Source organism: Adiantum capillus-veneris, chromosome 13, assembly GCF_014529385.1.
Source record: "Adiantum capillus-veneris isolate H3 chromosome 13, ASM1452938v2, whole genome shotgun sequence".
Classification (NCBI taxonomy): Eukaryota; Viridiplantae; Streptophyta; class Polypodiopsida; order Polypodiales; family Pteridaceae; genus Adiantum; species Adiantum capillus-veneris.
The window spans coordinates 112,738,379-112,810,467 of record NC_140943.1 but is presented as its reverse complement, the minus strand read 5'-3'; positions in this window follow the sequence as shown (position 1 = coordinate 112,810,467).

Sequence of the window (72,089 nt, the reverse complement as noted above, 5' to 3'; positions counted from 1 at the left end):
TGTGGAGTATATCCCCCTAGCACCCCCCCTCCTTGCTTTGGGCGAGGGGTGACCTTTCTGCATGTTGTAAGCTCATTGGACCCCTCTCCTTCTAGCCAATCACATGCAACATGCAGTCAAGTACATGGGTAGTCTTTTGTTAAGTGTCCTCCTTACCCCTTAGAGAGAGAGAGCTTGAAAATATCTAGATATTTGCTAGATGAAAGTAGAAGCTCATTGGACCCCTCTTTAGCCCAACCAATAGCATTCAAGCACACCATGTGGTTAAGCTTAGTAAGATTCTGACATGTGTCCCATGTGCTCTTTTAGAATTCCCCTAACTATGAGATTTTTATGCATAGGAAGTTTCTCAAGAAACTTCCTCATTAAGTGTGTGTGTAGGTTCTGTTTTTGACTCAAGCATCTTACCCCCTATGCATAGGAAGATTCTCAAGCAACTTCCTTGTTAAATGTGGCAAGTAACTCAAGTACCTTAGTCGTCAAGCATGACAAGAAATTTAGGTGGAGTTCCCACCTCAAGGACAGCCCTAGCTTGCTTAACTTTAGGTCGGGTGCCCACCTTAAGCACATCCGTAGCTTGCTTAAGGTTCCCACCTCAAGCACAACCCTAGCTTGCGTAAGTTTAGGCCGGGTTCCCACCTCAAACTCAGCCCTAGCTTGCTTAAGTTTAGGTCGGGTTCCCACCTCAAGCACAACCCTAGCTTGCTTAAGTTTAGGCCGGGTTCCTACCTCAAGCTCATCAGCCCTAGTTTGCTTAAGGTCAAAGGACTTTTAACACTAACCATTGGAGGTCTTTAATGAAGCTAACCCTAAGGTATTTTAATCTTCATTAGTTAACCTTGCTCTTTGACATACCATCTCTCATTTGGGCCCCTTTACCATTGGCCCCGTGTTGAGATAGGTCTGTAAGCACATGTCTATATTCTAACCCTTGTTCCGTTTATTATCCCATATTAAATGATCAGTTTAATATGAGAAAATCATTTGGGTTGGTTGTATATTAGATATTTAATGACAAGTTTGTGTGAGTATTACACATACAGGAAGTAGACTAGTGTTGGACGGGAGCTACTCACACACCCATAAAGTGCATGCAAACACTACCTAGATCAACATAATGTCAATTGAGGACACATATGACACGATAGGCACACGGAGGAAATATCTTTAGCTTATCAAGCTGAGACCATCCTACACATACAACACTCTGGAAGGCCAACTAAACCACAATCAAGAACCTCACTGCTCTCAACTACACCACCTAGCCACATACACACATACGGAAGGTAACTCACCTAATAATGCCAGATTCGTATGAAACTTAAGGAACACCATCCCCTCACTAGGATACACCTGTCCCTAAGCTTCTACACTCAAAACCCTCACTCTAAACCCATCTGCAAAAAACGCGTAGGATGACATAACAAAATTTTGAAAGTGCCCAAAACTAAAATTTATGAGTACCTATGCGTAGCTTATGTTGCCACGATTCTATAGACTACTAGCACGCAGAAAACAGACATCGTTTGATACACTTACGGCCACAAATAGCTCGTAGATGCGTCGGCGTGTGCGCTTCATCTCGCGTGGAATGCTTGGCATTGTCGCGTAGCTCTCCTCGAGCCTACAGCAATGGTGCAGTCGGATCTCAAATGTGTTGAGCGAGCCGGGCGTAGCAAGAGGATGAAGCTCACACTCACTCTCTTTCTCTCTCACACATAGTAGACGGCAGCGCTAAGTTTTTGATTATGATTAAAGTCCTTTTACAAAATGTCCTAGGTACCTTATATACTAAGGCTACCTTAGGTTTAACCAAAAATGGGGTTGAAAGGGTCAAATGGCTTTGTATTTACAATCTGGAAGTGCCATTGCACCCCGGCTTCTGAAACTAGAATAACTACTCATTACAAATGACGTTTATAGCCATAATCCACAGCATTTCATAACTCGCAAAAGATAAGACTTTGGTACGAAACTTGAGTAATGTTGTGTTGGTTACCCAGCGGTCAACAACTAGGCTTACCACTTCACCATTAAACAGAGAGTTAGGGAATCCTCTAGCCTTGGTTCATAGTGACACCTGTGGGCATATGCCACATAAGTCTCTAGGGGGGGCATATATGAATCTACTCAAAAGGTGTGGGTGTTGAGCCAGCAGAGGATCACACCCGCATTTTTGCTCACACCCATCATTTTGTAACCATTGATTGTAATAAATGTCTTTCCGACATTAATTTTGATTTGAGCCATTCATTAAGTAACGGGACTCAATTGAGTTTCCAGCCTGTAATCCCGACTTAATTTCACCTGCTGATGTAAATAATTAGAGATGTTCTCACCTCCAAGGCTGAGGTATATAAGCCAAAGTTTTGTAACCTAAGGGAGATTCAATTATTAATCAAAGGGAGTTTTTTGAGCGCCGTGACTGTGTCTGAGAGAGAGAGAGAGAGAGAGAGAGAGAGAGAGAGAGAGAGAGAGAGAGAGAGAGAGAGAGAGAGTCTTATCTTCTTGCTACGCGAGCTACGGGGCCGCCATTGGAGAAGCGACACCGCCATTGTGTTAGCAACGGTGAGAGCTACGCACAGATACCAAGAGTGCGCGCTATCGGCTTCTACGTGTGGTAAGTTCCTACGAGCTTCGGTGTGAGTTTTCTTCTAACTCGTGTGTCGGAATAGAGCGTGCAGCATATCTATAGAACCACAACGAGTAGAGCTACGCATTAGTACCATCGGGGTCAAGTTTCGGTCATCTGTATTTTTCGGCCTGTCTTCATACGCGTTTACCGCACGGAGTGGTTATAGGTTGATTTTGCAGTTCAAGTCTTTAGGGTGTTGTTCTTACCTAGTGTATAGACTTCCCCTTGAGTTTGAGATCGATTCAAGGATTCTAGATCCTGTTTCGTATAGAATTCGTTCGTAGTACGGATTTCAGTCACTTGCGTGTTTTAGAACTTAGATTTGATTTCCTTAGTAGTGATTGTCATTAGAAGGTCGAGTAGGTGATTTGACACCCACCTAGTTGTTTCCATGCGCCTGCGGGTCAAGCTCCGTCCTCGTTTGACAAATTCTGTTGTTGGTTGAGTTCTCGCTATTTAGCTTCCGCTAGCGGCGTAACCGCCTTAACATTTGGCGCCGTTGCCGGGGACGAGAGCCCTAAGTAGGTGACCTTAGACTAATCCTACGAGGTGAGTCATATAAACTACTTTGTATACTTTAGTTAGAAAAGATCTAGGAGTGGTGGACTCCGAAGGTCTGGAGAGATACTAGGAAGTGGGGTATTCCTGGGTCTTCCGTGTTGACAGTATTTTTAGTTTAGCTTAGATTAGATTGTTTTTGATGGTGTTTAAGTGGTTGTTGACATAAAAAGCATTTTCTACTCCTTGAGTGGTAGTAAATCTCTTTATATTTTCAATTGCAAAAAATCCATTTTATGATTAGAAGTAGCTTAGGTAGGGCCTGATTTGATCCTGATCCAGAGCTATCAATTGGTGTTCTATTTGCTTGATGTGTTTGATTGCATGTTAGATCACTGAAAAAAGTCGCTTTGGTAGTGAAATATGCAATAAACAAAGTTCAGAAAAATTTTCTGTGTAACTGATTGTTGCTGAGCACTTAAAAGAGCTATTGGAAGAGTTCTGTGCTGAAAAACTGGAAATCTGCAACTTTAGACATCATACGCGTATGATGTCTTAGGACCTAAACAGAGACTAAAATTGAAAATTTGACATTGCCAGAGTGTTTAGAAGGGGGGTTTTACCCTAAGATCAACTTAAAACAAGAGCATTAACACTCAAAGAAACCCAAAAAGACAAGTCGGAGTCCAAGAAACGCAAAGAATAGGAAATTTTGGATTCAAATCTTGTTTTTACATTCAAACCTGACAAAAACACTTGAAACTCAATTATAAACATTGGAGAAGGCTTAAAACCAAAAATAGTCAAAATCTGGGACAAAAGACATCATACGCGTATAATGTCTTTTGGCACATCCACTGCTTATTTTTGATATCTGACCTGACAAGATTGTTACAGGCACTGTAGGAAGCATAAATATCAAGTTTGGACCCAAATTGATGAAAAAGACATCATACGCGTATGATGTCTTTGACCTAATTTTGGACATATTTTGATACTTTGCTAACACAGATCCATTGTAATAGCTGTCTAGAGGTTATATTTCAAGTTTCATCCCATTTGGATCACAATTGACCCAAAAAACAAGTCAAAAGCGGAAAATTGCCAAGAAAAGCCTAAATTAGCCATAACTTGCTCAAACAGAGTTCAAACTGAATTTTGTGAGTGAACAGAGCATAAAGGGGCCACTGAAAGTGAGCATAACCAAAATAGTCAAAATCTGTGAAAAAAAGACATCATACGCGTATAATGTCTTTTTCAGCATAACTGCGACAAAATTCTCACTTGATGAAACAGAAGTTGTACAACTGACAAGATTAAACAATTGACCAAGTATCAGTCAATTTGGATCAATTCCGACCACAAAAACTTGGGGAAAACAAATTGCCGAGACGGAAAAGTTACAGTCCTTTAGGGGAATTGATGAATTTGAGATCGAGCAGAAATCTCCGGAATAATCAACCAAAACAAGGGGAACCAGCAAGTGTCATATCAACCGAGGGAAGTGTAAACCAAAGTTGGGTGCAACCATTAGAACCGATCTTTGAAGGAAGTGTTTCTGATACTTCTTCGGAGAGGTCTTACGAGGTTTTCACCGAACACTCGAACAGGAACAACAGAGAAAATATGGCAGCAGGATCATCAAACCCTTCCGCCACAATGAAGCTATTGTTCATAAAATACCAGTACGACAATGAGCAAGGTGCAAAGATCTACAAAGATGGAATGGACCGCTATTGTGTAAAGATAGAAGAAAGACCTAGTGAGTTCAAGGACTTAGTGCCTGTGAGCTATAGCGGAGATAGATATCTAGATGACGAGGGTACCATGTACTTGGTAGTCCTAAACCCTAACATTGTGGACAAGTGGGGATTGATGGGCACCAAAGCCAAAATAGATGAAGAACTCGAGGAGAAAGCACCAATAATGAACTTCCCTAATGCGAGGTTAAGAAGAGAGAATGAAACTACAAGGATCAACACTGATAACATCTATGTGGGGCTGTACAAATATAATAATGGGGAGCAAGATCTCTATTATAGATGTGAAGAACCCTACACCGGAGAGTTGACAGACCAAAAAAGACTTTATGTCTTTACCTACACAGAGGGATCGGAAGTGAAAATTGCCGCTTACGATAAGTATGGCAGGCAATACTCAACAATGGGCAAGAAAGAATTAGAAGGATATACATACTTTGGGGGACCACTACATCAGTATTATGTTACTTCTAGCTCACATAGACCAGCACCAACAACTGGAGTGCAAAACTCAATGACAACAGGAGGACAAAGAACTCAGGTTGCTGACTCTTTCAGTCAACCTTGGGACTCGAAGCTCGGACCAATGGGATCATTACATTCCAGAGAGTCAATGGAGACGAATCGAGGTAGTGCAGTTCCAATCCCCACCTATACCACTCCAGGTCCAAGGTTTGAAGCGGAACCATCACATTTACCTCCTAGTAGTAGATTCAGGGCGGAGGAACCGACAAGGGTAACCCATGAAGTCCATGATGCTAGAGAAAGCTTTAGCCGAGACACAGGAGCAATGAGATTGGTAGCAGATCATAGACGTATGAGACCATCTCAAGTAGCCAAGTGTATGCCAAAGAAGTATGGTGGTTCAGGAGATCCGTATGCACATGTGTCACTCTTTAAGCAAGTCTTAAGAGCTGAGCAGATAACAGATTTCCATACACAATACGAGGGATTTGGTCTTACTCTAGAAGGTACTGCATTGACATGGTTTCAACCAATGAACATAGGGGGATTCCATGACATTGACCATTTGCTAAGAGAGTTTGCTGAGGAATTCTCAAAACGAGGGATTAAGCACAATACGGTCTCACAAATATATGCTTTTAAACAGAGAGAACACGAAAAGGTGAAGGAAGCTTCACTTCGCTTCAAACAATACATTGAGAGATGTCCAGTATGTGAACGACCACAAGATGACAGACTATCTGTTCTCTTTATTGAGGGACTGAGGAACGACACTCTCAAGAAGGACTTGCACTTGAAAGCTTGTACAAGTTTCGAACAAGTAATGAGAGAGGCATTGTACTTAGTGGATAACTGTACGGTTTATGGAGAGGTGTCGGCGGATACAGATTTTGCATCCAGCAGCTCCTCCTCCGTAGCGAGCGAGACTACCACTAAAAAGAATGTTCAAACAACAACCATGCCAAATGTAGAGCAAATGATAGAAGATGCTCTAAAAAGGATGGCACCATACCAAAAACCATTGCCAAAACCACTGAAATGGTGTGCGATTGAGAAAAAATGGACAAACCATCCAACAGAGGAGTGTTATTACAACAAAGGGTATGTAAGGGAGCGCCAGTATGCACCTCCTGCTCAATTAGCACCACCTCAGATACATCCAGTACCTCGATACCCAACGGGAAATGTACCAGGACCTATGGGGATAGAAAGACCGCAACCGGTATTGGGACAACAACCACCTTTACCAGGAGCAAGACCAGTGGGCATTAGATATGCACCAACCTTAGAGAATCAGGAAGAACAAGCCTTAGTGCCTGTTCAAGCCTATTATGAAGAATCGGGTGCACACATGTCTCCGACAGTGTATTACCCACCAGAAGAACCAAAACAACCAGAACCATGGGGCATGATGGGGAATGTTGGAATACCAACAATTACAAGTGCTTCTGATGAAGAGAGATACAATTTGGACGCAAGAACCTTGATGTTCATAGCTCATGGAGGGTTAGCAGGACAGAGACCATCCTATCCACAAAGGACGAATCAAATGGGACCAAGACCAGCACTAGGACCCTGTTACAAGTGTGGAGGTGACCATCTGATGAATGTTTGCCCACATACGGAAATCATTAGAATTAACGCTTATTGCACTGAGTGTGGGGTTACTCACTTCATTGAGGATTGTTCAAAGAATCCAAACAAAGTGCAAAAGACGACATTGAATATGTTAGAAACTATTCCTACCAGCAGTGGGTCTGAAAATGAAACTCTGATACCAACGCAAGTTGTTACTAGAGCTCAAGCTAAGAAAACCACTAGAGAACCTGAGAATGGAAAGTTAGCGACTGAAGTGGTTAGTCAAGGACCGCGGAGTCAAAAAACACATGGAAAGCTAGAAAAGCACGCATGAAGTTGAGAAAAGAACGTGAAGACGCTATTCTAGCTGAGGAACTAAAGCAAACTAAAGCTAGATTAGAAAAACTTGAGAGTCAAAACGGGAAACGAGAGATGAGCCCGGAAAGAACGAAACAAAAGAGTATCAAAGAAACAACGAGCTTAAGCTCAGGGGGATCAGTGCTAGTCGACAAAGTACACGAACCATTGGACGCACTGATGAGAGCTTACGAAGCTAGGTTAAAGAACAACCAAACACAAGAACAGAGGTGGATGACATACCCAAACGCGGAATTGGAAAAGCAGAGACTTGAAATGTGCCAGAGAATGATCGAGACTGCACAAGCCTTATTAGAACCACCAAAAGAAACAATGAATTGTGGAAAGGAAAACCCAATTCAGCAAGAGACTATCGTTTCACGGGTAGCTGAAAAGACTCCCAGTGCACAAAAGCCTGAAAATACACAAAAGGATGACCGCATAGTATTGAACACAACCGATCAGGAGATAGAGAGTTTTCATCCAGTCATACAGAGGATTTACGGAAAAGATGAGGATTACAATGAATTTTGGAAACAAGTGAGAGAGGCAAACTTTGCAAACGAGCTAAGTTGCCAAGCTAATCAGACAAATTGGGAAAAGGACATCAGGAATCCTCCCATAGTGGAATTTGAGGCAGGATCTCAAGTGGACTTGGATCTGCAATCTTACTGGGGAGATGGGGGCTCTGTTAGAACAATGGAGAGCAAACCTCATTCACTGAAATACCTTACCTTCATACTTAGGAGAGTATGAAGCAAAATCCGAGATTAGAGCACTTCCCTCACGAAGAATCTCATCAGAAAAAGTCATGGACTCGCAAGGATTGATAGAGATTTTGTCAACACCAGTGACATGCACTATCACTCTAGCTGAGCTTTTGAGGCTAAGACCACATATGTGGACCACTGTAGGAAAATGCTTGGAGAAATTCGGGATAAAAGATCCAACATCGAGATTGCAAGAGAGCATAGAGGAGCTGAGCAAACCACAAAAGAACGCTAAGCCTGTACCCTTAAACAAGGTCGGAGAGTATTGCGAAGGTGAAGAGGGGAATACAACCTTACCAGTTGAATTCCAAGGAGTGAAGACGATGGCAATACTAGACAGCGGAGCTGGGGTAGCCATTGCTACAAAAGAAATCTGGAAAAAATGGGGGAAACCAGCAATAAGGAAGACTAGGTTGAAACTCCAATTAGCAGATGGACACATGGAGAAACCTATGGGGTTATTAGAGAAAGTTGTAGTGACTTCTTGCGGCATTGAATACGAACATACTTTTGCTATTGTCGATTTTGGCAAGGAGAATAACTATGATATCATACTGGGAAGACCATTCATGAGACAGTTGAAAATGGTCCAGGATTGGGGCTACGATCACATATACCTGAGAAATATGGAAACCACTACACGTGTGAACCTGAAAGACCATAGCTACAAAGATGTGAACCGAACACCGGTAGAGGAGTTTGATTCAGCTACTTTGGCGGGATCCGAATTTCCAGCTTGGTTAGGTAAACCCAAGGAGTTATGGATGTGTGGAGCTTCGAAATGTGGAAGTCTGAAACGAGAAGAATGTGTTTTAGAAAGGGCTATCGAAGACGAAACTTATGTAAGAGAACCCTTTCCAGAGGACACGTTTGAACCATTAGAATGGACACACATTCTAGCAACCCTAGATGTTTGTGCAATTCCGGATGGTCCCACAACGAAATTTTGCGACAAGGACGGGTACGACGTGGTTCCGTATTTCATGTTGAGAACTGTACTCGAAAAAGAAACTGAAAAGAACGATACACTGGAAAAGGAAGATGAAGAAGAGGTGTTTCACGACATTCCCAATCATCCAGAGTGGGGAAATGAAGCAGACAACGAGTCAACGGACAATTCAAGCGGAAACGAAGAAACTATAACGGATGTCCGATTTTATGATTTTCCGAACCAAACTAAACAACGCCAGAAACACTATAGAGCAAAGAAAAAAACAAAAGGGGTTAGAACCAATCCGATGCTTAGAATAAGAGGAAAAAATCAATTCCTAATGCTAGTAAAGGCTGAAGATTGTGTTAAGGATAAGATTTCTGGAAGAATGAGAGGCAGTGATCAAAAGAGCTTACGAAAAGACAAAAGAGGCTCAAGAAATCAAGTTCAAAATAATGGAACGAAAACTGAAACAGAAAAATCAGAAAAGAACAAGCGCAACAGAGAATACACGGAGTCCAAGTTAGAACGTAGAAACAAGTACAGAGAGCTCAAGAAAACTCTGAAGGAAGTTTGGACGACAGAAATTGAGAGTGGAGAGGACGAAAACGTCAAAATCAAGGAAAACATGGATGTTCCCTCTCACTATAGGAAATTCACAATAGAGGATAGGAAGGTGATATTAACCCCACCTATTCGAGAGAGGAAGGAGAACGAATCTTATGACGGACCGGAGGATGCAAAAAAAGTTGATTTAGCAGCTCCAGGTGAGACGCCTAGACCGGTGTACATAGCCACAGATTTGTCTCCAAGCGAGGAAGAGAGACTTTTGAGTCTTCTCAGAGAGTATGGGGATGTGTTTGCATGGTCTTATAAGGACTTAAAGGGAGTTGACCCATCGATATGCCAACACTCAATCCCACTGAAACAAGACGCAAAGCCTAGCAGACAGAGACCATACACATATAATGATACTTTTGCTAAGCGAATCAAGGAGAGATAGATAAGCTAATGGAAGCTGAATTCATATACGAGATTGAACACACTGATTGGGTATCTCCGATTGTGGTAGTACCTAAGAAGAACGGAAAACTCCGAGTGTGTGTCAACTTAAAGAAAGTGAATGCTGCAACAATCAGGGACAATTATCCCCTGCCGATAACTGATCATGTTCTAGAGCGTGTATCAGGGAAAACAGCATACTCCTTTCTTGATGGTTTTTCAGGATATAACCAGCTAGCCATAGCACTGGAAGATCAACATAAAACAGCTTTTGCAACGGAGTGGGGAATTTATGCTTATCGGGTTATGCCTTTTGGTCTAACCAATGCTCCCGCAACCTTCCAGAGGCTGATGACGCATGCTTTCAAAGAATACTTAAGGCTGTTTCTCGAAATATACATGGATGACTTATGTGTACATTCTCTACTGAGAGATGAGCATCTAGAACACCTAAGAAAAGTATTTGAGAAATGTAGGACATATCGCATTTGTCTCAATCCTGAGAAATGTGTGTTTATGGTCCGACAGGGCAGAATTCTGGGACATATTGTCTCACAAAACGGAATATCCACGGATTTAGAGAAGATAAAAGTTATAGTGGATATGCCTAGACCAACCAATGCGAAACAAGTACAGAGCTTTATGGGACATTGTGGATATTATAGACGATTCATTTACATGTACGCTATAATAGGCCAACCACTTTACAGGCTAATAGTGAACTTTGAATGGACAGAGGAGTGTGAGGAATCGTTCAAGAAATTGAAAGAGGCACTCATTACTGCTCCAGTCTTGAAATCACCAGATTGGGAGAAGATATTCCATGTGCACATAGATGCTTCGGCATATGCAATAGGATGCATTCTGGCTCAGCCAGAAGAAGGAAACATGGATTTTCCTATCTGTTACGCCAGTCGACAGCTCAACCATGCAGAGAAGAATTACACCACAACAGAGCGAGAAGGATTAGGAATGATCTATGCTGTGAAGAAATTTCGGCATTATCTTCTAGCCAACAAGTTTGTGTTTTTTACGGATCACCAAGCCTTGCTCTACCTAGTGAATAAACCATGCAATACCGGGAGAATAGTGAGATGGTTCATTATCTTACTGGAATTCGACTTCACGGTAGTAGTAAAGAAAGGAAAAACACATCTTAGAGCTGATCATCTTTCGCGATTGACGAATGGAGAAGACCCTATAGGAGTAGATGACGACATGCCAGACGCGTACTTGTTCAACATAGAAATGATACCTAAGTGGTCTCAAAATGTCGTTAACCTATTAACCTATGGAGGAGAGTTCGATAGAAGAGAATACAACCTGAAACATATTGCTATTCAGCAATCCAAGAATCTTCAATTGATTGCAGGAAGGTTGTATCAATTGGGAAATGATCATGTTTTACGACTATGCATCAATCCTGAGGAATATAATATATATCTGCGCGAAGCACATGTTCAGGAATGTGCATTTCATTGTTCAAGAAGGAACACATATAGGAATTTGTTACAATTGGGAGTCTATTGGCCAGGAATGAAAGAAAGCGTACATGAATATGTCACTGTATGTATTGTATGTTCATCAAAACCGCCAGCCGAGTATTCGACATTATATCAGATAATGATCGCTCCAGAATGGAGTCAGTATATTGTTGAATATCTCACAAATAGAACTTTCCCAGAAGGAACGTCAAAAGCTCGTCAGAAATCTGTAGAGACAGAAGCTAGAGATTACGCTTTAATAGGAGATCAACTCTATAAGAGAGGTAAAGACAACCAGCTTAGGATTTGCGCATCAGAGTCTGAGTATGTGATAATCCTGGAGCAAGCTCATGGAGGAGTAGGTGGAGGCCATTTCTCAGGTGATAAGACAACAAAACTTGTCTTAGCCGCAGGAATATGGTGGCCAACATTACATATGGACGCTGAGGAATACGTTAAACGGTGTGATGACTGTCAGCGGACCAAAGTACCACTTAAAAGAGATGATATGCCGCTTAGACCAATGATGGGGGCAAGAGCTTTTGCAAAATGGGGGATTGATTATGTCGGACCCATTTCACCTCCTGCATATAAGACTCATGCACAATACATCATTGTGGCTACAGACTATCTAACAAAGTGGGTCGAAGCAAAGGCAACTCAAAAAGCAGATGCCAGGACCACGGCACAATTTCTATATGAATACGTCTTTGTACGATATGGATTGCCAATAGAAATTGTGAGTGATCGAGGCACACATTTCATAAATGAAGTGATAAAGATCCTTCTAGATGAATTCATGGTAATCCATAGGAAATCAGCCCCGTATCATCCACAAGCAAACGGACAAGCTGAAGCAACAAACAAAACCATATGCACGGTCCTCACGAAGATTGTATCTGAGTCGAGAACTGACTGGGACCAAAGTTGCATTCAACATTATGGGCATATAGGGTAGCATATAAAACATCAATAGGAACGACCCCATATAACATGGTTTTTGGGCTAAATGCTATCTTACCAATAGAATTCTTGATTTCAACCTTAAGGGTGGCTAAGGATCTAGAGTGGACAGGGCACGAGCTCTCTGATAGAATAGATGACCTGGAAAAGCTAGATGAGCTTCGCCTAAAAGCAGTAGCTTCCATCTACGCTCAAAAAAGGCGACAAAAGGAATTTTTTGATAAGCATGTGCGGACTAAAGAGTTTAAAGTTGGGGACTATGTCCTAGTTTACACTCTGAAACAGCATGCTAAGAAGCTTAAAAAGCGAGGGATGGGACCTCTGGTGATTAAAGATCTATCACCAAGTGGAGCCGTCAAGCTTGCTACATTAGACGGAGAAGAAATGCCCAATTGGATTAGTGGATGCAGAGTGAAAAAGTATCTGTTGCCGCTAACACAAGACATGCTTCTCAAAATACATCAAGAAAAGCTGCGTGTCCAAAAAAAGAAAAAGATTGTAGAGGAAGCGCAAGCCGAGGCGAAGGAAAGAATGGAGAAAAGAAGACTACTGCGTCAGAAACAGCGCAATGAAGGAGCAATACGAATAAACGCAGTTAGTATAACAGAAATGGGGAATGACAAAGAAGAACCCATCATTGAATGCAAAGTAGGGACCAACCAAATCAAAGCCAGAGCACTATTGGATTCAGGAGCTCAAGCTAACCTACTTTCACTCAGTTTGTATAGACAATTGACAAATGACACTAAACTACAAACTGCCAAGCAAGAGTTAAAGAGTTACTCTGAGAATTCAATCAAAACTGTCGGATGCACAGTTTTACATATACAGATTAACCAATATGTGTATCCTCATATGTTTTACGTGGTTGAAGACCAAGCTACACAACATCCATTATTGCTAGGACAACCATGGCAGAAGCAATACAATGCAATGATTGACTGGAGTTCTAAATCAGTGCTTATCAAATACGAAGGTGAAAGTCAATCAGTTAAGTTCACCAAAGGAGAAGAGCCAACTCCAAAGGACGAATCCAAAGACAAAGATAAACAACAACCAGAGAAAAAGAAGAAGCAATGGCAACCAAAAGTTTCTATACAACCGGATTACTCTTCGACGAGGAATTCTCAACAGTGGATAAGGAAGACAAGCAATAATATAACAGCTCAACCTTGGAAAAAAACGGAGTCAAAGTTGGTATGGAGACCAAAAAAGGCTGTGCCAGAGAACACAAAGGTGGAAAACAGAGTCTTCAATACCAGACAACAGAGTGATCCCCGACAATCAAGGACAGTGAAACAGATCTGGATTCCAAAGAAGTTCATGACGGCACAAAGCTACAGCAAGCAAATTTGGATCCCAAAGATTTGTAAACAGGAACTCCCTTCAATACAATCAACGGAAACTCCTAGGTATTTCAAGGCGAGGAAATCAACACACAGAACAAAGCAGGTTTGGGTCGCAAAGAGTTTGTGGCAAGCACAAGCAAAGCGGAAGCAGATTTGGATTGTGAAAAAAGACAACAAGGTAATGAAGAATCCATCTACTGATTCTACTACCAAATTGCCAAAACCAACCCAAAACCCGACCACCAATCCATCAATCAAACAAAGAGCAGCTTTATTGGAAAGACTGTTGTATCATCGCTCTACAATTGCATTGGGAACTGATGACCAAAACAACTACAATGCTTCACCCACAGACACTTCATAGTCGTCCGGGAGGACTCAGACTAGGAGGGGGGGAGGTATACAGGAGCTACAAAGCAGCTACAAGCGGAAAAAACAAAAAAAAAAAACAAAAATTATATTACAAGGGCAGTGTCTTACATGATTTTGCAAATTTTTATGTTTGATTGCGGATATTGATAATATTTATGCCCTTATATACCTTGTTTTGCAACAAGAAGAGATCAAATGATGAATTTGGGTCTCTAGATGTGTAAATATCACTAAATAAGAGTGTTTTTGGAGCTAAAAAGTGGAAAAAAAGTGGTAATCCAAGTCCAGAAATCACAAAGAAGTGTATATTCATATACACAGGGTTACCAGCTATTTATCGTGTGTTTGGAATTTTTTGGCTTCAATTTGCTATTTTTCTTTATTTTTATGATTTTCTTAATAAAAATAAAAGAAAAATAAAAAAGCAGGTGAAATGAGATCGGAAAAAAGAAAAGAATAGACGGTGATGGTCCTAATGACAAGGGCAACCCATGGTAAAAATGGGGTACAATTCTGAAAAAGTTGCGGAAAGCCCGAAATGACAGAATTTTGGCAAAGTGGACAGATTTCTCAGAAACAGGTCAAACGGAGTCCAAATTGAGAAATTTCAAATCCTAAAGTGCATTTCACGACGAGATAGGAGCACATGTCAAATTTGGTAACAAGTGATCCGGGAAGCCCGAAGTTAAGTATTTTTCACTTCAGTATCAAGCTCATTTCCACTATTACCTTCTTGGAGAGAGCAAAGAGCACACAGGAGCATCCGACCTTCTACCGCCTTCTACGACTGCTACGAGAGCTCAGAGGACACCAGACATGAGAGGTAGACTCGTTGCCATAAGCTTTTGATGCTTATCGTTAACTTTTGTCGCGAAAACTCACCAAAACCAAGAAACAAGAGCAGACGGGGAATGGGGAAGAACGCTAGGTAGGGGCACAACCGCCTAACCAAACCTTGCAAGAACTTAGAGGTGGGTTACCCTAGTATAGGAGATGAGTTTCTAGCACTCAAAGCTCGAGAAAGAACGACTGGAAAAACCCTAGGTCAACAGAGCCTGCAAGAGGCAAACAGAAAAAAGTTGTCGGAACGACACAAAACTTCTCAGGAAGCTTAACAACATCGAGGGCAATGCAACCATGGAGTATCTCCGGGTTTGGATCACCAAAAGTAGGTCGGAACAACCGATTCGGCTGCGGACACACAAAGCGTCATTTTGGCATAACGGCTAAAATTGACGACCAAATGACATGAAACTTCACAAGCAGTTTCAACTATACATGGATGACTTATGTTTGCAAGCAAAACCCAAAAGAAAGCTGATTCACTTACCGATGGTGAAAAAGACGCTTTCGGGCAACCAAATGGAGAAAGATGGAGAACGGGGAGCCAAAGTCAAGTTCAACCAACTGGATGGCTTCACAACATATCCAATGAGCTGGAAATGCAACTCTCGAGAAGAAAAGTTGAAGAAATTCAACTCCAAGGCAAAAAGACGACTTCGGAGACTGAAATGCCTATAAGGGGGCTTTTTAGCTAAACTGATGACTTTTTAAGTTGAAAACTAGTTAGCAGGGCTTAGGGCACTAGCACAAAGCATTCTTTGCACAAAAAGACCAACATTTCAAGAAAAGACATCATACGCGTATGATGTCTCACAGCATGATTTTCACATCCATTTCAACATTTGAGTGCATAGCCTCATTCCACATGTTAATCACATCCTATGAACCAAGTATCATGAGAATTGGAGTTAGAAAACCCAAGGAAAACCAAAAAGACGCAAAGTAGGCCATAAAATTGATTTTTGGTCCTAATTTTGTCAAAATAACTCCAAACTCATTGAAACTTTGTAGGATTGTTGATTAACACATCTACAAGCTATCTGGAACCAAAAAGCACCATTTTGACACAAAAGACATCATACGCGTATGATGTCTATTTGCACTTACAGAGCCAAAAATGCTCATTTGTCATCATACATCCATTATATATATCTAATACATGCTACATATGAAGTTTGGAACTATTTGGTCAGGTGGATCACCCCATTAGCCCAATTAAGAGAAAATCCTTCATACAAAGCCTATTTTTGTCCCAAATCCAACATATTCAAGTCCAAACCAAGATTTGAGTATAAACAGTCCTTCACTAGCACATGGAGAGTCCACAGAACCAATCCCATGAAAAATTGATGAAAAAGACATCATACGCGTATGATGTATCCAGAGCCATTTTTAAGTCCAAATTCTATCCAAACTTGATAAATCCACTGAATAAGCCTATCTAAAGCCAAAACCAAGCTTATAGAGAAAATTGGTCCAAAAATGCACTAAAAGACATCATACGCGTATGATGTCTCACTATGTGATTTTGGCACCTCAGGGCTTCAACCATCAAACAGAAGTGATCTACATGCCATTTGAAGGTAATCCACCAAGTTTTATCCAATTTGGATCATAAAATCCATTTCCCTTTCAAAATTTTGCCAAGAGCCTGAACTGGATTGAACTGGCCAAAACTTGACCAAATGGGATCCAAACTCAAATCCAAGCATATGACACTCATGTATACACTATCAGCTACAAGCACAACCAATATGAGGTCATTCTGACACAAAAGACATCATACGCGTATGATGTTTCAAGCATGTTTTTGAGCCCAATTTGCATATTTTTTCACCTACATTGCATCCTTAGGCCCTGAATAGCTCATGTTTCAATTTTCAAGTCATTTGAATAGTTAAAAGCTTCATTTCGGCTTTCAGTACTAAAAAGACGCTAACTTCTGAAATTGGAGTTACAGGATCCATGGATTCCGCTAAGTCATCGGCAACTAAGAGAAAAAGACCAACCATCAAGGATGCTCTTGTAGAAGCAGAACCTTTTGATATTCCAACAGAAACCCTCAAGCCAACCAAGACTTGGATGGAGGAAGCAGTACTAGAAAAAGAGGGAATAAAGATCTACCAGGGGACTTTCAGAGATCCTCAAGGGCAATCGGTCGATGTACCTATGATCCCACGAGAATTAGTGGATTATAGCAGATCAGAGAACATAAGCAGATACCTGGAAAAGGCTGACTTACACAGGTTCTTCACCTCGAGACCATCAGGTGTAGACACAAGAAGAGTGTATGAGTTGGCAACATCCATTCAGAAGGATGGGAAAGCCACGTTGACAGCCATGGATGGAGAAACAGTTGAAGTACAGATCACTCCACAGCTCATTGCAGATGCATTGAAGCTGCACAACAAAGGGAGTTCTGTCAGAGAAAGAAGGGAGGCCATAGAGGTCTATGGATCAAAGAAACAAAATACAACCTACGGAGATATGGCAGACCAACGAGCGGCAACCCTTTGCCGATTATACAACCAGTTTTTCCATGTGTGCAGTAAAAGACCGCAGAAGTATACTACACCACCCCATGCCATTGCGACAACCATCACATGGGCACTGAAGAGCAACATGCCAAAAGAGGTGAATTATGCTCAATACATCCACGAGCAAGTAATCGCCATGCACAACCAGAAGCCAAAGTACATAGGAGGAGGAGAAATCCTAACAAGAATAGCTTATGAAGCTATTGGAGCTAGGGATCAAGGGCCACGGGTTCCCTCCCAGAATGAGTGGCTTAGAGAGGCCGATGAAGAGAAAGAACAGCAAGAAGTATCCAAGAGGGCGTCCACAAGAGCACGCCGAAAACTAGAAATAGTTTCAGAACCTGAAGAGGCCGTGGACGAGCCGCTCAAGAAGAAAGTGAAGAAGAAGGCCGATCCCAAGCAAACCAAAAGTCAAAAAGCCGCGAGAATGGAAAGGCTGGTAGAGCAGTTTAGAGCGGAAAGAGCTCTAAAGGGGGACTTTGAAGAAATGTGGGTGCCAGACCCCACTAAAGTCGGAACCAGCTCAGCCAGGCCACATGTTGATCAATATGATCAATATATTAGAGCTTATGAGGAGTCGGAGGCCATACTAGAGCAGCAACTTGTCGAGCCTTATACTGAAGAAGAAGTACAGCTTTTAAAAGATGAGCTGCAAAAGGACGACAAGGGGAAGAAGAAAGTAGATGAGTCTACTGAACCTCAAGAGAAAGACGGGCAAGCAAACAAAGGGAAAGCCAAGATGACTGAGGACAATCAGCCCTCTTTTACTGTTGTACCAAGCCCGAAGAAGATGGAAATTATTGTGGTGGAAACCACAATAGAAATAGAAACAGAAATTATGGAAAAGCCGGAGGCCGGGACCAAGGAAAAGGAGATAGATCCAGTTCAGCAAAAGAAAGATGATTATGAGGATCTGGTAGCGATCGGATACAGTGAAGAAGAGGCCCTGGAGGCAGTTTATGGGATATCCCTACGGAAACAAGATGATCGGAAAGGGACGAAGGAAAAGACAAAGGGTACAATGGAGAGTAAAGAGAAAATGGACGAGCCAAAGCAATTGGAGGTGGTGGCAGAAAGAGCTGTCAAGTTGACAGATGAAGATGAAAAAGACATGCACATAGTGCATGAACTGCTCAGCAAGATTAAAGAAAGATCCAGAGCAAAGGAAGTAGCACTTGAGACAACAAAACAAAAGGAAGCAGAGTTGCAGAAGAAGTTAGAGAATGCTATGACTGAATCTGAAAGTCATAAAGCATCACTCTACGACGCAGAAAACGAGAGAGACGGCTTGATACTCCAACTAGCCGAAGCTTCAAGAGAGGTAACAAGTTCACAGGAAGCAAAGGAGCGAATAGAAGATGAGCTGGAGGCAGCCAAGGATGAGCTCATTGAGCTAAGGGAAAGAGTCGAACTTCAAGAAAGGACAATCATGAGACTCAGGACCACCCCTAGAGCTAGCAGAGCAGGAACAGAACAAGGAGAAGCCCTCGTACCAGCTCTGGAAGATCAGGTCAGAAGTTTGCAAAGAGAGCTAAGGTTAGAGCAAGTGCAAAGATTGCACATGGCGGAGGGATCATTGGCTGCAGAGGAGAGGCTCACATCAGAAAACCAAACACTAAGGACAGAAAATGAGGCCCTCCGCAAACAGCTCCAAGACCTCCAAGAGCAACAAAGAAGAGAAACAGAGCCACCACAAGAAGAAGCAGGAGGAGCAGCCATAGAGCTACCAGAAACTGGAGAGGCAACCACAATTGAAGATCCAGCCCCAGTTCAAGAAGTGGCCTCAACTTCAGGAATCTCTGAAGAAGAAGAACAAAGGCTCCAGGACCAAATAGAAAAGTCAACAGAGGAAAGTGCCAAGGCGGAAATGGAATGGGAAAGGAGACTCCTCATCTCCATTAGACTTCAAGGTTTAGACACAAAAGTGCTCCATGAAGAGTGGATGCAACCCAGCCTGCCTTTCCCTCTGATGAAATTTGAAGTGATAAAGACGAAAAAGAGAATAGAGGAGGAGCAGTATGTCGCTCTTTACGAAGGCGACATCACAAAGGATGAACAATCAAAGAAGATTGTAGATTCTCAACCTAGATGGAGGAAAGGTTGGCTGAACAAATACCCAGCCTACCTCATCTACTTGGTAGAGGCTCCAAAGGAGATTCGGGAGGATGCAACCTTCTGCCCGGTGCCAAGAGTCAGAAGCTGGAAAGAGCATGGCAGGATTGCAGAAAAGAAGCCAAATTGGCTTAATTATCCCAGGATGCCAGGACCAAAGGCAGGAGAGAGAATAGGTAAAGCCTACATGGTGAAAACCCTAACGGGCACCATCAAACTCTTTACTGGCTCTCCTGACCTTTCGTGTCAGATGCTAAAGAAAATCTGCAGGACTCTCTTAGCATGCATTGAAGTGTTCGCGCCAGATAAAGCCACGACCTCGAGTCTACTATCGACGGCCGACACAGTGACGGATATGATGTATGATCTTTCATTGCAGCCATCACCAAAGGTGTTACATCTCTTATACCAAAGAATTATGTTTTTGCCTAGCTTCCACATGCAAACATTCGAAGAAGCTTTCTACACCGGCTTTTTCACTCACGAAAGCAAAATATTCGGCCCAACCTTGACCATCGGCAACCTACGCTACGAATCACATTTGCAGATGCTCAAGACGACAGGACTCTATTGACCAAGCCTAAAAGTCATGTCAGGGACGACATGAACGCGGAGGGGGGGAGTGTTGAGCCAGCAGAGGATCACACCCGCATTTTTGCTCACACCCATCATTTTGTAACCATTGATTGTAATAAATGTCTTTCCGACATTAATTTTGATTTGAGCCATTCATTAAGTAACGGGACTCAATTGAGTTTCTAGCCTGTAATCCCGACTTAATTTCACCTGCTGATGTAAATAATTAGAGATGTTCTCACCTCCAAGGCTGAGGTATATAAGCCAAAGTTTTGTAACCTAAGGGAGATTCAATTATTAATCAAAGGGAGTTTTTTGAGCGCCGTGACTGTGTCTGAGAGAGAGAGAGAGAGAGAGAGAGAGAGAGAGAGAGAGAGAGAGAGAGAGAGAGAGAGAGAGAGAGAGAGAGAGAGTCTTATCTTCTTGCTACGCGAGCTATGGGGCCGCCATTGGAGAAGCGACACCGCCATTGTGTTAGCAACGGTGAGAGCTACGCACAGATACCAAGAGTGCGCGCTATCGGCTTCTACGTGTGGTAAGTTCCTACGAGCTTCGGTGTGAGTTTTCTTCTAACTCGTGTGTCGGAATAGAGCGTGCAGCATATCTATAGAACCACAACGAGTAGAGCTACGCATTAGTACCATCGGGGTCAAGTTTCGGTCACCTGTATTTTTCGGCCTGTCTTCATACGCGTTTACCGCACGGAGTGGTTATAGGTTGATTTTGCAGTTCAAGTCTTTAGGGTGTTGTTCTTACCTAGTGTATAGACTTCCCCTTGAGTTTGAGATCGATTCAAGGATTCTAGATCCTGTTTCGTATAGCATTCGTTCGTAGTACGGATTTCAGTCACTTGCGTGTTTTAGAACTTAGATTTGATTTCCTTAGTAGTGATTGTCATTAGAAGGTCGAGTAGGTGATTTGACACCCACCTAGTTGTTTCCATGCGCCTGCGGGTCAAGCTCCGTCCTCGTCTGACAAATTCTGTTGTTGGTTGAGTTCTCGCTATTTAGCTTCCGCTAGCGGCGTAACCGCCTTAACAGTGGGTCTACCTAAGTATTTAGTGTCTTCTAAAAGTTCCTGGCTATGGTAGAAAGCTAGTTAGGCAAGAAGTTGACGTCTTTGCACACTGACAAGAGGCGAGAGTGCATCTCCACTGGGTTTAAGGACTTATGTAGCAAACAATGCATTAGGAGGAATTTTACTACCCCTTACACACTTGGTCATAATGGATTTATAAAGTGCATGAATAGCAATATTCAGCAGAGGGTCACTTCCATGCTATCTATGGAAAATTTACCTCAAGAATTTTGGGGAGAGGCTGTTATGACAATGGTGCATATAATCGATAGGTCACCTAGTACACCATTGAACTACCATATTCTGTAGGATCTGTGGATATGCAAGAAGCCTAATGATAGATTATGTGTGTTGGGTGGGAGGCATTCTCACAGGTGTCTAGAGAGCTTTGAATGAAGCTAGACCTCGAGTCACACAAATGCATCTTCATTGTCTATGGTGCAGATAGAGAGATGGGTTATCGCCTATGGCACCCAAATTCTTGACGAGTTATTCGCAAGTCATAAGTGATATTTAATGAATGAAAGATGCACAGATAGCCCATAAAAGAGGTTGAGTATTGCAGAGTAAGATTAGAGGATGTAACCTCAAGATCTACCACACAAATAGCTATCTACTAGCGATGTACCTACCGTCATTTAGTTCTCGTAGAGCTTTCCACTACCTGCACCATAGACAATCTATCGGTCATTGACAGCGTAGAGCCTACCTGCTACCAAGAGGCTATTGGGATGGAAGATAGCGTGAAGTGGGAGCAAGCAATGCAATTTGAGTACAACTCAATTGTGGCTAATGAAACTTGTGAGCTAATAGAGTTGCTAGGGGGAAAACAAGCCTTGCCTTACAAATGGGTGTAGAAGAAGAAGTACAAGATAGAGGATCCCAAGCCTAAGTACAAGGCTAGATTGATTGCTAAGGGTTTCAATCAAAAGAAATATTTTCTCTAGTGGTCAATATGACTAGCATACATCTCGTGCTTGGACTAGTAGTCATTGAGGACATGGAATTGGTCTAGATGGATGTGAAGACAACATTTCCTCAAAGGGATTCTGATGGGATGTCTACATGAAATAGTCAGAGGGTTTTGAAGTCAAACCTGAGAAGCCTACAAGGGAAGAACTAGTGTGTAGATTGTGTAAAGCATTATATGGCCAAAAGAAGGGCTCAAGGTAGTGGTACATGAAGTTTGATAAGTACATATTCCAAGGGTATGAAAGGAGCCAAGAAGCTCACTGCTTGATACTCAGAAGTTGAATCATGGTTCACTTATAATCTTGATACTTTATGTCAATGACATGCTCATTGACAAAAGTCTAGAGATGAGATTTCCATCTTGAAAAAGTAAATTAGTACATAGCTTGCTATGAAAGATTTGGGAGATGTGGATCACATTCTTGGTATGCAAATCAAGTGAGATTAGAAGTGTGGAATACAACCATTGTCTCAAGAAACGTATATCCACAAGGTCTTGCAACATTTCAATATGCAGGGAGGGGAAAGCTACATTGAGTACCCCAATGCATGCATATGCAAAACTTAGCAAGAATGATGCTCCCAAATCGATGCTGAGAAAGCAAAAATGTCAAAGTTGCCATATTCTTCAGTTGTTGGTAGTTTTATGTACACCATGGTAGCCACAAGAACGGAAATTTATTTTGCAGTGGGAGTGGTTAGCAAATTTATGGAAAATCTTGGCAAAAAGCACTAGGAAGTGGTGAAGCAAATCTTGAGATATTTGAAAGGTGTAGTAGACAAGTGCTTACGCTTTGGGAAGAGTGCTTACGCTTTGGGAAGAGTGCTGCATCCATTGTGGGTTACATAGATGTGGATTATGGGGGTTGAGTGGATATTCAAATATCCATGTCTAGCTATGTATTCCTATTAGTTGAAGCATTCGTGTCATGGAGGTCATGTCTCCAAGATTATATGTCATCCTCCACCATAGAGATAGAGTGTGTAGTAGTAGTAATTTTTGATGCTTGTGAGGAAGCTGTGTGGTTAGCTCTCCTAGTGGGAGGGAGAGCTTGGCACTACTTAGACTCCAGTGTTGAATTATGATAGTCATAGTGCGATTGCTTTAGCAAAAAACCCTGTATTTCACTCTAAGTTGAAACACATAGGAGTTCGTTATCATATCTGATATGCGACATATTGGCTAGAAACTACATTGAGCTACTCAAGGCTCATATGGGTGACAATCCTATAGACACTCTCATAAAGAGCCTACCCTCATATCGGTTTACACATTGCATCAAAATGATAAGTTTAGAGTGAAGCCACATGATTGCATTGGTAGGCTATTAAAAGGATCTTTTTCTACTTGATTGGCACTTTATATCTTGGTTTGTTTTATCCCAAGGGGAATCATTTCCAGCATATTTTCATGCTTTTTGGACTCAAATTGGGATGGTTGTTATTATGACACACAAGTATCCAAAAGTGGTTTTTTGTTTCATGCTTGATAGTCCATGCATATCATGGTTGAGCAAAACAAAACCTACTGTGGCCACTTCTAGGTGTGAAGTTGGGTACAGAGCAGTCTTCACAGTTACGATTGAGTGTGTATGGATTAGATGCCTTATGACTATTTTGGGAGTTGGACAATCAAAGTGCATTGGTAGTTGCAAGGATCCCAATTTTTCATACTTGCAAAAAGCACATTGAGGTGCATTATCACTATGTCATGGACATACTCTCAACATGAGAGATCAACTTGGCTTATGTGCTAATACAAGGCAACCTTGCATGTCCATTTACACAAAGGAATTGCCTTGTGAGAAGTTCTAAGTTTCTTCAAAGCTTTGGGCTTGCCTCTCTTTCCCTATCCCTATTTCCCTCTCTCACTCTATCTCTCTCTTTCTTTCTCTCTCTCTCTCTCTCTCTCTCTCTCTCTCTCTCTCTCTCTCTCTCTATTCCTCTCTCTCTCTTTTCCTATCCCTATTTCCCTCTCACACTCTATCTCTCTCTTTCTCTCTCTCTCTCTCTCTCTCTCTCTCTCTCTCTCTATTCCTCTCACTCTCAAAATCTATTTCTCTCTCTCTATCTAACATTTCTCTCCCTCTTTATCTGTTTCTCTCTCTCTCTCTCTCTATTTAACATTTCTCCCTCTCTCTCTCTCACATTAATTCTCTCTCTATATTTATCTCCCTCTATCCCTCTTTCTCTCTCACTCTCTTTATCTATTTGTCTCTCTCTATCTAACATTTCTCTCCTTCTTTATCTATTTCTCTCTCTCTATTTAACATTTACCTCTCTTTATCTAACACTTCTCTCCTTCTTTCACTCTCTTTATCTATTTCTCTCCCTCTCTTTATTCATTTATCTCTCTCTCTCTCTCTCTCTCTCTCTCATCTAACACTATACAAACAATCATTTCCAAAGCGTGCGTGACAAATCAATCATTTTCGAACGTGTGTAGCAAAGCAACCATTTTCAAACGTGCTTAGCAAAACAACCATTTCAAACAATCCGCGTGAAACAACCATTTCCTAATGAATGAGGTATGTTATAATGGATTCTCTATTTTCTCTATTTTTTTAAATTTATGTGTGTGTGTAGTAGAAAACAAAAGGGGAAGAGGGAGGATGTGCTTTTGTGTTTATCTCTTCTTTGCAGCGCGGTTGAGCTTCTAATAGGTTGAACGTCCAAAGAAGATGGCAAAATACTCCCTTGCCGAAACTTGCACGAAACCCTCTTCGACGAAACGTGAGAAGCTTGGAGAAGGAGAGAGGGGGAAGAGAGAGGTGGGGGGGGGCTTGTTGAAGGAGAGAGAGATGGCGAGTGGGGAGAGGAGGAGGGGGAAGCTTGTGAGAGATGGCGGAGAGCAAGAAACGCAGGGAAGGCAGTGTATGCTGCAAAAATGCGGCATACTCTGCCTTCTTTCCTTTTTTTAGGTGCAAGTTATTACCACAATTATTACCGCGTTTATTATCGTAACTATTACCGCTCATATGACCGCGGCCAGTCTTTTAGGGGGGGGGGGGGGGGGGGGGGGGGGGAGGTTTTACAAACCACCCCCCTACCCTTAGCTATACATTATTTTATTTTTTAACCTTTTGAGTTTTTTGATGAAAATTTTTAATTTTTTATGGATACTTTATTTTGTAGTACTTTTAAATGTTTAATAATTGAATTTTTAAAATCTCTTTTAGTTAAAAAATAATTTTAATACTCATTGTCATTTATTCCCTTTGACTTAACTATATGTAATTTTTTTAATGGAATTAAGTGTTTTTTAAAGTGTTTACGACACATGACTAAATAAACAACCTTTTGCATGTGCTAGACATCGCGACTGGGATGATCATGGTCCTCCTGGAGGCCCAGAGCGAGATTGTTGGCTCAAGGAAAAACTACCTTGTCCTTGCGCCAAGTGCAAAAGGGCAATTCCTCGCTTGAGGCGCATTGCTTTGGAGCACGTGGAGAACGAAGGGCTTTGGCATCCTCGGAAAAGCGCTCGGAGAGATGATAACACGACTCACCCGTCGCTTGAGGAGGTGCCCCATTGGTATGTGTTTGGTGGTGGTCCACCGGCACGCAAGGCCGAACAATAGAGGCAAGAGCGACTGGGCGATTTGGGTGCACCACATGGTGATCCTGCCATTGGCTCTACGTCGGTAGCTCCTACGACGTCTTCTTCACACTTTGAGGTAGAGGATGAGTACATGTTTGACATGTGTGATGAGTTACTAGCTCATGAGCGTGACGTGTGCGAAGAAGATTGTCAGCCTTGCACTAAGCGGACTGCGGAAATGGAGGATAGATTGATGACGAATGCCCGAATACCTCTTTATGACGGTGCACGGTACTCGATGCTCCGAGCATCGTTGGAAGTACTCAACTTGCAAGCAAAATTCGGTTGGAGTAATGCAAGTGTCAATGCACTTCTTCTGTAAGTATAGAATGTGGCTTTTATATACTCTCTCCCTCTCTCTTTATGGTGTTGTCTTCTAGGAATTATACTAATACGCATGTTTGTTGTAGTTTGATGGGCAAAATGTTGCCAGTTGATCACCACATGCCTCCAGATTGTCGACGAGCTAGATCGTATGTCATTGCACTTGGAATGGAGTATGAGTGCATCCATGCGTGCGTTAATGATTGCATGCTATACCGCAATGAGCATGAACATGCTACCTCATGTCCCGTGTGTGGGGAGGCACGATACAAGACAGGTGTGAGCGGGGCACACCTACCCCGCAAGGTATTAAGACATTTTCAATTAATTCCTCGCATCCAACACATGTTTAAAAGCAGGTCTATCTTGGAGATTCTCATGTGGCACGCAAACCATTGCTCAAATGATGGAATGATGCGTGTCCCTGTTGATTCATCTACATGGAGGCACATCAAAACTCAATGGCCAGAGTTTGGGTTGGAGCCTCGACACTTGGGTTAGCAAGTGATGGTGTCAACCCCTTCGGCACCAAGTCTACTTCATGGAGCACTTGGCTTGTGGTGATCTTCAACTACAATGTTCCACCATGGGAGACAACTAAGAAGGGCAATATACTTCTTTCCTTGCTTGTGCCAGGGAAGTACAAAGTGTCAAATATTGACATGTACCTCGAGCCCCTCATCAAGGAGTTGGAGGAGTTATGGAGAGGCATTCCTGTTGTCGATGTCTCACTTGCAAAGGGGGGAGAGCGGCTCAAGTGAGGGGAATAATTATGTGGACTATGCACAACTATCCTGGGCTTGGAGAGATTTCTGGTAACCCCCTGTCCTCTCTCTCTCTCTCTCTCTTTCTATCTCTCCCTTTAGCTCCCTTTAGTTCACTCATCTCTCTAACCATATGATATGTATGCAAGGTTTTCCACATCGGGCCACAATGCATGTCCTACTTGCGGGCCATCGTTGGTGACGGAGAGGCCAGATTCCTTACGCAAGGTAAACTATCCAAACAACCATCATTTCTTACCCCAAGGTCATAGCAAGCACAAGCTCCAACAAATGGGAAGGCTCCTCTAAAGCTCACAATGGCAGATTGGGCAACCATTTGGGAGGAGCACCACAACAACAATCCGGCTCCGTGTCCTACACCAAAAGGTATGTCAAGGTATTTCATATTTTTAAGGCTTCCATATTGGAAGGACTTAAAAATACAACAACTCTTGGATCCCATGCACATAATCAAGAATGTAGCCCAAACACTATGGGACCATATTATTGGCAAGGACTCTTTGGGTGCGAGGGAGGATTTGAGGCTTTTAAAACGTCTCCCCACCTCTGCCACTCCACGGCGTGCCCAAATGGAAAGATTGTGCTTCCTAAAGCACCATGGATGCTAGCAAAAGAAGAATTAGACAAGGTGAAGGGTACCATTGCCTCTATTCACACACCAACAGGATACATGAGGTCGCTAAAGGGAGCTTTCACAAAAGCCAAGAAAAGTGGAAGCGTTCAATTGTATGGGTTGAAGTCCCACGATTGGCACAAGATGCTTCAGGTATTCTTCATACTCACTATTCTATCTATAGTTTGTGTGTATGACTATCACTCACTTTTCCTTTTCCTGATTTACAATGTAGTTCATTCTGCCGGTGAGTATGTGTATATGTCGGGACAAGAAAGTCAGGGATGCTATTTTCAAATTAGGAGAGCTAGTAAGGTACACCACAAGACTCCACTCGACTACACCTTTTTTATGTACACAATAATTTCAACTAGCACTTAGTGTATCCTTGTGCGTTTTCTTGCAGATTTGTGAGCTCCAAGAAAATCAAAATAGATGCTATCCCTGCTGCTCAAACACTTGCAACAGAAACTGTGTGTGCCATTGAGGATGCATTTCCTCAATCGATCCTTCTTAGTCAAATTCACCTCTTGGTTCACGTGGTGGAGGAGATAGCTATATATGGAGTAGTGCATGCATGATGGACGTTCTTCTTAGAGAGGTTTTTAAAGACTCTCAAATATTTTGTGTGGCTACGGTCTCAACCGGAGGCATGTATGGCCAAAGGGTGGATATTTCAAGATGCATTTGTTTACATATCAGAGTATTTGGCACAAGTTGATCCTTCAATGCCTCGCATGTGGTAAGGCAAGGAAGATTCAAGGATGACTTCACACTTGACAAGTGGAAAGGGGAAACTACTTAACATGGATATGAATGTATCCCGAGTGGTCAACTTTTGCATTCTCAATGCAAATATTATGACCAAGTGGGTGGACTTGTGGACAGTGGCAAAGTCCAGGCGTTTGCAAGAGAGGGAAGCATGGAAACAAGCACATGGAGGAAGGAGGGCACCCCCAGTGCCTAGACACCTTGCATGTTTCCCAGATCTCACTAGTGCAGAGTGGATTCATGAGAGAATGAACGAGGCAAAAGCGCGCAAAGAAGACATCACCAACAAAGAATGGGAGGATCCACGAGGCTGCATACCAAAGGTAGAGTACTCATATACCTAAACCATATTGTCTCGATATTTGTTGTAATTATCTTTAATATGTATTTGATAAATTAATATATGTTTCTATTTTGTAGTGCCTTTCCTTTAACTCTATGTGGTCAAAGGGTCGTCACTTTTGTACGCGCCACATTGACAAGAGTAGAACCACCATGGATTGTTCCATCATGTGCAACTTTGACACAAATGAAGCCAGGTACTGCGGAACTATTGAAAGGATACTAAAGGTTAATTTTAGAACCTTTCATAGCTTCATCTTCGAGTGCAAGTGGTTTGCAAATGTGTCTATACGACATGAGAATGGCCTCTACATGGTGGACTCTAGTGTGCATCACACAGGGAGGTATGACAATTTAGTTTTACCGCACAATTGTGAGCAGGTGAGTGACATGTACCTTTTTTATTCTTATTTACTTGTTGTGTCGTTAGTTATACCAATGTTACTAACTTTGAGCTTCTATTTTATAGGTCATCTATATCCCAACAATCCACCAACCAAAACTTTGGTTTGTAATTCCTGCAACACCTTGGGGGAGAGCCATTTTTTTCACTAATGAAGTGGAGAATATCTTTGAACCTCTTCCACCTCCGACTTTGGATGAGGTGGAAACAGAGGAGAGGGAGGTCGATGAATCAAGTCCAACGGAAGCAAGTCTTAACGAGGATGATTGTCATGATGATGAAGATGATGAGATGGAGGATGACGAACTCAAAGATGATGAAGCTAGCAATGCATCCACAAACGACAATTCCGTTTCTCTCTTTATTGATTTAGGAGCCATGGGATTAGAATTGGATGATGCTTCATGTAGAGATCGTTTGGAAGATAATTCAAACATTTTGCTGTTATGAAGTTTTTTGATCGTGTAATCCATTCACCTCTCTCTCTCTTCTGTTTCTCTCTTTAGATTTGAGAATATGCTCAATCATGTTAATCAATTGACAATGATTATTTTAGTTGTAAACAAGGGTAATATTAGGCTGGGCTCAGATGAGGCTGGAGGAAGAAAGACTTTCTGCAGGTCTACCGCCGCCTCGTCTAAACGGTGTTGGAGGAAGAAGAGCGAAAAACAGAGAGAGGTGGAGAGAGGCAGCAGCTCTTACGAGAGGGGGGGGGGGGGGGGGGGGGGGGGGGGGGGGGGGGGGGGGTGCCGGAGCGAAAGAAAATGGCGGGCCCGGAGGAAGGTGATATCTACTGCAGCATATAGGCTTTTGCCACGCACCTTAAACGCCCCTGTGGAAAGCATTTCTGCCGTAGCGTTTGGACCGGGTCTTATATCCCCCGCCTCCTTCTCCCCCTCTTTCTCTTTCTCTTTCTCTCTTTCTTTCTCTTCATTTTTATATATACAATACTCTTTAATTTTTATTGAGAGGAGGGAAACACCAAAATTTGAAGGGGGAGGGGGAGTTAATCCAGAATTTGAAAGTTTAGGCGCTAATTTTGGGCAGCGGATATAACGACGGTAATGGACGCGGTAATAATAGCAATAATAACAGCGGATACAGTCACACTAATACTTTAAACACAAAAAAAACCCCCGCCCTCCTCTCTCTTGTTTCTCTCATTGAATTTACACCTTCTCTCTACAAAACACAGTAAAACAACGCGGTAAACACTTGGAGATTTTCATAGTGCTAGTAAGACTTGTTAAGGTTACAAGTATTGTTAAACAACTTTAACGGATGATTGTTTAATATGTAGCAAATTTTTGTGTTCATGAACATTTTGTATTGTTGGCACCTAGATGTAATATTCACATTCTATTATGGTCCAAGTAAGTTAACACGGCTTTCACTAATTGTAGGGGATAGTATTTAGTTCTTTCCCAGTGGGTTGTGAGTATAATGTTAGCCATAAGCATTGGCAAGTGTGGTCATGGATATGCACGCTAGGAAAAATATGATCCCCAAAATGGCCCTTTAGGGTCATATATGCTTTTGGAATATACTTTGTACACTAATGGGAATGGGTTTGTGGTCATGATCCCACTAGTTTTTGTATTTTGTTGAATGGCTGTAACTTGAGCATTTTAACTTCAAATTTTTCGCACAATAGTGCATTTGAAGCGCATTACCGAGCTCTTTTCATAGATATGTTATATGATATAGTCTTGAGGTACGTAGATATGGGCTATCCATGCCCTCCCTTTTGTGTCCTATTGTTGTTTGAGATTTGATTGGTTGCTCTTCCAAGGCCCCTTTGGGGTTCATATTTTTCCTAATTGAAGTTCGGATTTGTTTTTGCTAAATGCATGCACACTAGGTGTTATGGGTCCTAGTGTTTAACAGTGTGACATTAGTAGATCCTAAAGAATTTTGCTTTATATGTGCAATATCTGTATGAGATTAATTGTGAATCTACCAATCACCAATAGAGGTCATGGCTCGGTTTGGTGGGTACTTGTAGATTAGTTGACTAAAGTTAACTAAGATGGTTGTTCCTAACATTTTTTATTTTTCATCAATGTTGCAAGGAATTATGATCCCTGTTTACAAGTCATTTTGGAGAATTGTTTGTAAACGGTTGGGAAACATACCTCAGTGTGGCCAATCATCTAGAGAGGATAGGTAGACTATGAGTGTTGGTCTTGTGCTAAAGGATGTGCTAAGTCTGGTTGTTAGCACCAAGCAATCCAGTTGGAAAGGTTATCTCTCTAGTTGGAGTTTGCTTACCATGATTCAAAGCATGTTGTGAGACTAATTTTAGTTTCTTCATGTTTAAATCGCGCTCTCAACCTCAATGAACAGTTATGGTGGGATTGTCTACTACTGATGAGATATGAAAGCAAGTCAAGGACTTGATCTTTGCTGATGATTTATGTCAGCATGACACCTCTTAGTTGTTGTCACTTGCTTAGCATACTTCAGTGAGTATTAAATAGAGTTTACACACTATGTTGGTTATGGGGAAGTTTCACAAAACGGTTTTGCAAAGTGACAATAATGTAGAAAATCAAGATGTTCTTCTTGATTTAACTGAACCTCCTTTTGAACCGTGTTTTGGTCAAATATAAAACTGGATGTATGCACGATGCCAATGTGGAAAACATTAGTGTTCTTATAAAGATATCAACACTTCTGTTTTCAAGGATGAAAATGCTTCTCCAAGGAGAGAGTAATGTCAGACCTAGGGTAAGACCGAGTAGGCCAAGAGCCAAGATGGACATGTGGTAAAGGGGATCTATTATTAGCAGTGCCAAGGGTCTTTATAGGGCGTCGTTGGGTGATGAGTTGCCCCTCTGGTCTCAAAAAGAATCTGCTCTCAATCAATGAGCTAACCAGCCATGATACCTCACTGGAGTTTGAACACAATTATTGTGTCATAAAAACACCTTCTATTTCAAGTTTTCCAACACATATAATATGCCCAAAGAAAGGGAAATTGTATCCACTCAGTCTTGAAGTAATCCAACCTAATATGGCAGCTTATGCAACTATCAATCCTAGTGAAGAAGATACCTTGAGATGGCGTTACCATTTGGGCCATCCACATATTCAAGTGATGCATACACTACAAACTCACAAAATGGTGTCTGGTTTGATCCAAAACTAAGTCACCTCTCCTCGTGTGAAGATTGTATCTTTGGTAAGATGACGCAACACAGATTTCCAAAATCCAAGAGTAAGACCAAAGACCTCTTGAAACTTGTCCATTTTGATCTTTGTTGGCCAATTCCAGTTTCCTCTCTTATTGGTTCCCTATAGATTCTTACCTTAATTGATGATTGGTCCACGTACACTATGTTGTACTCTCTTAAAAACAAATGCGAGGTGCTTAGTCACTTTCAACATTATAACACTTTTGTAGAGAAACAACTTAACAAGACACTCAAGAGTATTTGCACATACAATGGAGGGGAGTATGTTTCTAATGCTTTTATAGCATTTTGTATGAGTGAGGCCATCTTTCATCATTTCATGGTTCCTCATACACCACAAAACAATGGTGTCGTGGTGGAGAGAAAGAACCGCACTATACTTAATGTTGTTTGTGCAATGCTTCAACTAGCTAGTGTTCCCCAAAAGTACTGGGAAGAGGCTGCTACCACATCTTGTCATGTTAAAAACCGTCTTTCTACTCGTACCTTACCCAATGTTACTCCTCATGAATTTTGGATTCATGAAAAACCTAATCTTTCTCATCTTTGCATCTTTGGGACACCATGTTATGTCCTAATTCTGGCTGAGAAACGTAATACTATAATCCTATAACTCCCCGGGGCGGTCACTTTTTAGAATGTGTATGCTATCACGTGAGTTAACCGGAGAGGATTATTAAAAGATCAAAATGTATCAAAATGTATACATACAGAGGGGGGTGGGGTTTTTTTAAAATAGGCACGTAGTGTAAATATAGTATGTATATTGAGGTATTATTAATATGTAATGGCTATTGAGCTGCTGCAGTTGCGTGTTTCTTGATACCAATATGACATGTTGAACCTGCACCCTCTCTCACACGCAGTGCCGACATAGAGAGAATGGGGAGAGGAGTACGTACAAAAATATTTAAACAAGCCTTTCCTCTCCTATGCTTGCGCTGCACCAAAACCAGAGCTGGCCATGGAAATGGTGGGTTCCGAGCAGCTTGTCTTGTACAGGCCATTGCCAGCCCCTCCCACAACAAAACACTCTCTGCCGTGCGCCATGCCTCGCTTCATTACGAGTCGAATTTACGACCTGCGGGCTCAGCCCTTGAGTGAATCGTCATGAAGTATGCTCGCAGAGTGCAAGATCGAGGTCAGCACCTGCACAACAGTATAGACGTGAGTCTGCGATAGCAAGTAATTCGGCTTCTGTCTTGCTAATAAACTTAACAGTCATTATAGTACACCTTCAGCTATGGATCATTCCTGCTATGTGACCCCCTCGCAAACCATTTACCACCACATTTCCTAGTGCTCCTGCATGCACAGCTCCATTTGCTGCTAATCTGCTCCTGCTCATGCTTTGCACACGTCTCCCGGTTGCATGCCGACTATATAGGCACAAGAAGCACTTCATGCAATGGTGCAAACTACTCAACACAAGAGAGAGCACCTTGCACCTCAACACGAAATTAAAGATTAAAGATTTTCCTCTCTAGTGGGAAAGAGCTTGTCCCCCCTCTATCATTAGCTCGAGTCTCGACACGAGAAAAGAGGGCCAAGACTCTAATTTCGAGCACATTCAATAATATAATCTTGGAAAATATCTTATCCACATATCTTTTGTCACCACTCACTACCACTAATAACATTTTCATGAGTGCCCACTACATGACTAACCAATCAAACATTTTCATCCTTTATTTTAATTTTTAAATTACACGAGATTTTTCACTAGGAAAAAAAGGGAACACATCACTATGGCCTTAGCCCTTTCGGCAGGCCAAAAACATTTTAAGTTTAATTTGATATCAAAGGAGAATTTTCATTGCAATTCAAACTCCCTTTTTCTTTTGCACTCCTATCGACACACGACTCTCTCTCTCTCTCTCTCTCTCCCTCCCTCTCCCTCCAGCACGTGCTCACACATACACACACGACATCGTTAGATTCTTCAAGATTTTTTCATCTCTATTCCTTTTCAACAATAGAGATTTGTTTTTGAGTGCTTAGCATGTAATTTCTCACAAATCACCTCAAAAAAAAGGGCAATTATGTTTAAAAATAATGAAGCAGTTCGTCTCCAAAGCTTACATAACCAACTCAAATTTTAGTTTTACCATCTTGTATTGATAGATTCGGTCTTCTTATGCAAAGCTTTGGAGAGTTTAATTCTCAAAACCGGGGGGATTTTGGGAACTTTGGAAAATTTGAAGGGCATTTTGGGAATTTGCGACAAACTATCGGGGATAATTTTGGAATGTTTAAATTTGAGGGATGTTTTGAGAATTTCCACAAATTAGAGAAGAAAAAGAGAGACTGCTTAGAAAAAATCAATTTCAAAAACACAAATTTTCCTTTAGGGTGGATTCAAGGACCAAATTTTTCAAGACAATCGAATTTTTTGTAATTTTAACTCTATTTTTTAGTTTTTCTAACAGATTTTCTCCTTCTTCCCCTCCCTTCAGCCAGTTGAAGACTAAGGTGAGGCACACTTATCCCGAACTCTAATTCCCAACAAAAGCCTACGAGTCAATTGTCTTCTCACCCCCTCCCCCTGGTCCGCGTGCATAAGACCCCCCCCCCCCCCCCCCCCTTTCCCTTTTTCCTTTTTTAATTGCTTATCTTTTAGCACTCCCATTAAAAACCTTTCATTCAAGCTTATATGAGCATTTAATTTTTTTTAAGCTTTTCGTTCAAAATGCAAAGTATACCCTTTCCTTTGCATTTTCTCCTGGAGCCAAGGGATCTTTGTAGATTCCAGTTAATGAAACATCATGGCCTCCCTATTAATTTACTTTCATTCTCAGTACACAATATCTTCCCAAGATGCTTCAGCATCTCGAATTAGCTTCAAAAGCACTCCTAATGCCTAGGATTTGACCTCAGCACGTAGACACTAAAAAGAGAAGCTTAACCACTAGGCTATTCGCCTTGGCTGCCCTTAGGGGATCCCTTAAGCACTAAAAAAAAAGAAATACCCCCTCCCACCCTAGCCTACCCCCCTAGCCCTAGGCCCCCGCCCCCCTCTCCTTCTCCTTCCTTCCCCTTTTTTTCCCCACCCTTCCCTTTTCCTTTCTTCCCCCCCCCCCCCCCCCCCCCCCCCCCCCCCCCCCCCCCCCCCCCCCCCCCCCCCCCCCCCCAAAAAAAACTAATTAATCGTTTCTGAAAAAGTCATTTTGGCTACCTACTCGTTTTTTGTGTCCTTCTATTTTGGTTTGGAAACTGTCCAATTGGCTAGAATTCCCATATCATGAGCGTACATGGTACAAGAACAAAGAAGGGGGAGATTCTCATGATGAACAAATGAATAAATATACAGCGACTAGCTAGATCACAAAATGGAGAAGGGAAAATCCACACAGATGGCCGATAATTTCACTGAATGCCATAACTAATTGTGAAGAAATTTTGTGGCTGCCAAGCCGCTATAAAATCTTGGTGTTGTCTTCCTAGATTATAGGAACCACCTGAATCATTTCATACTTGCCTCAGAGCATGTGTATGAGCATCACGTAGAAAGCACATATTCTCACTCTACTGGAGGCTCAATGCTGTCCTCAAACCCTCCAAAGTAGTGGGGCCACCATACAAACCACTAGCCAAGGCTATTTGTAATGGAATTGATAATTATCTAATTATTACAGCTAATAGGTGGCAAATGCATTAGTAGTTATTGGACTATGCGCAAGGATAAACAGTTTATGTACATTTTATGATTTAAGTGCTCCTTATGAGCTTTGGCCATTTATGACCGGTAGGCCAGTTTGTACTCACTTTGACCATTCAAGAAATCTATAAAGTAAATACGTGCAAGAGGGAAATGGTGACTCTTGCACGGGGGGAGATTGCACCCAGTTTCTTTGTTATTCTTCTCTCCTCTCCACTCTCCTCTCGTTTTGTGCCGGCGTAGCACTCTGTGCTCTAGGAGGTGCACCTGCATGTGCTCTCTCACTCTATCTCGTCCACTGTCTCTCTTTGTTCGTGTACGGCATTGCATATGTGCTATGAAATGTTCCAAGTATGAAAATTAGTGCTTTTCATGCATTGCAACGTGTTATTTTGGTTGTTTTGCAGGGACACCGCGCTCTTGTTTGTAGTAGTGGTATCAGCGCTAGCAAAGTGTCCTAGCAATATGGACATCACACTGACAAAGGGAATCATGATAGCAATCTTACTTCAAAGCTAAGCTCATTTATTTGTAATACTTATTTTATTGGCCAAATTTATTGTTTGTTTTTTTTCTTCTTAGTTTGATCCTTATATCGTTTGGTTAAGTTAGACCACCGTGATCCACAGATTACTTAGGTGTTGTGAAGGATAGTTAATTAGGATCCTCATTATAGTTAATAAATTCCTCCCGATTTACCAAATGTTATGCATGTAACCAACCGCATGAAAAGTGATGGAAGCAAAAGAATAAGAGAAATTTAAACGTAGTGGATCTAAGGAACTCCTCGACACAGTTGTGCACAGTGCGAACCAATTAAAGGTGACAGTGTGGTGGGAACGTGCGTCTCACAGGAGGGTTAATATTTAATTATATACACTAACTTATTGGCGTATGCATTCATCATCATCATCATTGCCATAGTGATAGTCATCACCATCCCCACAGTCCAAAAACCCACCTTGTCGCCCTGGTACCAGTCCACAAACAACACACGACATCAGACACGATCAGCTCTTACGACGAGGACGGTGTAGCAACGACAACTGCAACACAAGATGCTCCGTAGTTTTTCTCTGACGTCATCACATGACGTGCTCACGACGTCGTCAATTGGCGAAAGCTACAGGCCATCCCATGCACCACCAACCTCACCAGGCTTGGGCATCGTCCACATAGCGCTCTTCCTCTCCAGCTCATTCCACGACATCACTTAACAACGGCTTCACATGCGTCAACAGTGCACTCGCACCAGATCACGCATGGTTGCACTTTCTGCCAGTTGCACGCATATTTGCATGGAAACTGCTCTCACTCCCAGTCCCCACCTCTTGATGACTATGCAGCTTCACACCCCCCGCCTCTACTTTGCTGCTCCAGTTTTCCCACCAACCACCAAATCTCTTGCTCTCTCTCTCTCTCTCTCTCTCTCTCTCTCTCTCTCTCTCTCTCTCTCTCTCTCTCTCTCTCTCTCTCTCTCTCTCTCTTCGCGTGCAACTTGGACTATGCATTGTGTGATTCGTCAGGTATGCAGATTTGTTTGTTTATGGTTAGCGGTGTGCTATTTGGGGTATTTTGCAGGGCCACCTTGCCTCCGTCTGTAGCAGTCCCTGCAAAATACCAAAGAGAACATACTGCAATCCATAAACGAACAAATCTACATACTTGACGAATCTCGTAGCACATAATCAACGTCGTATGCGAACATAGAGCGACAGAGAGCAAGAGACAGTAAGCGAGAACGTGCAAGCGTACCTCCTAGAGCGGAGTTCTACGCCGACATGGCGAGAGAGGAGGGAGGAGAGGAGAGAAGAAAGACACAGACACTGGATGCAATCTCCCCCCATGCAAGAATAACCATTTCTCTCTTGCACGTATTTACTTTATAGATTTCTTGAATGGTCAAAGTGAGTACAAACTGGCCGGTCGGTCATAAATGGCCAAAGCTCATAACTTAAATCATAAAATGTATATCCTTTCACATAGTCCAATAATTGTTGATGCTTTTGCCACCTGCCAGCTGCATAAAATATCAATTCCATTACATACTTCTTCGTTAGAAAGCAACTGTCCTCAGTTGCAAAGATAAGAATTTGCAGACCATACTTGACAAAAACAGCTAAAGAAACATTTATGAACTTAAGCAACATTGTTTATGCCTGCCATCATCCACATATTACCTATTCTAGTGTCCCATATCACTAGAATAAGTAGTATATGTCATATCTTGATGAATCAGAATATCATTGGTCACACTCATTATTGCTCATCAAAATCTCAAGTACAATTCCACAAAGACTGTCGTGATAGAAAATCATCATATATCCATTCCAATTCCAAATACAATTCCAATTCCAACGCAAAATATATGCCAACATATACCCATTTCACATCCAAATCCAAATATCCTTCATTTTCTATACTCGGGTAACAAAAGCATGCTAGGGACAGTGACGGCCAGCCACTCCAGCATGATTTTGTGACCGGTGTTGCCTCAATCAGCGAATCTACACCAATATGACGTGCTTCCTAAATCGGCGAATCTGCACTAATGTTGCGTAAATCGGAAAATCTGCATTTATGTTTGTGAGTCTGCAATTTGTTGGTGTGCTGCCTAAATCGGCGGATCTGCACAAATAACTGATGTGATCTAAATTCGCAAATCGACATGAGGAGGAGCATTTACACATTGCCTAAACTGGTGAATCTGTGTGCAGGTGACCGATGGACTAGACAAGACATAAAAGAGAAAAACATTTACTATCTGTGTGGTGAAACCACTTTGGAGTATAGCAATTCACTTACAGTTGTTGTTCACGAATGCAAAGTATCGTAGCTTGTGGGAGTATCTACATAGCTTAATGTCAAATGTTCTGAGTAAAAACTCCATTAAGTGTTTATTTGACGCCACCATATTAGAAATGACCAGGGTTATACCTCAAAAGATAAGGAAGCAAGGAAGTATTGCATGTACGTACTTGGATGGTATACTGCATTTGAAAATATATATACCAGAGTGTGTGTGTGGGAAGAGGCACAAGTAAGAGAAAGCTGCATTGTGAATCTTAACCAAAGTATAGTTACCAAATTCAAAATGTGCTAATTTTGTGTCAACAATTGGCCATGAAATAAAAGAAGATGCCATCCTGGTTAAGGTGTGATACTTAAACCATGACTTAACATCTACATTAGGAAATTTCAGAGGTCATTTGGAGGGCCATATGAAGAGAGAGAAAAATAGAGCGCGTCCAATGAGCATGAAGGCTACGTTACATAGGAAAGTACGTGGAAAGACTCAAAAAATAGGAAAATAGCATAAAACTTTCACGAAACTAGGATTGTAGCATAGTAATTTCCTTCCTTTTACCGAGCTTTTAGGTGCTTGCGTGTGGTCCCACTTCTGATATTCTCTTATGGTCATTAACGTACTGGAGGGTGACCATTAAGCCCGCACAAGATATTGGAATTCTAAAACACTTTCCCTCCATTAGAATGCTTTCAAAGTGAATCTCCCTCCACTAAAGCTTTTCTCTGAGAGTTATGGCGTCCACGTCTTCTCGCCCAAGAGCCTCCAGGTGTTTACTGTCTCTCACACCAAGAACCAATGGGTTGGACAAAGGATAAACAAAGGTTCATGGGTCCTCATGCAACCAAGAAGACCCAAGAGGTCTAGTGGTATCAACGTTTACCGCTCAGCATGGAAGGCCAGGGTGTTGGATTTCAAAGTTGAAATTGGCAAAAGATCTGTAAAGGAAGTTCTTGTTCAGCATGTGTTTACCCATCCAGAGGTGATAGCAAACGGTGGAAATGTATCAGATATACATCAACCCCGTTGCAATTGTAAGTACTCTTGACATGTGAACTTACTGATACTCTCATTATAACTTTTCTTATATATTTTGCAATGTTTCTCCCACTTGTTATGAGAAATTTCTCCACTCTTCACAGCTCAATTACATTAGATTTGTCATTTGTACTTATTGATACTCTTAGTTTAACTCTTCTTATATATATTGCAGATGTTTATCCCTCTTCTTATGAGCAATGGGAACCTGTGGAGTGCATAATAGGCCTCTTCCATGTTGTACATGCCCACATTGGTTCTCTACAGTACTCAGAGAGGAGCAGCAAAAGACTGGCTGATGAGGGAATCTTTTTTTATGACCACATTTACCAACTCAGCTCAGGGAATAAGAATGGCATGTTGGTGAAAGTGCCTCTACCAACCGATTGGAACACTGTGGACTGGCCAGTTCCCGAGGAAACAATGGTGGAGGCAATGCGAAGTAAGCTCTACAAGGATATACAAAGGTCTCTACGTAGCTCTATTCCTACCAAACTGGTTAGAATTGCAAACTTTTGTCCTGTTGCACTCTTCATAGAGCTGTTTCATAGCTACAACATCCGAGTTACAAAAACTATGTTCATGTGCAAGTCATTTCAGCAGTCATCCTGTGACAAACTTCTTGACAAAGGATGGTATGCAAAGGAAGAGATTGGTTTACGGTGCGAGGTCGCGCTTGATACTCTAGTTGTCAAGTACATGATTGCAAGCCAATCACTGTTACTCTCATTTTGGTATATGCGATCACAAATGCTAAACGGTAAGTACATTCCTATGGACCAGGTTTCTGCAGGTTTGGAAGATAATCCTACTGTGGATGTGGAAGTGATTGATAAAGAGCATGGCCTACTATTGGTGGTTACAATAAGGGAGCTATGCAGTCTTCAGCATTTGCGAAATGACATCATTGAAGAGTCAATGGACAAGGACCTATCGGATTTTTCCTTTTTCTTAGCTGGCCGTAAGGTGATGCGGCGAAGGGAAAAAGATATTTTGTGCAAAGAGTTGGATGGTCGGGTTGAAGTAGTGTCAATGTAACAGATATTCTTGTGAACCCAAGTGTATACAAATGACTTTCAAGACATGAAGTTTATTGATCTCATTTTTCAATTGTGCCCTGTGAAAAAGTGTGCTTGAAATACATTTCTTTACCACGTCAAATCTCTCTCTCTCTCTCTCTCTCTCTCTATATATATATATATATATATATATATATATATATATATATATATATATATATATATGTTAGACAAAACAAAGACATGATAGAAGAATCATCTTAATTCATTAGAAAGTACAAACTCGTCCGTGAACAATGGACTGAGATACAATTTTTGTGAGTATGGAATCAGAATGTCTTCAAGGTAAAAATCGAAGGAATGCCCCTCGAAAGAAGGTGGTGAGATGGTTGTTCCCGGCGGATTTAGTTCTCCCTTTTCAGGAGTATCATCAATTAGTAGTGTATTAGTTACATCAAAGGGTACACCGATTTGGCTAAACGGTTTGTACAAAAGAGGTAATCCTGGTTTTTTAGGGTGGTAGTGGCCCTCAACGGTAACGCATTTTCTTTGATCATACAAAAAGGCAAAATCTGACGTGTGAGCTTGGCATACACTGCAAACTATTGCAACTAGTGGCGACAAGTTTTGCCTTTGCATTGAAGACCATATGGCAACTCTGAAGCGCGGAAGAAGAAACTGAATAAATTCCTTGGTTCCTGGACGAACCACGCCTCGACAAGTTCCCATCCGAAACGTTTGCAAATCCTCAAAGGGTCCTCTGTCACCGAGAGGCACCCGCATCAGCAGCAATCCATTGATGTCCAAGATAATCAACCTTTGTAAAAGTTGACAAGTACATATAAGTAGTTAGAAGCTGAACATATTTTGCCATACTTGAATAGACATTACCGGAACAACCGTATCTACAGGTAGCAAGGGTCCATACTGGGTCTCTGTAGTGTTCATGTCATTGTTGCTCTCCTCCGCTTTATCTTCATAGTCATCATTCACATCTTCATCAGGGGTCTCCCCCATGGCCCTTTCTGCCTCATTCAAGGTTGATCGGCTTGCCTCATACATCCTTGCCTGATCCATATCATTTTGCTCATCCCTAGGCCTGCTTTCCTCATCCATATCCTTTTGCTCATCTATAGGCCTGCTTTCCTCATCTTGGGTTTCAGCCATAGGCTCTTTTGGCTCCTCCACTGGCTGACTTGGCTCTTTCATTGTCTCCTCCGGTTGAACCTTAGCACCTTCCATATGCTCATTTGACCTTTCCTCATCCTCGGCTCTTTCATCTTCTGCTGATATGACACCCTCGGCCCGTTGCGATTCCACTGTATCGGATGTAGGGGTTTGTCGTGGTGGCACGTCATGTTTTGTAAGATCAATAGTGCGCTCATCCAAGCCGCTATCTTCAAGCTCTCTAGGGCTAGACATAGTAAGCAGGTGTTGTATTAAACTTACCCGGTATCTTTGCAAATAATCATATGTGTAGTTTTTTAAAGCACTCTGCAAAATTGAAAGACCACATGGTGAGAATTCTTTTATAGACTAAACCAAAACTAACTGAATGCATTGCCAAATGGGTACCTTAGTCATGAAAGGTTTTAATGCAAAGTAGCTTTGCAGGACATATTCTGCATGGAGAAGACATCTCCAGCCGCAAGAATTCCCATCGGTTTGATTTGGGACAGGTACTTCTTTGATTGGGGCCTTGTATAGTTCATACCTTCCACATAGCTTGCCATAGGCAAGCAACAATCTCTTTATACAACTGCACAAAGCAATGTCAAGATGTTAGCATGAGGCTTCAAATTTACATGGATATCTATAAGAAACACTTTCTGATACAAAACACTTACAACCTAATTTCAGGGTGGGTTCCTTTTATTGAATTGAACACCCACACTGCTGGTTGGTCAACATCAAGGCATATGAGACTCCAGTGATGGTTGTTCTCATATGGAAAGATGATCACAGTAACTTCCAGCATAGCACATTGGAGAAACCAACTCTCAAAGGTCCCAGATGGACTGTTCTTTTGTCTAATAATTACAGACATTTGTGGATCAAGGAGAAACACCTCTGTGTGAGTGTGCAGTGGGAGTTGACTTTTGATCAGGCTGCAGAGACTCTACCTGAGTTAGCAAACCTATTATCTGAGTTTTCAAAGCTAGCAAGATAGTAACACTTACTTAAGACAAGCATAGATAATTGTGTCTGAAATCTGAGCATCTGGATTCTGCAATAAATCAATGTCCACTTTTTCCAGAGCTAGCTTTCTGGTTCCATCTACAAATGGTATCTCTGCAAGCAAACCATTCTTCATTGAAAGTAGAGTTTCTTGATTCATTGCCTCTATAGACAGGGTCACATTGCACTCTGTTTGCCTCTGGGACTCCACTGCTACTTTTGCTTTCTCCTTAAGCTCTGCTTCCCTCATTTCCTCTGTTTGGCGAGCAATAGTCTCTGCCCTTGCCCTTGTATTCACATCATGTGTGACATCTACAACTGTGAGCTGTGGCACTAGCTCCGGGGGGTATAACAAAATTCCCTCATTTTCTTATCCTTGCAGACATTGGGGACCAGCAGTTTGTCATACCTCCACCTTATTCTTTTCAATGTCTCACTATCTTTGTCCATTATAGTAACCCTGTGGGCATGGGCTGCAACAATGGTCATGTCACTGAAGTACTCCAGTAGGAAGTCCTCTGCTGCTTCCTGTAGAGCCATTAATGCCACCACCTTCCACGTTTTGGTGCCCCAGGTAGCTTCATCACATATGGACCTCACCATCCTCTGGAAGGGCAGCTTTTGTATGCATAAATCTACACATTTCTGTGCCTTTCTGATTTCTCTGAAAAGTCCCATGCAGGTTTGCAGCTTCTTCATCCTTGGCCCTTTCAGAATTTTATTTGGTTTTCCAAGTCTTTTCTTTGGGGTTGCAGATCTGCTACTTGCTTTAGATGCTAATCCTGGACCCTTGCCTGCCTTCCTTGCAGTGGCTTTTGTTCTAGCCATCTCACTGTACACCAAAAGAAGAGTCTCAATCCCCTTCTCTCCTTCTATGACTCTCTCTCTCTCTCTCTCTCTCTCTCTCTCTCTCTCTCTCTCTCTCTCTCTCTCTCTCTCTCTCTCTCTCTCTCTCCTTTCTATAGCTTAGCATATATAAATAGAGAGAGACAGAGAGAGTCCGCATTACTAAAGGCGCGCGCGGAGCACGTTTTCACCTCAACAAGCACCTCCGTGCGCCGTTAGTATAGGGTAAAATAATACACACATACTCTCTCTCTCTCTCTCTCTCTCTCTCTCTCTCTCTCTCTCTCTGGTCAATGCACAGTACTAACGGCGTGCATAGAGACATGCACTACGGGTATGCCTCTCTACGCGCGCCTTTGGTATAGAGAGAGAGAGAGAGAGAGAGAGAGAGAGAGAGAGAGAGAGAGAGAGAGAGAGAGAGAGAGAGAGAGAGAGAGAGAGAGAGAGAGAGAGAGAGAGAGAGAGTATGTGTGTGTGTGTCTGTGTGTGTGTGTGTGTGTGTATTTTAAAGATGTGTGTTTGTGTGTAAGTGAGTGTGTTTGTGAGTGTGTGTGTGTGTGTGTGTATTTTAAAGATGTGTGTCTGTGTGTAAGTGAGTGTGTTTGTGAGTGTGTGTGTGTATGTGTGTGTGTGTCTGGGTGTGTGTGTGTGTGTGTGTTTGTGAGTGTGTGGGTGTGTATGTGTGTGTCTGTGTGTGTGTGTGTTTGTATTTTAAAGATGTGTGTCTGTGTGTTTGTGAGTGTGTGTGTGTGTGTGTGTGTTTGTGAGTGTGTGTGTGTGTGGGTGACAGAAACAAAGATAGAGAGATAAAGGCAAAGGCAGAGGGAGAGGCAGACCTTCGTTATGTCGATGGGTGGGCTTGCTGTCGGAGACGCAGACGACGGCTCTTGCACTCTCTCTCTCTCTCTCTCTTTCACTCACTCTCTTTTACGAGGTGTGTTTTTTCTCTCTCTTGACCGCTTTATATGGCGTACAAAAAGTATACGGTCTCAATAATGACCACACGTGCGACAGCATGCAAATATACTATAATTTATAGTGACACGTGGGGCGCCGCCGTGTGTATCCGTTATAAGTGTGATTTTGAGAGAGAGAACAATAGAGAGAACAATAGAGAGAGAGAGAGAGAGAGAGAGAGAGAGAGAGAGAGAGAGAGAGAGAGAGAGAGAGCCAGAGAGAGAGAGAGACAGAGAGAGAGAGAGAGAGAGAGAGAGAGAGAGAGAGAGAGAGAGAGTCTTAGAGAGACAGAGAGAGAGAAAGAGTGATCAGATTGTCACAGAGATAGAGAGAGGGAGAGACACAGATTGAGAGAGAGATAGAGAGAGGGAGTCCTTACTCTCACAGAGAGAGAGAGAGGGAGGGAGAAAGACAGAGTCAGCTTGACACACAGAAAAGCAATGGAGGAGACACCTCCCTTTGAGTTCCTGCAAACCCCACCAAAAAAAGGTGATCTCTCACTCTTTCTCTCTGTATTTCCAACAGTTGGTACAAATTGTGTGTGTGTGTGTGTGTGACTGTTGTTCAACACACACACCTCAATACCCATACTTCCATAGACAGAGACACAGACACACATACACACAGACACACACAGAGATATATATACATTGTCTCTTTTCCTACCCTCTCTGTACACATTACTAACGGCGCGCATAGCCAACCAAATATTGGCTCCAGCTCTCTCCGCGCGCCGTTAGTATTGTTATGACTCTCTCAGTTGTACTTAAGGCGCGCGGAGAGAGTTGCAAAAGGCACTTTTCCTTCCTCGCGCGCCTTTAGTCAAATAGAAAAATACAAAGAGAGAGAGAGAGAGAGAGAGAGAGAGAGAGAGAGAGAGAGAGACTAGGTGTGTTTTTGTTTGTGCTTTGGTGATATATATATATATATATATATATATATATATATATATATAAATAATATTTATATATTTATATCTATCAGGAGAGAGAGAGAGAGATCATGATGGTTTGGTTTTGGCAGAGTTGTCATGTTTCCTGATGGTTTTGACTTGTCATGTTTCTTGATGAATAGGATTAAGGTCCAGTAGGCAGAAGAGGCTGAAACCAGATCCAGAGCTTGTGCCAGGATTTCAACCCTTGCAGGCTCAGTTGCTTAATGTATCTGCCAAAAGAACTGTTGACTTTTGTCAGGACATATCTGAAGAAAAGTCGATTGGTGAAGATCAATCAGAGAGGTCACCAGGGCAAGAGGATCCCTCACCCTACAAGGGTGTGGTGCCCTGTAGAGTACTTCTGAAGAAAAATACAAGAAAGAGGAATATAGACTTCTCAGATGATGCAGATGTGCTAGAAAGTAGTCCCTGTGCAACTAAATGTAAAGACAAAGAGGATGTGTCTTCTCTAGAAGACCCAGCTGCAACTGATGAGAGGCTCTTTGATTTTGCAGCATCTTGTGGTGCTGGGGACAAGTATGATCTAGTTCATTCTATGTTTAATCCAAAGTTTGACATTGAAGACCTGTTAGCTCAGCACAGTAATTTCTTGCAGTCCTACAGAGATAAGTTTGAAGTGATGGTGCAGGTAGGAAGGGTTGTTTTGCCTACTATGACTCTTGTGCATTTAAATGACTGTGGTGGAAAGGGACAGGGAGTGAAGAAGTATAGGGAATTACCACCCTCTTGCCGACATTCAGCCTGCCCTTTGCATCAAAAAGAATGCAAACTCATTCAGGAGGCCTTTGGCTTTATGATTTACCTGAACAGCCTGTTTGGATTCCTCATGCAGAATCCTGATGAGGTGTTAGAGGAGCAGGATGCAGCACCAGATGAGGAATGTGAGGAGACAACTCATATGCAAGAAGTCGAGGAGGTTGAAGACACAGTCGACCTTGAGGTTGAGGCAATTGAAGTACAAAGAAGTAAGATGCTCTCTGTGAAAACCACAGAAATCAAACTTCCATTGGATTTTTAGTAACTTCACTGAGAAGCATGCTCAGATGATGTTGCCTGCTGTGCCTGACTTCAGGATTGGAGACAAGACCTATATCTTCTTACATGATGTGCAAAGTGTGTTTTATTTAAGGGAGGATTTCTCCCTAGCTATTATTTCCAGAGTCCAAGAGGAGAGGAGTGGATTTGTTTCAGAGGATAGTAGTGATGATGAGGCAATGGAAACATCCAGCAATCCAATGGAATGCCTTCGAAGATGCTTTGAGAAAGCTGAAAAATACAAGGAGACACTACCTGATGAAGCCACCTTCCAAGCAATAAGACAAAGCCTAAGACCATGGAAAAGTAACAAAGAAGTGGAGGATTGGTTTAACCATTCAGGGTAGGGGTCAACTACATCTGTAGACCTGTGGCAAGAAAACCTCTTTCTGCAGGATGAGAGCTTCATGGTAACTCTCTCTCTCTCTCTCTCTCTCTTTGTGTCATTTCTGACATTGTATGTGCAGTCTTGGATTGCTGACAAGGATGACTTCCTTCGGCGCCGGACAAGAGAGTATCGAGGAAGGGATGCGGCCCTAGCACAGTACCTTTCAAAGCTTTGCGAGTCGCCGATAGTAGTTTTTCACAATTCCATGTCACAAGAGGGTTCAATAGCAAATTACACATTCAAGACACTATCACGCTTCTTGGGTGGACCGGTGCTGCCCAAAAGTGCAGATAAAGTCATTATTGTGGACAAAGTGTTTGCTAGAGATTGTTTTGGTTACTGCCCAGTCTATACAGGTGGTCAGGCAGCGTATTACTACACCTACATAGCAATGGCACTAGCTCTTGGTAGACAAAACCCAGATGAACTTTTAGAGTATGGCAAACATCTCATGATTCGTTACAAGGGTGACGTGCCAAAAAACAAAATTGAACCTGCAAAATCTTGATACACTTCAAGTAGCAATTGTATAAGATCATGTATTACATAAATTTGTTACAATGTCACCCACTCAGAGTATCTTTCTCCACTTGTGATTCACATACACCATTGTCTCTCTCCACCTTCGTTGACTTTCACGAGCTCCGGAGTTGTTGTATGCCATTGATCTTTTAGCTTTTTGTTGTTGTAAATGTCTGATGGCTTGTGCTGTTGCTGAATTTGCCAAGACTTCTTTTGATCTTTTAGCTTTTTGTTGTTGTAGATGTCTGATGGCTTGTGCTGTTGCTGAATTTGCCAAGACTTCTTTTGCCTGCATTCGATGAATGATTCTACGATAGAACCATTCAAATAGTTCTCTCAAACTGTTAGCCTTGATTCGAGAGCCACCATGTCGTGTGTGCCTGAAATAAGCATTTCTCGCCATGTAATGAGACTTTTCCATCCCTTGGGTATTCCATATTGCCGGGTTCCCATACTTCTGTATAAAATATGGCAAATGATTGAAGATGATGTGTTGGATATGAAAACAGATTAGTTAGAATGTTTTACAGTCACATATTTGCACATAAGAGAGAAAGAAATACATTATAATACCATGTAGTGAGTATTCTGGGTGTCTGTCTATGCTGTCTTGAATGATTTTTTCAGAAGGTTGAGATTTTCCTTGAACTTGTTCATATCACCTTGTGACCAGTCATCTTTGTCGCACATCAAAAATAGGATGTCTATTGATCGCCAAACCTCAGCCTTCGCGTTACGAGTAGTTGGTTCGTGGTCTTTGACTGCAATATGTAGCTTTTTCCAGCTCTGATACTCTACCTTGCTAACATAAGATGTGTTATGTATTTTTCCATGTTTTGTTAGCTTTGGATCTCTTGTACCTTGGGGCTTAGATAAAAACCTCCGTGCCTTCATCCCACCGATGGATGGTTTGCATGGGACATCCTTCTCAGCAGTTGATCTCTTTTCATCCCGCTGGATTTTCACATTGCCACCATGAAGCCCCATATCCGACAGTACCTGCAGGGCTACTTGTCGTTCTGCGGAGTTCTTAATCTTCCAAGAAAACCCGATGTATAAGTAGACCAATTTCTCCACAATTCTACAAAGGGCATGCATTGTACAAATGTGGACATTCACAAGTGGTATTTTCAAAACGGGTCGAAAAGCAGGATCCTCAATGTGACGTGTTGGAGCTTTTCTCCACCACTTTGTGTCCATGACCTTTGCAGGCTCCATGCAGAACAAACACGGTGACTTTGCCATTGCACCCATTCCACAATTATACATGCACTTTAATGTTTTAAGGTCACCTGCAAGATGCCACTGAACTTGAAAGTCTCCCCTTCCATCTAGACGTAGTACCTCTCCCTGGTTAGTCTGTCGATCAATCACCTCCGGAATATTAGTTCGATGGAACACCCAATATAGAATCTCATGATCTTCTTTCTTTACCTGCAACACAAAATAAATGAGACTTAAGTAGATCTGAACATTTGAGCTTACTTGAGAATATCGCTTACCTCAAACGCACCAAGCCACCATATGTTAGATTTTGATTGAACACTAAAATATAAAGGATCATCACTGGGACACTTTGAGAGGGCTCTATTCATTAAAGTAATAGTAACACGCTCTGGCTTTTTCTCTTTAACTAGCTCACACTCATCCAGTTTTAACACAAAATGTAATAGCCCACGTGACTCTTCAAATGTGATGTTGTAAAACTCCACCATTCTCTTTTGTAGTATCCGCAGGTCCATAAAAATATTGTTGAACTCATCATATGCCATGTTCGCTCCATGGCCACTGTAAGTTGCTTTAATATGAAAGGGCTGTCCAAGATAGTCTCCCTGTGCCTCGTTAAGCTGAAGCCTCTCTTTCCAAACACTTGAGGCTGATGGTAGAAGTTTGGATTTTATACCCTTCCTAACAAAGATGGATGAGACAGACTTTTGGATAGCCGAATATCCTCTTTTGCTTACACCAAGTGAATCAAGTGTGCCTTGTATCTCTTTTGCAGGCACTGAGTTCTCTGAAATAAAGCGGTCCACTACATTTCTTTGTAGAACCTTAAACTTCTTGTCATGTACTATATCTGCTGCCAGGCTTCTACTTATAAGTGGCTTCAATCTCTTTCCTATATTGGCTTTGGGGTCAATGTTTTCCTTGTCAGGATAGATTGAATCTCTACATGAAGACAATGCATAAGTAAATAACAGAAAATTTGCTTCACTAACACTATTTAGGCACATGAAAACAATGCATAACAAGAAAAAACAAAAAGATTACTTAACTAAGACAATGTAGCCAACCAAGAAGCATCACCTTAATGCTCGGATTCTTTTCTTGAGACCTCCTGATGCAACCTGCAATGTTTCAAGATTGCGCAATTTCTTCTTTCAGATACGACCACCCAAGATGGTGTCCTTCATTTGACAACTTCGCACCTTTCCTTTCAGTTCTTGTACCTCTGTTTTATGTTGCAAAATGGTAACCTGATCTGTAGAATGTAAATGTGAAAGGCGAACAATCTCACATTGTTGAGCTTGGAGAATGCTCTTGTAAGTTCCAGCTTCTCTTGTAAGTGATTTACAATAACCCAGAAGGCCCTTTTCTCCATCACCAGCAAAGGTCAGTAAGCTTGTAGGATTGACAAACGGTGGAGACGCATTAGTTATTGGATTCTTAGGGTAGAGAGAGCCTCTCGTCCAGATATCTATGTGTTCAGCTCCTTGAGCTCTGAGCGTGTCTATGGAGGCGGGAGGTATATGTGTGTTTGTTTTACTGCGCTTAATCAATGGTTGGTACTCATTGTCCAAATCAATGTGAAGGTGATATTTGGCTCGTTTTTGGGTAACATTTGTGCCATTTGAGGAGTGCGCCATTAGCCAAAATGTGCAGGTTTAATGGAAAGTGAATAGCGGCTGCGGATTCGTCCCTCCATGTTAGCCTCATTCCCTCCGTATTGACGTTGTTCATTCATGCAACTGAAAAGAGGATTATCCCTCAATCACTACGAACAAATGTTCAGAAGAGTAAGGAATCTACTTAAAGTACACTTTTTGAAGTTTTACTATGAAAGACCTAGCTCTTTTATTTGCCATTTTTTCTAGAGAGAGAGTGCAAAAAATACATTTTCTTAGAAGGCCCTCCAAATGACCTCCGAAATTTCCTAATGGAGTGGTACAACTATATAACGCAAAACTATTATACATGGGAGAGTGTCTATATGAAAATTAGAAAGGAAAAGGATTGTGGACACGTACAAACATATCTTTTGAACGTACGGATGAGTTTCAAATCACGAGAATGAAAATATGAATCTTGTTAATACACAACCATGAAAAGTACCTAAGCTAATTTGTTCCTACAATGTGATGCTTTGGTCTACACAGTCAAGAACAGTGTAGTGACCTGCATACCAACCCCAAAGTGTGAGACTATGGTCTACAACAATAGGGTTAGCATAAAATATAAAGTTAATTAAAACTAACAAAAACAATTAAGAAATGGTAGAATGATCACCTGAGCTAGCTCTCTAAGTGCTCTGCAAGTACTCTCCAAGTGCTCTGACCAGTCAACAAAAGCTAAAATATGATAGTTTGTTCAAATTGTCAGTGCCTTTTTCTTTTTTGTTTTAATTAGCAGTTCGATCGAAACATTGTTCGACCAAAATATTGTTCGATCGAACTATAGTTTGATAAAAAAATGCTTTATATGGTGGATAGGGGGAAAGGGGAACACAACTCTCTATAGCCCAGGATACTCGCACCCCAGTACACTATTGTTCACCTTCAAAACTCAACACCTCCGCATATAGATCACTGCCTACACGCATACCAATACATGCACACTTTGCATAATCGATTGATAGCACACCACACCAATTGTTCCCATTTGTAACCTTCACATAGCACACACCACTCTCTCTTTCTCCCTCACACACACATCGGATCCTTTGAAAACAACACTCTACAACTTATGGAGCCTCTATTGAGACTCTGTGAAGGTGATCCTCTCCTTGAACCTAAAGAACATGTGGGGTACTGACTTCGAGCAAGCTCAAACTACAATGAGGACCTCCATCCATGTGAACGCTCCCATCCATCTCGGAGTTGCTACCTCTAGAGGAGTAAGCCACTCAGCTCGTATAGCCTCTATAATATCCTGACACATGCTCTACACCCTCATGCCTCGTAACTAAGTGCTCTGAACCTCCTTGGGCAAGCCTAAAAACTGAAGCCAGTCTCACCGAGAGTGTGGATTGGACCCTCTGTCATTTGGGACCCCAAGATACACGAGGCCTGCTACTAACCAAGTGTCCTCTCTATGTGCTAACCATGGGGTTGCAAACAAGAGGCCGCCGCAAGCTCTCCTCCGTGCAAGTGGGTTGGTGTTGCTTTAGGCCACTCCTCACCTGCTCCCATGACCTAAGCAAGCTCGTAGAAAATCAGTCCTCCAACCTCCTACTCATGCCAACTCTGTCCATCTTTGTAAAAATCCACCTAGTGGATGGGCTCCAAGGGCCACGTGCATGAGGAACTTCAGCTTGAATTTGTCTTGATCAACCTCTCTAGTTGGCTGATGTTGGAGCTCGAGAAGATCCAACAAGATGTGATGTACCACATGGTAGCCAACAACACCTGATTGGCCACTACAACTTTGCCTACCAAAGAGATCCATAATGAGCTCCAATGAAGCAATTTCCTCCTAATGGACAAGAGGAGGGTAGTAGGTTGTTTCTTTGGGGACAAATCCAAGCCAACCTGACAACCCAGATAGTGTACATAAGTCCCTAGGGGAATCCACCTAAAGCCCTCACTCGACAACTCATAGAAGAGAAAGAGAACGGGGGAAAGAGGGAAACCTTGTCTAACCAAGTGCATGAGCATGAATCATTCCCCTCTTCCCCCTACCAAGAGCACCTGGTTGTGCACAATATGTAAATGACTAACACACCTCTAATCCAAGCATCTGCGAACCCCATCCTACATAGAGTGCCCTCCAAGAAATCCCAGTCAACTCTATTGTAAGCCTTCTCAAAATTGAGAAGGAGGATCACAAGATCCTCTCCTTGGAGATGCACGAGGGCAGACGCCTCCCAAAAGGTTAAAATGTTGTCAAGGATACTACGTTCCTTGACAAAACCTATCTGGGTCCCATGTAAAATTCTCTCAGAGTAGTGGCTAAATCCTCAAACTCAGAGCCTTGGCTAAGATCTTGTAGGTTGAGTTGAGAATGGTGATGGGTCGCCGCTGCCGAGTCTCATCCAAGGAGCCTCCCTTCTTGGGAATAAGGTATATCAAGCCCTCATTCATGTTGTCAGCTAGTGTGTAAAATATATTGGTAGGTGCTATAAAGATCCAAACCAAGCATGTCCCAGTAATCCCGTTATTTATTTTAGCTTTTAGGTATTTATTTTACCTATTTGTCAAAGTCTGGGTAGCGAAATTTATTGAGGTGGGTATATATGTGACCGCTTGCTCTCATTGTACATCGTATCAATTCATTGCCAAGGTTGTAAAGGTGGTGTGTATCACCATGCTTTGCCCATGTCTGCCAGCCAGTGTCAGGCCGTCCACATTTATCTCCTTATTCTTTATACATACAACGATTAAGAAGCTCTCACTCATTCTCACACTGTGCTCATACAGTGAGATTTGGGAGCTCCACCCACATCCTATGTACTCTCTCTCTCTCCCCTTATCACTCTCCACACATGCACCGCATTCGCGCACTCACAATTGGTATCAAAGCTTTGGTGACGCATATGATGGCTTCCCGACGAGACGGAAGCGATGGAGCTCTCAGCTATGGCGGCTTGAGCTCGACGGAGGTGGATACGGCATGACGCTGTCAGATCTCAGCTTAGGCATGTATATTCAGCTAGTGTAGCAATCCATTGCTGAATTTTGCAGAGAAAGAGCAGAAACAAGAAGTGTTGCAGCTCGTTTTTGCTGTTTTTGACTCCCGAAACAGTGTTTTTTATATATCTCCGTCACACGGAGTTGGATGGATATGATCCAGGAGTCTAGGTTGAGGTTTTGACACATTCCAAACACGATGTTGATGTCCATTTTTTGAAATTATGCTATGAATTACCGCAAGTGCAACAGCAGCAAGGTTATGTTGCATTTATGGGCCCAAAACAGAGGTTTTTGGCATATCTCCCACATCTCGACACGGATACATATGATCCAGGAGTCTACCCTAAGGTTTTTGGCACGTTCTGAACGCATTGGTCGTATCAAAAATTTAAAATTTTGAGTGTTTAATTTTATGTTGCAGCCTATCAACAATATCAATTTATCGAGGTTTTGCAATTTGATTTCTACAGTGTAGAGAGTGATGCAGTTTGCATCTTTGGCTACGTATGGCACACTATGGTGCTATTTGAGAGAGAATTCACCTTGTTTTTGCGTATGCAAGTGATGCTTTGGGATGTGACTTTTGGATCGTTACACATCCGGATGCGGTTTCGTGCGCATTGTTTGATTGTGTAGGGAATTTCAGAGAGCCTTTTTAGCACGATTTTGTGCAGTTTCATGTTATGTATGCATTATGCGGATAAATTTGAGCTAGCCATGGCTCGCACGTAGCAGGTTTGCAGTGTTTTGGACAGGTACACATCCATAGAGCTACTCAGTCAGGAGTGCCCAGTTTGCCAGACTTTTGGCATTGCATGTAGACCATTTGTGGCTTTTGCTACTGAGACACTAAGTATCTATTTTCATGCGTATTTGGTGAATTTTTTGAGTTTTTGCTCAGTTTCGAGGGGAAACTCGTCGGATTTTTCCAAGATTTCTTGCCATGGTTTGCATATTCATAGTTTTCTCTCTGATGGTATAGTGGTCAATATATTCCCACTTTGACACTGATCGGGTATTTACTCTCACTTTGACATATTTTGTCAGTTTGGACATAGTTTGGTGTTCTTGTACCCACTCTCACATTGTTCATTCATTGACACATTTTGGCAGCAATTTTTCACTCACATATGTATGTCATTTGTGGTGTCGTTGAGTGATACTCCGGCTAGAGCGGTTTGGCTCTGTGTATGACTTTGTGAGGTGATTCCGGACGAGTACATTTCCGGATTGGCCGTTTGGGCATCTATTGTTGTCTCCATTGCAATTTATAGTTGAGTTTTTTACTCCAGTTGAGACTCTGCCAAATTTTTCCAGGTATGTATACCTATTGTAGAGGCTAGTGAGCTTGATCGTTTGCTCACCTTCTTTGCTTGAGACAATGGTTTTGCTCTAGGGTGGGAAAGTCTTGTGATCTCAAGCATTGTTTGCCATAGTTTTGGCATGGATATGGAGACGCTTCAGGTTAGAGGCGGTTCTCATTCACGATCTCGTTTACGATATAGACTGCCAATGAGCATATTAGGCATCGTTGCTTCAGGCGTATGAGGCAACGGAAGCACTATGGGAGAATCGTGCTATTACCGCACAACATTACCGCATAAGAGGAGAGAGAGAGCTTCAAGAAAGAGAGAGAGTGTATGGTGCAGACCCGGTGGCGCGTTCCCCAGCTTTACCACGACAATTACCGCCTGTATTACCGCACAAATAAACGCCCAGATTACCGACCCGAAAAAGAATCCAAGTGATCCATTCCTCTCCCACTTTTCCCTTTCTATAAATCCTATTCTATTTTGTTACTTTTCAGAAATTGGTACCCCTTTTTTGCATGGAGTGTAAGAAATCCCATTCTCATTGGGAATTTTAGTACCTCTCTTCTCTTTGCTTGCCTCATCTATTGGTACGATTCTCCTACTCTACTCATTTGTACTCCATGAGATTCTATATCAATAAATATTTTGTTTCCACTTCAAAATCTTATGTCAACTATGCATTCATATGAAAATGGCAAGCGAACGATGATCAAAATTGTATTGTCACCCCCTTTTTGCACGGAGTGTCAGAAATCCCATTCTCATTGGGAGTTTTAGTACCTCTCTTCTCTTTGCTTGCCTCATCTATTGGTATGATTCTCCTACTCTACTCATTTGTACTCCATGAGATTCTATAAACAAAAATATTTTGTTTCCACCTCAAAATCTTATGTCAACTATGCATTCATATGGAAATGGCAAGCGAACGATGATCAAAATTGTATTGTCTTGCGTTCATAAACAAATATCCCTTTTGTACAACATAAGTAGAGAAAGAAGTCAAAATCCAAAAGATACTTATTAATTTTCATCCTCCAAGAGATCTCTACAAGTGCTTACATCCATGTCCAACCCCATGGTAGCTAAATCAACAAATAAATCTATTGATTCATCCTCTTTAGCCTCTCCTATTGAATCATCATCATCCTCTCCATCCTCGTCCTCCTCCTCACTATGGTTGGTTATTGGGAATGGTTGGTTCTCCTCGACCTCAATTGCATCATCGTCATTGGCGTCTTCTTGAGATGGTATGGTGGGATCTGCCAAAGTCTCTATGTTCGTATCTGCAAAGATAGATCTGCTCCGTGGTGTGACTGGAATAACATACCATAGTCGTCTTCGATACATACAAGGCACATAAAACACATGTAGGTCATAGAGCAAACACCAACATAAATGTAGTTTTTTATGTATCATATAATGTTTTAGTGAGTTGCACATGGACTTTACTTGCTCACAACTACTAGGTTGCACCAAGTTGTCGGTCTTCCCGCGATGAGATTGCCCGGAGTCTACCATATAGAGTCCATTCTCATGTCTCTTAACCTCACCCGCAAACCATCGGCAGTCAAAGAGATATTTGTGAAATTCTCTGAAGTCCACTTTGATTATCCTCTCTATTGTTCCACATTCCCTCACCTCTTGTGTTGTCGTGTCAAAGTTGCCCATAACTCCACTATCATGAGTGGTTCGGCGCTCATCTATCTTGCGGGTTCGAAAATGACGTCCTTCGGACCACATAGAGTTGAATGTGAAGGCCTGCAAAAACCAATCAAGATAGATGAGAGAGAGAGAGAGGTGACACACATACACACACCCACACACACACACACTCGCACACACACACTAAACACATAATATTACCCTTGGTAGACATCCTCGTGCGTACTCCCATTCTTTAGGGCTTATTTGTTCTCCTTGTGCCTTGGCCTTGGTCATGGCATTGTGTATCCACCCAACTGGAATTAGATCAGGTTATTTGGCAAGCTCTTTAGGAAAGGGAGGTGCTTGCCTACCGCCATGCGACCTCTTCCATGCGACCTCTCCCTTTCTCTCGTTGTACGCACCTCCACATACATATCCACCCATTTGCCCATGATGGGAGCATTGAGTAGACAATGGTTGTTGACTATGGCCTAAAATTCCCTATCCAAAATCAAGAGATAACCTTTCCCACTTGGAATGTTTGCGTGTTTTTTTGGATCCTCTTCCTCCGTCTTTAAACGAGGCAATGATGGGTCTATTGTGAAAAGATATTGAGAGACATACACAAAAGCCTCTTGTACAATCCAACCCTCTGCCATGGTTTCCTGAACACATGTACATGAAACCATTAGTGATTAAAGTAACTAATAAAAAGCGTTGTGAATACAATCCAATCCTAATAAGGTTTAACGCTTAAGATCGATGAATACCTCTGGTTGTGATCGTAGCCTTACAAAGTCTTTCAAGGTCTTTAGGAACCTCTCAAGAAAGAACATCCACCTTGAGTGAACCACACCACAAATGGCTATCTCCTCAACAAGATGGAGCAATAGGTGAACTTGGCTAACAAGGATAGAACGTGGGAATGCATCCTCAATAGCACAAGTTGCTTCAATCGCTAGAAGTCGAGCTGTTGGAATGGCTGAAACTTCGATTTCTTTGGAACTCACAAACCTATAACCAAAAAACCCTTCATAATCTTCATAGTAAAGTTAGTTTTCAAAGTAAAGTTTAGGAGGGAGGATCAAATGTTCTATACCTGACAACTTCTCCCACCTTGAATATTGCAGTCTTTACCTTCATGTCCGCAAATCCACTAATGATAATTGGAAGCACAAACTATTGCACAAACAAAAAGACTTTTTAGTATCCAAAACCCTAAACCACATACACACACACATTACCTGAAGAATCTTGTGCCAATCATGGGATTTGAGCCCATACAGTTGTGTGGATCCTCCTTTCTTAGTTTTAGTGAAGGCGCCCTTGAGCGAACGCATATAACCTGTTGGAGTACGGATGGATGCAATGACTTGTTTCATCCGCTCTTGATCCACCCTTGATAGAATCCAAGGTGCCTTTGGAAGAACCATCTTCCCCCGAGGCCCCATGCGAGGTGTGGCCGAAGGAGGGAGCCTCCTTATGGCCCTCATGTCCTCTCTAGCCCCCAATGAATCTTTCTTGCCTACTATGTGATCCCATATAGCTTGGCCAACATTTTTGAACACATGCATTGGATCCAATATATGTTGGATTTTTAATGAAGCCCAATAGGGTAGTGATAAGAAAATAGAGTACCTAGACATACCCCTAGGTGGATCATTGGGAGGAGACAATGTTCTGCGATGCTCGTTCCAATGTCTTGCCCAATCGGCCATGGTCCAATGGAGTGGCTCCATCCCATTGCACGGTGGAGCATAAGATGGATGTGTGGGCGGCAAGAAGCGATGGTTATTGGGGTAGATCACCTTACCAAGTAGAGCGGGTCTCTCTGTCACGAGTGAGGGTCCACAAGTTGGGCATGCCCTATGTCCAGATGTCGATAGTCCTACAAAAACAAAAGACATAACCGCATATAAGTGACCAATGCAAAGACATTAAAGAGAGTCACAAAGGAAAAGCTTACCAGAAATCTCTCCAAGCCCGGGGTAATCATGCATGGTCCACATGAGAATGCACTTGATCATTGTGCACCGATCACGAAGTGGTCTTGATACATCAAAAACATCTATGCCGTTCCATGGCTCTTGAAGCTCTTCAATCAAAGGTGCTAAATATACATCCATGTTCTTCACCTTGTGTTTTCCTGGGACTAGAAGAGAGAGCAAAATGTTCCCCTTCTTGGTTGACTCCCATGGTGGAATGTTGTAGTTCACAACAACCACTGGCCAAGTACTCCATGAGGTAGACCGATGCCAAATGGGTTTACCCCATCACTAGCCAGACCAAGCCTCAAGTGACGAGGCTCTTCTCTAAACTCCGGCCATGTTTGCTCAATGTGTTGCCATGCCGGCGAGTCAACCAGCACTCTCATAACCCCATCGGTGGAGCGATTTGTCATATGCCATGTAAGAAGCTCGCTTGTTCCTTTGGTGCTGAACATGTGCTTGATGCGGGGAATGAGGGGGAAATGACGAAGAACCTTGTGAGGTATTGTGGTTCCTTGCATTCCCTCTTTGTACCTTGATTCTCCACACTCGGGGCAAGCATCAAGGCCTGCATGTTGATTGCGGAATAGCACGCAATCATTGACACATGCATGTATGCGATCATAGTCCATCCCAAGACCTGTCACCACCTGTCGTGCCTTACTTCGATTTTCTAGAAGATGATTGCCTTTAGGCATCATCTTGCCTAATAGCCTATGACATAATTAAAGAACACTAGTTATTGCATATAACCACGAAAAAAACTCACAACTAACACTTATTACACTTAAACGTACCTCAATAGTGCATCGACCCTTGCATTGCTCCATCCAAACATTGCTTGAATATTCAAGATCTCAAGAGACGCTCGTAATATGGAGTAGGAGCATCCCTCGTAAAGAGCGGTGTGTGCTGCCTCTAGCAATGAATCTTTGGTTTTTTGGGCAGCTTCTTCACATGCACACTCAGGCTCACACTCATTCGCCGCCTCACGTGCAAGAAGATCCTCAACCATATTGTGCAAATGATCTTCCTCCACCTCCATGTGGGGCGGGGTGCTGGGGAGATCCCCATATGTGGTGGATGTAGGATGTGAATGCGCTCGTGTGGACCCACCCACATCGGACGGTGGGTGTGACCCCCCTCCCATGACTTCTTCCTGGCGCAATCTCTCTCCCGTCCTTCTCCCGCCTCCGCCCCCGATCACACTCCAATGGGGAGCGACATCAATGGATGCCAAAACCCTCGGATCGCTAGTTTCCATTCGAGCGCGTTTTCTCGGATCGTCCCATAGCCCATAATCATCCACGTGAGCCAAGCATATACGTCGAAGCCGTGCAATTGCATGCTTACATCGCGTACATGGACATGGTAATCGCTCCACCAACCATCGAGTTCGTTCCGCGCCAACCGGCGGACCCATGTCATCCCAATCGTCCTGCACACACGACCACACACTAAATAAGAAAAAATTAAATAAGAATATGAAAAATCAAGAATGTTTGTACTGACATGACTGACACTCATTAAAGATAGAGGGTAGTGGGTACAACAGGTCATGCAGTCAGTCGGCGTAACCTTAATGTCCTGTCAAAGATTTTCGCGGTAATAATTGCGGTAATACTGGCGGTAACCTGCGTGGCAATACTCGCGGTAATATTTCAAGAAGATTTTTTTATATAAAGGGGGCACCTGCGTGCCCCCGCGAAATTGAATGCCAAAATTTCAAAATCGACCTCCTCTTCTGCGCGGGCCTGTTTCCTTCTCCATCTCCAAGCTCCCTCTCCTTCTCCCTCTCCATCTCCATCTCCGACCTCTATTACTCTCTTCATCTCCATCCCCACCATTTCCAAGAGACCGAGGTCACGAATGTAAGTGCTCAAACTCTCTCTCTTTCTTCTCGTTCTTCTACACACACACACAAACACATACACACACACACACACACAATGCATACACATTGCACACACACACACACACACACACACACACAATGCATATACACACATGCACTAACATGCACACACACGCACACACACACACACACACACAATTTTATGCACAATCACACACTAATGCTTGCATTAGTGTGTGCATGCATTATACACACACTAATGCCCGCATTAGTGCGTGCATGCATTATACACACACTAATGCGGGCATTAATGTGTGATTGTGCACAAAATAGTGTGTGAAAACACACTATTTTGTGCACAATCACACTCTAATGCCCGCATTAGTGCGTGCATGCGTTACAAGCACACACTAATGCAAGCATTTGTGTGTGCATGCATTAGTGTGTGCATGCATTAGTGTGTGCTTGTGCATGCATTAGTTAGTTTTTACACACTATTTTGTGCACAAATTACACACTAATGTCGCACTAGTTAGTTTTTAGGGTTTATTTTGTGCACAAATTACACACTAATGCCGCACTAGTTAGTTTTTACACACTAATGGCCGTATTAGTGTGTGCATGCATTATACACACACGCATTAGTTAGTTTCTACACACTAATTTGTGTCCAAGCACCACTAATGCAAGCATTAGTGTGTGCATGCATTATACACACAATAATTCTTGCATTAGTGTGTGATTGTGCACAAATTAGTGTGTTTTCACACACTATTTTGTGCACAATGCATGCATTATACACACACACACACTAATTTGTGCATTAGTGTGTGCATGCATTAGTGTGTTACCACACACTAATTTGTGCCCAAGCACACACTAATGCAAGAGTTAGTGTATGCATACCTCTCTAGCACACACACATGCTTGCATTAGTGTGTGCTTGTGCACTAATTAGTGTGTTCACACACTATTTTAGGCACAATGCATGTATTATACACACACACACACACACACTAATGCAAGCATTAGTGTGCATGCATTAGTGTGTTTCCACACACTAATTTGTGCCCAAGCACACACTAATGCAAGCGTTAGTGTGTGCATACCTCTCTAGCACACACTAATGCAAGCATTAGTGTGTGCTTGTGCACTAATTAGTGTGTTTTCATACACTATTATTGTGAGCATTGGTGTGTGAAAAAATTGCACACACTAATGCTTGCATTAGTGTGTGCTTGTGCACTAATTAGTGTGTGAAAACACACCAATGCATGCACACATACCCTAATGCTTGAATTGCAAGCATTAGGGTGTGTGTGCATGCATTGGTGTGTTTTCACACACTAATTAGGGCACAAGCACACACTAATGCAAGCATTAGTGTGTGCATGCGTTACAAGCACACACTAACGCTTGCATTAGTGTGTGCTTGGGCATGCATTAGTATACGAAAACATACCTCCATTAACATTAACAATATACCAAAACATACCTCCATGTGGGTGTACGATGAAGTTGATTGAGACCCCAATGGTCACCGAGAAGCCCAACGGTAGATTAAGGTCCAACACACACACACTAGATTAATTTCTTTGCCACACACTGACGCACACACACAATAGATTAATTAAAAGCACACACACTTTCATCTAAATGGATGCAAAAAAAATAAGCACATAAACCATTTCTTAAATAGGAGATAAAAGGAATCGTATGCAGGGAGGAATCCTATGCAAGGAGGAATCCTATGCAATAAAGAATCTCACTTTGACTAGAATCCAATGTTAATTAGGGTCCCTTTTTTTTGTGAAATTGTAGGATATGGCATTCTCTTCCATGCCTGGCTATCGATCCATAGAGGACTTTCTCGTCGAAGAACTCTCTTACGAGGACGCTTGTGATGCTTACTACTCGCAGTCTTCTTCCCACCAGTCACAATCCACCTTCGGCTTTCGATGGTTCCGAGATGCAGTACACGACCCCGACCTCGAGAGGGCATACCGCGCCCAGGCAGAGTGGCTATCCTTGCAGCAGAGTCTTCGAGGGCGGTACACACCAGCACAGTTGGCTGCCTATGGGCTCTCACCGCTTGCGACACCGGGCGTCGGCACTCCGATCGTGAGTGTGCCTCCCAGTGGGCCTCCCTCCACCTTACCCTCGACTTTCCCTGTCACCCGTAGCTCCCTCCACCTTACATTCGCAGCGATCCACGCCCGCACCGTCGAGTTATCCGTCGCCTACACCACCCAGCGGTTCGGGCTCGGGCCAGCGCTCTTCAGGTGGCCAGCGCTCTTCCCGTAGTGGTGTCTCACGCTCTCGTCGAGGTAGTGGCTCGTGCTGCTTTAGTGGTGGAGGGGGCAGTGCTACAGACTCACCTCCTCTTGCACCCCGACCTCCTCGCTCACCCCTTGGAGCTCCACATGAGGATGAGGACCGCGATGCGCCCGCCCCGGACGCTCATGGGTACTACTATTATATACATCGTGGGGGGGAGGTGGATCTAGGCTCCTCTTTGGCGAGGACATTTCGAGGGCACCTTAACCAGCTGATCCACTCGACATACCAAGATTGCTTTAAATCTTTCAAAGATCAGGACCTAACCGACGTGACGTACATTCACACGACATTGCTCATGCGGTTCCCTAATCCGCAAGTGGAAGAGTTCTCCAGGCAGTGGCTCGAGGAATACATCAAGAATTTCTTGAAAAATAAGAAGTCTAGTGTGTGGAGGTTGGCAAAGCGAACATTTGAATCTGAGGGTCACAACTATCGCCCTGGAAATGTTCACAACGAGGAGTGGGAGAAAGCCTAGGGCGAGCTGGAGGACGAGAGAGCGACAGGTGCTAGGGCGCACACTCGGCAGGTGGAGGCGAGGGCGCAGCAAACGCCCACGCATTACGGCTCGGGCGGAAAAGCAGCATGGAAAGATAAATTTGTGAGTGTGCGGATTTTCATTTGAATTGATTTAATTTGTGGTAATAAGGTTAGGTTTGTGATATTTTTTAATTGATATACAGCAAAATATTACTATGACCCGTCCAAGCCTAGAGATCTAGAGATACAGAGAGAGCCACTCCAAATATCAGACATGGTGTTGGCTGTATGAAAACAACAAAATCAATCGCGAAGAATTTGAAAATGCATGTCGTACACTACAGCCTGTAAGTGTGAACTTTTTTTTTAAAATCATTGCATGCAGCTTTATGTATCCATTTGTATTAATTAAAGGTTTTGTTGGTTTTTTCTTTTCCAGAGTTAAGGAGTCCCTCGGGAGGTCCCACGATCCGAGTAGCTCAATCCTCCAAGTGTTTTTGGGCCCGTGCGCGCGTCTTCTTTTTGCCATAGTTGCATAGTCCCCATGTATCACCTATTTGGGCAATTTTGTAATATCCAATATAATTAAACACTTGATTTTGGCCCAAGTGTTCTTTTGGCCACAGTTGTATAGCCGCCATGCATCGCCTATTTGGGCAATTTTGTAATGAACAGTTTCTCCAATATAATTAAACATTAGAATTTGGTTGGTGCAATGAAATTGTTGTTTTTCAACAGTTTCTCCAATATAATTAAACATTTGATTTTGGTCCAAAGTTTTGGTGCAATGAAATTGTTGTTTTTTATTTATTAAATGTATAGGAAAAAAAAGGCAAATGACCATTTGGATGGGTCCTACCATCCAAATGGTCATTTGCTTTTTTTTAAAATACTCCGGGTGCGGTAATCGTCGCAGTAATAATTGCGGTAAAGTCTGCAGATATAATTGCGGAAATTTAGCCGGGGGTATTACCGCGACGATTGCTAAAGGACCATTACCGCGCTTATTGACTCCAGCATTACCGCTCCCGAGATTTTTTGCCTTCAACTTTCCCTTTGTTTTTGTGCGTCTATCTGAGCGGTAATGTGCTCCGAATGTCATAGTGAAGGGACATATGCATGATGCTACTATGAGGACAGATGCTAGAGAGTATGCATGTGACGGGCATGTCACTTTTGAATCTAGATTGCCTTCAGACTACTTTGTGTCTTGGGATAGCACATTGTCTACGCATTTTCTACGAGACAAGCATGCAGTTTTTCACGTGATGCCACGTCGTGATTTGTTTTTCTCTTTCTCTAGTGGGAGACAATGACTATATATTAGTGTTTTGGAAGTATGTGTGCGCTTTTGAAGTCCAATTGCGCTAGCACTTTTCAAACCTATAACCTAAACCTAACCTATAACCCTTAACCTAACCTAACCTAAACTAACCTAACCTATAACCAAATTAAACATAACATGTAACCTCACCTATAACATAACCTAATCGAAGTCCGTTTGCGTTTTTCGAAATACACAAGTCATTCATGAAATCCGTTTGCATTTTTTCTACTTTTTGCCGCTACCTCTAACCTAGCTTATAATATGATCTAACCTGTAACCTAAACCTAATCTAGCCTAACATAACTTAGAACATATAACCTATAACCTTAACCTAACATAACCTAACATAACCCTAAACCTAAACTATTAAACATAACTCTAATCCCTTTGCGTTTTTTCTACTATTAATTTGTCGCTAGATCTAACCTAACCTATAACCTAAACCTAACCTAACCTAACATAACTCTAAACCTAAACCTAACCTATAGGCTAACCGAATTCTGTTTGCGTTTTTTGAAGTACATGAGTCATCTTCGAAGTCCGTTTACATTTTTTCTACTATTAATTTGCCACTAGCTCTAGCCTAACCTATAACCTAAACTTAACCTAACCTAACATAAATCTAAACCTAAACCTAACCTAACCAAAGTCTGTTTGCGTTTTTTGAAGTACATGAGTCATCTTCGAAGTCCGATTGTGTTTTATCTACTATTAATTTGCCGCTAGCTCTAGCCTAACCTATAATCTAACCTAACATATAACCTAAACCTAACCTAACCTAACCTAACCTAACCTAACATAATCTATAAACTAACCTATAACCTAAACCTAACCTAACCGAAGTCCCTTTGCATTTTTTCTACAATTATTTGTCGCTAGCTCTAACCTAGCCTATAATCTAACCTATCTTGTAACCTAAACCTAAACCTAACATATAATCTAACATAAACCTAACCTATAACCTAACCTAATCGAAGTCCGTTTGTGTTTTTTGAAGTACACGAGTCATTTTCAAAGTTTGTTTGCATACGTTTTTTCTACTGTTAAATTGCCGCTAGCTCTAACCTAACATAACTTATAACCTAAACCTAATATAGCATAACCTATAACCTATAACCTAAACCTAACCTATAAACTAACATAATCAAAGTTCATTTGCATTTTTTCTACTGTTTGTTGCTAGCTCTAACCTAACCTATAAGCGGCACAATCTTGCATAGTGAATGGTGTGTATTCTAATCCAACCATTGCAGTTGTCAAGGTGTTATCTTAAATAGATCTTCCTTTGATGAAACCTTGTTGGTGAGGAGTGATATCCTTTTCCAGAGTGAGAGAGAGTCTTAGGTCAATTGACTTGGCAATAATTTTGTAAGCTATTAACATCATGATTATGGCCCGCTAATGTTTCAGTTGGGAGCATTATATATATTTTGAACCAAACCTATAACCTAAACATTAGTTAACTTAACCTATAACATAACCTAACCTTTTATGTATATACAACCTATAACCTAACCTAACCTAACCTGTTGCCTAAACTAGCCTATAATCTAGCTAACCTAGCCTGTAACCTATAGCTTAACCTAACCTATAACTTAAAGATAACCTAGAACCTAACCTATAAGCTAATCTAGCCTAATAAATTTCCTATAAACTAACCTAACCTAACCTAACCTATAAGCTAACCTATCATATAACCTAACCTAACCTATAACATAAACCTAATCTAACCTAACCTATGAGCTAAACTATGACCTAACCTAACCTAACCTATAATTAACCTAACTTATAACCTATACCCTAACCTAACCTATAACTTAACTAAACCTACCCAAAACCTATAACCTAAACCTCATCAATCACATAATTTCAAAACCAACATAACTCAAAATGAAATTTCTCCAAAACAAGATTTTTTCATAGCATAATTTTGAAACAACATAATTCCAAAACAACATGACAAGATGGTAGTGTAATTTCATAACATAATTTCAAAGCTTAATTTCGAAAGAAAATTATCCCAAACCATAATTTCACAACACAAACCATAATTTCAAAACAAATTTTTTCCAAAGTGTTATTTCTAAACAAAATGGCATAAAACTTAAAGCATTGAAAGTTTAAAGCATGAAATTTATTTTATGAATATACATATTAATTTAATATGCATTAAAATTTTGAGCACTCACATGCAGCCTATTTGAGTAATAAAGGGTCTTGTAAAAGTCCTTGAACCTACAAAAATGCACGCGCACACACACACACACACACACACACACACACACACACACACACACACACACACAATATGTTAAACCCTAAACCCTAAACCTACAAGCAAACTTGAAAAGAATCTCACCTTGGTGCTAGAGAGTAGTCCACAAGCAAGATTTTCACCGCCCGCAAGTTGTTAGGCAATAGATCTGAAGTAGGTGAGGAGGAGGAAGGCAAGAGAAGAGGCGCAAAAACTAGAGAAATGCGCAGGGAAAGGTCTGTCGATTTGTTTTTGCAGGTTCCGTCGGTACAGGCATCGGTCCAGGCATCAAAAAACTTATCTATACAGGCGTCGAAAGAGACATCGATATATGCATTGGAAGGGACATCAGAATCTGCGTCGGAAATTTAAAAATGTTTTTTTAAAAAAAAAATTCATCTCTCTCCATACTTACCTACACATATACCGACGCCCGCGATTAACGCCGATAATTTGACACCAAAATTCAATCGACCTCTTGTAGTGCAATATCTCTTTTAAGCATTGAATTTGAGTATAAGGCTGCTTCGAAAGAGACAAAGGAAACCTTATGGATTCAAAACTTTATGACTGAGCTTGGTTTTCTTGTGAATGTTCCCACAATTTTGTATTCAAATTCTATGTCAGCAATAGAGTCATGTAGAAAGGCTATACAATCTGACAAGCTTAAACATGTTGATATTGCTAATCATTTTGTTAGGGAGTAGGTTGAAGCCAAGAAGATTATACTACAATACAGACCATCTAAAGAAAATGCTGCTAACATCTTTACCAAAAGCCTTAGTGCACCACAACATTTTAAGTGTGCACAATTTCTGGGAATGGAGTTTCCAAAGTGATCAATTATCTGTTTATGGGGGGTGTTGGAAATAAACAAATGGTTGTTTTAATTTTAATGTATACCTTTGATAAATATATAAAATAATCCCAAAAAGGAACAACCTCTCAATCCAAAAGGGAGAGAGCGCGTTGTAACTAACACAATGTTTCAAATAAGAAACCATCTATATTCGCAGCTACCTGCTTCATCTCTCTGTGTGAAAGAAACAATGATAAGTAGCTTTGTGCTCTAAATATAATGTCTTATGAATACACACAGACATAAATCTAAAGTTGTCTACACTCCTGCACTCGACCTACAAGCTCCTACACCTACCGAGCTTCTATAGCTCCTCACAACCTCCTCTAGCTGGCCAACCATCAAGGGTCTGATGCATTGTATGATAGCATACGTAGTGTTATGGGTTGTAATGACAAAATCGTAAGCCATGATCTCTAGATATATGGTATGGTTTATTCTTTTATATCTGCATCCCATCAAAGGATTTGCCATAATTTGGCCATAGAAAGTTGGAAACCTCTCTCTCTCTCTCTCTATCTTTTTAGGACTTTCTGTTCTATTGATTTTTTGTATCTCTTTATCTCCCTTAAATAATTGGCCATAGGAACCTCTCTCTCTCTCTCTCTCTCTCTCTCTCTCTCTCTCTCTCTCTCTCTCTCTCTCTCTCTCTCTCTCTCTCTGTGTGTGTGTGTGTGTGTGTGTGTGTGTGTGTGTGTGTGTGTGTGAGAAGCTGGACAAACCCCACGGAGACTAACTACTCGGAGGATTATCATTTTTTTTGTAATTATTCATTTATTGAGGAAACCTAATTTTTCACCTTGTCAATATTGGGACTTACAGAAGTTTCCAGATTTTATCTCAGTTTTGATAGATAGATGGAGTAGTTGGTTGATTTTGGAACTTTAGGGTTTGAGAATTGTAAGGTATATATACCACTTTTTGACTTTAATGAAGAACCTTTTGTCATTTTTAAAAAAAGTTTTGAAGTCTGTGAGTGAGCGTACTGTGTACGAGAGAGAGTGTGAGCTTCATCTTGACGTTACATGTGCACCGGTGGTCGGAATCGAGTGTGGAGAAGTGTAGCGTGTTGCCCCCAACGAGAGCTATGCGCCGATACCTACATTGCGCGCAGTTACGGTCTGGTTTTGTGAGCTCCTTCTACGAGCTTCATCTGGTGATTTGGTGAGAATACGTTGTCTGATTTTGCATTGCAGCATATCCACGCATTCACATTGAGTAGAACTACACATTAGGCACTTTAAATTTCAGAAATGAAGACCTGCAAATTTTGGCCAGACATCCTACGTGATTTTGCACCAAGTGTTTTGGGTTGGGGTTTTGGTTCATAGACCTTAGGGAGAGCGACCTATTGGTATTAGTAGGGTCTCCTTCAAGTTCTATGGTGTTTCAAGATTGTTTGATGGGTGTTCGGCTCTAGAAAGCTTTGTAGGAAGTTTACTCTTATGCACTCTTGAAGGCTGTGACTTAGACAATTGGTAGAGACCTCTGTAGGAATTAGTTAGGAGTCGGTCGAGTGTAGGTTGACACCTTATGCTTGCTTCCACGCGCTTGCGGGTCGAGCTTCGTCCTTAGCTGACATTATATGTTAGGTGAGTTCTCGTTGTGCTGACGCCCGTCGTGGCGTATCCGTCCAACATTGGCACCGCTGTAAGGGACGAAAACCTTAGGTAGGTGACCGAGACTAATCCTTGGGGATTGGGATTTTTGGCTTGCCAAAAGTCTTGTTTTACATTTAGATAGGATCAGAGGGTGGAGGACTCTCTAGGTCTTAGATGGAGTCTAGGAAGCATGTGTCTGACCTAGATCCTTCGACTTAGGTAGACTAGGTACACTAAGATAGTTTTAAGTAGTAGTCGAATTCTTGAGTAGGAATTGGAGTGGTAGAAGCGGTGAGAGGAGAGCTTGAGAGTCCCTAGAGGCCAGAAAGCAACCAAAACACCATTATCACCATTTCACATGATATGTAGGAGTAGAGTAAGTAGGACATCATGATTCAGGATCTAGAGCACTTCATGCATGTATACTTGCTTGGTAAAGTCATCACAAGTTTATAAAAGACGCAAAAAGATGCAAAAGTGTGTTTGAAAGCCTAAGAGAAGTCCAAAAGTTACTGTGAGTGTTTTTGATAGAGCTATAGAGCATCAGGAGCATTTCTGGCAAGAAAAAAAAAAAATTCAAGCCAGGAGACATCCTACGTGTAGGATGTCTACATGCTAATCTGGTGGGAATTTTGGGATTTTGAGTTGACCAGTGTGTTCAGAAGGTGAGGTTTACCCTAATTTCAACTGAAAAGTGGAAATTTGACCATATCTTGACAAGATAAGGCCAGATAGACTGAAATTGCCAGACATCCTACCCAAATTGTGCCAAAGCATTATTTTAAGACCAAAACCATAAGATGGCTGCATGAGCATGTCTTGCATGATATATTGAGTGACTGAGAGGGGTTTCACCTCATTTGGGTGAGAAAATTGGGTTCAAAGCAGACTTTAGCACTTTTGACTGAAAAAGGCAAGAACAACTAAAATTGGGGACTTTTGAAATCCAAACCGAAATCTAAGCATACCACTGGGTTACTGAGATCAAGGGGAACCTGTGGGTCAAGTCTGGGGTCAAACAGGCCAAAAAGACATCCTACGCGTAGGATGTCTTCTGTGTGATTTTGGACTCCAAACCAAATTTTGAGTATACCAAAGTGATCAGCAACTCAAGGGGAGCCTGTGCTTTGAGTTTGAAGCCATTCTGATGAAAAAGACATCCTACGCATAGGATGTCTAAAGCAAGAAATTGAAGCCAGACATTGATAGTGGGCATAGCAAGGTGTTGTATAGCCTAAGGCAAGCCTCTTAGTCAATTTTTATCCAAATTGGAGTTGATTAGACTAATCAAGATCAGCAACAGGCTGTCGGAACAGGTTTCTGACTCATTGACCAGCTAATAGGTGTCCAAATGAAAAGTTAAAAACAGCTGTGGGCTCAGCACATCAAAGGGAAACCATAGTGCAAAAATCCAGGCAAAACAGAGGAGGAGATATCCTACGCGTAGGATGTCTATTGGGGCTTACTGAAGAGAAAATCTGACTGAGCTTAGACAGTGAGATTCCATTTGGCTTAAGGGTTCCAGAACTTCTTTCATAAGTGAATTTGGACCTTGTTTGTCCAATTGACGGAGCAAAGACTGAATTCAGACTTTTTCACGTAAATTGACCAACGTGCGAGGGAAGTACAATTTCAGATTAGCAGACCTAATCCAGAACATCAGTAGTGTATAAAATACAGTAGTGGTTGAGATTAACTCTCCAGTTATACCAATCATTACTAGGATAACCTCTAGCAGATAAATGCTTTGATTCGATTGATGAAATTAAACGCTTGTGTACAGGTATATTTAGCGACAAAGCAAGAAGTTGTGCAGAGACTGATCCTTTGCCAGGTGAGTGGTTGGATTTGTGATAAATTGCGTTGATAAGTTTGATGAATTAAGATCAGGAAGATATATTGTTAGAGACCAGAAGGTGGCAAGTGACCAAGGTAGCTTAGTGTCCACCGAAGAGAGTGTAACTTAGGCAAGGCTAGATCCGCTTGCACCAATTATTGAGGAAGGTAGTGATACTGACACTTTGTCAAAAAAATCTTTCTTCATGATGGGTAGTCAACAGCCAGGAGGTTTCATTATGACGGACCAATGCCAGGAGGAAGTACCTCCCAAAATCCTTTGAATGATTCCAAGCTCACTGTGATCTTCTTAGAGGGAACAACCTCGAGGGGAGCCCTAGTCTATTCTGACTATCGAGGACGCAAGTGCATTTGTATTGAAGAGAGGCCAGCACAGAGATTGGAGATAATCCGAGTCTATGATGATGGAGATAGATTCCGAGACAAAAAGGGGAACCCTGAAGATTACAACAGATATGGAGATAATGTGGTGAAAGGGAAAATAGTTTCAGAAGCTCAAGAACCGCCACCAAACATTGATCAGCCCAGAGCGTTTTTTATGTATGATAAGAAAACAACCAGGGTTCCAACTTATAACGAGAACGTGGGAATCTACAAGCATGAGAGTGAGGGTATAGTCTCTTACTTTCGCAGCAAAGAACCATACGTAAACGAAGTAAGCAAAGACAAGGTTCTTTACTTATTTTCTTATGAAACTGCCATGGAGAAGGGTATAGTTTTTGTTGATAGATACGGGCAAGAATACCAACGTATTCTCCTAGAGGAGGTAAAAAGGGCAACAGGTCCAAGAGCATCAACATATGCCCCTGAAGAAGTGTCAAGAGCCACCTACACCCCAGGTAAGTCGACAAATCCCTTTTTTGATGAGTATGACGCTACCTCACATTCCACCCGACCGCAAGCATTCAACAACCAAAACCCACCAGCAAACCAGCCATCATTGCCAGCATGGCTTCAATAGAGTGCAACATTGGAACAAGACCGAAGCCGAGAGGGTTATCAAGCC